Genomic DNA, 72089 nt, shown 5'->3' with positions numbered 1-72089 from the left:
GGAATGGAATCTGACACCCCCAAGAACTACACTTGCTAGGGCTAGGATACTTGCTATGAAGGTGATACTTGGTGATGAAGAAGAGCAGTACACTAAGTTGTGGGATTATGCACATGAATTGAGAAGAAGCAATCCAGGGAGTACTTTCTATCTTAATCTTGTTGTAAACCTATTCTCATCCTTGTATGTTTCTTTGGATGCCTGCAAGAGGGGCTTCTGAGCTGGTTGTAGACCTATAATCTGCCTAGATGGTTGCCACCTTAAGACTAAGCATGGAGGGATAATGCTCACTGGAATTGGAATTGATCCAAATGACTGCATTTATCAAATTGCATTTGGAATTGTAGAAGTTGAGTTTCTGACTACTTGGAAGTGATTCTTGGAACCATTATAGCAAGACCTAGGCATTGAAAACACATACCCATGGACTATCATGACTGACAAACAGAAGGTACCAGCTGTTGCACATCTTCTTAACTTGCAGCTGTAGTATTCATGCTAATTTATTCTTGTCCATTTACAGGTTCTAGTACCAGCTGTTGCATAGGTTTTCCCAGAATCTGAACACAGGTTCTGTGTCAGACACATATATTCCAATTTCCAGATGCAATTCAAATGTGAGAACTTAAAGAACCAACTCTGGACTTGTGCTAGGTCAACCACAGTAGTTAGGTGGAATGACAACATGGAGAAGATGAAGGTCCTTAACCAGAAAGCTTTTGAATGGCTGGAAAAGATGCCACCAAATACTTGGGTTAGGGCTTTCTTTAGCACTTTTTCTAAGTGTGATATTGTACTAAACAATAGTTGTGAGGTGTTCAATAAATACATACTAGATGCTAGGGAAATGCCTATCTTGAGCATGTTAGAGCAAGTGAAGACACAACTGATGACATGGTATCATACAAAGGACAAGGATGTAGGCACTATGTGGGATGGTCCTATTTGCCCCAAGATAAGGAAGAAACTTCATAAGAATTCTCAGTGGGCAAACACCTGTTATGCACAGCCTGCTGATAATGGCATTTTTTAGGTCAATGTAGTGGACAGACAATACACAGTGGACCTACGCATTAGGCAGTGTGATTGCAGGAGGTGGGAGCTGACTTGTATCCCTTGCTCTCATGCTATATCTTGTTTGAGGATAGAGAGAATTCCTCCTGAGTCCATGGTTCATGAGTGCTACTCTACTGCAACCTACCTGAAAGCATATGGTCCCAAGATTTATCCTTGCAAAGTTAGGAGCATGTGGCAGAAACTTCAAGGACCAAATGTACTTCCACTAGTCTATGAGAAAAACGTTGGCAGGCCACCCAAGAACAAAAGGAAGTAACCTCATGAAGTCATGGGCAAGTTTGGTCCTAAAATGTCCAAGCATGGTACTATCATTACTTGCTCTTATTGTGGAATATAAGGGCATAACAAAGGTGGTTGCAAGCTAAGGAAGGCTGGGATCAGGCCTGAACTACAACCTCAAAACAAACCAAATGTGGATCATGACCCAGAAGGAGGATCAACTGAAGGTTTTGAAGAACCAGTTACTAGCCACGTAAGTGAAACTCATTTAGCATGTCAATTGGATTAATAGTTCATACACTCTGAAGCATGGATAGTACTAATTACTTGTACTGATTACACATTTACCTACTTCACCAACAGGACTAACAGAACAAGAATGAGCACAAACAATAGAGCAACACAGACTACAAATATAGTCTTCAGCACCATGACTACTTCTTTCACCATTTCAGCAGATACAGCTTCCCTCTTCACCCAACCATTGTTGCGTACTCCTCCATCAGTGTTCATCTTCAAATCAGGGGATTCCACCATGGTTGTGCCTGCATTGCTGGGACTTGCTTGAGCACCAATAGTGTTCTTGTCGAACACCACCTCCAAGTACTCCTTCTCCCACTTCCAGAAAGGGCAACCGATTCCATCTCACTACAAAAATCCCTAATATCAGCTTTGAATCTAGCAAGAACAAGAATTTTATCTTAACTGAACCACTAACCTTATAGAACGAGTAGCAGTAGAACACCTGCCCAAAGCTCCATTCCTGCTTCGATACCCGGCACACTCCCTACACTGGAACAATGGTATATCGGCTGGATCTGCTGTAGACGCCCTTGATTCGCTAGCCATGGTGCCGATCTGATCTCGACGACGGGAGCAAGAGGAGGAAAACAGACGGGAGAGAAAGGACAGATGCTAACAGTGGGTTAGTTGCCCTTTTCAATACAACTCAAGGTGTCGTCTGCAAAATTGCTAACGTCCAGGAACAGCAGAAATCCCACAAGAACCAATTGTTCACCACGCTGGCGCTGCCACGTCGTCTGGAGGCCACGCCGGATGGAAAATGGGTCTGCGGTGAACAACTTGACAAGTTCAGAGGCCTATTTTCTACGTTTGCAAGTTTGTGGACCGAACTAACACTGCCCGACAAGTTAAAGGGCCGCCGGTGTATTTCACTCTAAAATATTTATCAATGAGGTGAATGAATAATATCAAGATTTTCATTGCTATAATATTTACGGTTTTTTTCCAATACGGATTTCTACTATCTAATTTCTGCCCATAGAGCCAGCCCACATGAAAGGAAAATAGAACCTTCTTCGATCTGTGTAACTCCTGGGTCTTGAACCACTCATGGATTTTTCTAACTCCCTCTAGTTTTTCGTTGACTGAACCACAAATGCGTCCTATGGTTTTTCGCAAAATTCTCATCAGTCAATCAACATTGGCTCATAAACATCGATCGAATGACGGAGTAACCAACGCCCAGCTGTATTTATACCGCTACTCTGCTTTGTCCAAGAACAACCACACAGCAAGGCAACAAACACGTCCGGTCCGGCCGATCGAAGAAGACGACGAAATCTTAAACACGCCGCTAACTTACTGCAGTTGCAGGAAAAATGTCAGGTGGAGGCGACGAGCTGAAGCTTCTGAGCACATGGTTCAGCCCGTTCGGGTCCAGGGTGAAGCTCGCGCTCCACCTCAAGGGGCTGAGCTACGAGTACGTGGAGGAGGATCTCATGAACAAGAGCCAGCTCCTCCTTGAGAGCAACCCCGTCCACAAGAAGGTCCCCGTTCTCTTCCACGGGGGCAAGGCTCTCTGTGAGTCCATGGTCATCGTGGATTATATCGAGGCGGCCTTCCCTGACGCAGGACCGCCGCTTCTCCCCTCCGACCCCTACGAACGCGCCGTCGCTCGGTTCTGGGTCGCCTTTATCGAAAACAAGGTACCATGCATGATGCTTTCTGAACCAAACGCACATGTTGTTGGCGACTCGATCGATACTACAAACTCAAGGATTTGTTGGTTATTTGTGTGTGTGTGTGTGCACACACGCGCATGCAGTTTGTGGCACCGTGGTGCCAGATGTTCGACGTCACCAAGACGCCCGCCGAGAAGGCCGAGGGGTTGAAGCAGATTCTTGCGGCGAGGGCAACCATGGAGGGCGCTCTGGAGCAGTACTCCAAGGGGAAGGGGAAGCCCTTCTTCGGCGGCGACAGCGTCGGGTGCGTCGACATTGCGCTGGGCGGACTGCTCGTGTGGGTGCGCGCGTCCGAGGTGCTGTCCGGCGTCAAGTTACTCGACGCCACCACGGCCCCGCTCCTGTCAGCGTGGGCGGAGCGCTTCGCCGCGCTTGACGCGGCCAAGGCGGCGCTGCCAGACTTCGGCAGGGTGCTCGAGTACGCCATGAAGATGCGAGGCCCAGCGGCAGCAGGCGCTGTGGCGGCGAACAAATGAACGGAACCTATGAATCTTGAGCTCGATGAACGTTTACAGCGTGCAACACCGAATAATGTTACGAATACAGGTTATACTCATGTCGTGTTCTTCAGTTGCATCGTGCATGCACGTTACAGTTAGTGTGGTCGTCTGTATGCATGGTTTTTACGCCGTGTATATACGTGCTTTTTCCCTTTTCTAGGCTTATATATGTAGCCATTTTTAACAATGTATGGTTATCATCAAGCTGCACGTCCATAGTTTATTAATCAATAATCTTATAATCATATACGTTTAATTTGGATGTTATGTTAAAGAGCAAAATTCACCGCTGATCCCTGAACTTGGCTGTCGGTATCATTCAGATCCCTAAACTTCTAAAGTGATATATGAGTCAGTAAACTTGGCATATGGTGTCATCCAGGTCTCTGAACTTTCAAGGTGATCACTGTACTCACTAGTAGAGAACAGACATTTGATCCTCGGCCAAAATAAGCTCTAATCCCGGCATTTTTTGCGCCCGGGACTAGAGATACCTTTAGTCCCGGTTGGTAGCTTCAACCGGGACTAAAGGTCCCTCCCAACGGCTACTGCGCCAGACAGAGGTGGTAGGGACCTTTAGTCCTGGTTGGAGCCACCAACCGGGACTAAAGGTAGACTTTTACTCCCGGTTGGTGGCTCTAACCTACTTTTACTCTCGGTTGATGGCTCCAACCGGGACTAAAGGTCTCTGCCACCTCTGTCTGGCGCAGTAGCCGTTGGGAGGGACCTTTAGTCCTGGTTGGAGCCACCAACCGGGACTAAAGGTCCCCCCTTTATATCCCGGCCGTCTTCTTCTTCCTTCCCGAGCCCGAGCTCAGCACATTTTGAAGCTCACTGCACTAGTGTTCTTGCTTCCTCCCTCCATTGTTCCTCCATCCATTCTTCGATTCCTCCGTCGATTTCTTCGATTTCTCCGTCGATTCTTCAGTTGTAAAGCTTACCAATCTCATACTCTCATTTTTCACCATTGTCTTATCTCATTTTATTCACTATATATATATATGGTTCTTTATTTTGGTTTTTTTTCATTTGTAAGCAATTTGAGCTCAAAATCACTTCAAGCTTACATATTTACATGAAGGAATGTTAAAGTAGCTATTAAAAACTAGTATTCACCGTTCATTTGTAGCATGCATAGCACGCTTCATTGTTTAGAGATATAGAGAATTTTAGAGTTTTTTAATTTTATTTGTTTATAAAATGAGAAATTTATAGTGTATTAAAAAATGAGTATAGGGACTAGTGCCTCCGACTGGTATGACAGATGCAATGCAAGGCCGTGCAATAGGAAGCAAATCCGTTCTCTTTTGACGATACGCCCGAACAGTCGGGCCTGACAGATTTGGTGGTTGAACGGGTCTGTCGGCCGTCGCCGCGCGACTGTACGACAAAGAACGGCATCGATCGACCATAGTATTTTATTGTTCGGAGTCCGGTCCGGGGTGTATTGCAACGCAATGACAATTGACAATGTGTTGCTAGGTCAAAATATGGTCATTTCTATGGACTCCGCGACTAAACATTTTATTTTAACTTTTTATGAAATAAAAAACTTAGAAAAATTATAGAAAATCCGTATTAGTTGAACTTGCGGACCGTGTTTAGCTCGGCGAGCATGTTCTCTGCCGAGCGGTAACGGACATCAAGGAGGAGCTTTGATTCTACGAGGGAGAGCGGCAACGGTCGTGGAAGACCGTGTTCCCTTCCTCGTAGAATCGGAGCTCTTTCTTGACCTAGTACGGTACCGTCTGGTGGAGAAATGCTCGTCGAGATGATCACGTAAGCAAAGTTAACTAGTACGGATGGTTATTTATTAAAACATGTTTTTGAGCTATAAATCCTGCTGGCCGTCTTCTTCCTCCCCGAGCCCGCCCGAGAGCTTAAGTTCAAATTTAAGCAGTGTTCTTGCTCTTTCTTCATCCATTCTTCAATTCCTCCATCGATTTCTTTGATTCCTCCGTCGATTCTTTGGTTCTAAAGGTTACCAACTTCATACTCTCATGCTTCATCATTGTCTTATCCCATTTTGTTCACTATATATATATATGGTTCTTTATTGTGGTTTTTTTCATTTGTAAGCAATTTGAGCTCAAAATCGCTTCAAGCTTGCATATTTACATGAAGGAAGGTTAAAGTAACTAGTTGAACTAGCAGACCGTGTTCATTTCGGCGAGCATGTTCTCTGCCGAGCAGTAACAGATGTCAAGGAGGAGCTTTGATTCTACGAGGGAGAGCGGCAACGGTCGTGGAAAGACCGTGTTCCCTTCCTCGTAGAATCGGAGCTCTTCCGTGGCCAAGTACGGTGCCGTCCGGTGGAGAAATGCTTGCCGAGATGATCACATAAGCAAGGTCAACTAGTATGGATGGTTATTTATTCACACGTCCTGATATCGTCGCAGTAGTCTGTCAATCACCGCACCCAAACGTAGTATATATATAAATATAAACGATAATCGATTGTTATGTGTGTACACTCCCATCCTTCTGTTAATTTGCGGAAATATCATGTGAATTACTTACCTGCCGCAGTAAAAGACACGAACACAATGACCATTAAAAATATCATTGTTTAGAGATATAGATAATTTTATAGTTTCTTAATTTTATTTGTTTATAAAATGAGAAATTTATAGTGTATTAAAAAATGAGTATAGAGAGTAGATGGCAACTGCTTCCGGGTCCTCGGCCTCTCATGGGTTTCCAAAGCGACTTAGGCTGGGCCTCCCTCTCATTCCATGTGGCAAGTGTCATGATTAGACGAAGATTGTGATGGAGTACCGAGTGAAGAAGGAGGGTCCCAACAAGGATCGTATCTTCTACAAGTGTCCGGATTGCAATGTGAGTTATTTTATCGTATTTAATGATTATGGTTAGTTTATACCTATTTTCATGATGGTTGTGATTAAAGTTCTAATTTTTTGTTTTAATTTCAGTGGGATGGCAGTGGACGATGTTCAGGCTTCTACTGGGAGGAAGAGTATGTTGAACTCGTGCAAAAATATCTTGCACAACAGGCAGATACGGCGGCTAATGAGGCAGTGATCCAGCCAAAGAAGCCCAAAGATGTTGCACAATAGGGGGATCTATCTGTTTTAGTTGAGATTGGTCGCGAAATCCTTGTGCTCCTGAAATGTATTTTAGCTTTAGTTCTTTTAGTGGTAGTTGGGATTGTCTACATTGTAGCGATGCTTTCATAAATTTGTACCTTTTGTGGTGGCACGCATGTTGTATAAATAATTAATTATGATCTAGGTTTTAATATGGTATTTATGTCATGTAATGCAGATGAGCCGGCATTGGATGTACAATGCTGATCGCCGCTCCCAAGAGTTCATTGACGGCGTGCATTCTTTGTTACGTGCGGCCGAGGCAAACAAACACGACGGTTTCATGTGCTGCCCATGTGCCATATGTAAGAATACGGTGGAATATCCTTGCTCAAGGACTCTTCATTCACACTTGTTCAAGTCGGGTTTCATGCCAAACTATATTTGTTGGACGAAGCATGGAGAAACCGGCGTTGTAATGGAAGAAGGTGAAGAAGAATGAAAGGACGATAATGATATTATTCCCGATGGTGCGTGCTTTAATGATACTGCAATGGGAGAAGCTGAAGAAGAGGTAGCCATAGAAGATGAGCTTGCTGATGATCTTTGTCAGGTCATTCGTGATGCACAAAGAGAATGTGAAAGTTAAAAGGAGAAGATCAAGTTCGAGCGGATGCTAGAAGATCACAAGAAACCGTTGTACCCAACTTATGATGCAGGGCAGAAAAGTTGGGAACCACACTAGAATTATTGCAATAGAAGGCAAAGAATGGTGTATCTGACAAGGGATTTGGAGAGTTACTAAAAATCCAAAAGAAGATGCTTCCGAAGGACAATGAATTGCCCGCCACTACCTACGAAGCAAAACAAGTTGTCTGTCCTATGGGGCTAGAAATCGAGAAGATACATGCATGTCCTAATGACTGCATCCTGTACCGTGGCAAAGAGTACGAGAAATTGGATGCATGCCCGGTATGCCATGCATCGCGGTATAAGATCAGGCGAGATGACCCTGGTGATGTTGAGGGCGAACGTCCGCGGAAGAAAATCCCTGCCAAGGTTATGTGGTATGCTCCTATAATACCATGCTTGAAAACGTCTGTTCAGAAACAAAGAACATGCAAAATTGTTACGATGGCACAAAGAAGACCATAAGGTAGACAATATGTTGAGACACCCTACTGATGGGTCCCAGTGGAGAGCAATCGACAGAGAATTCCTAGAGTTTGCAAATGACACAAGAAACTTAAGGTTTGCTTTAAGTACAGATGGTATCAATCCTTTTGGAGAGTAGAACAGTAGTCATAGCACTTGGCCTGTTACTCTAAGTATCTACAACCTTCCTCCTTGGTTATGCATGAAGCGGAAGTTCATTATGATGCCTATGCTCATCCAAGACCCGAAGCAACCTGACAATGACATCGATGTGTACCTGAGACCACTTATTGACAAACTTCTCATTTTGTGAAATAAAGAAGGTGTACGTGTGTGGGATGAGTACAAACAGGAACACTTTGATCTGCGAGCATTGTTGTTCATAACAATCAATGATTGGCCTGCTCTAAGTAATCTTTCAGGACAGTCAAACAAGGGATATAATGCATGCACACACTCTTCGGTGATATTAGAGGTGTATTCTTGAAAAAATGTCGAAAGGTCATGTACCTTAGCCATCGTCGATTTCTTCCTGCAAATCACCCCGTAAGAAAGAAAGGCAAGCATTTTAAAGGGAAGGCAAACCACCTGACCAAGCCTCACAACCAAACCGGTGAGGATGTACTCGATATGGTCAATGATGTGAAAGTCGTCTTTGGAAAAGGATATGGCAGCCAACCTGTTCCGAACGACGCTAACGGTCACGCATCCATGTGGAAGAAGAAGTCCATATTTTGGGACCTACCCTATTGGCAAGTCCTAGAGGTCCGCAGCTCGATCGACGTGATGCACCTGACGAAGAATCTTTGTGTGAACCTGCTAGGCTTCATGGGTGTGTATGGAAAGCCTAAGGACACATTTGAAGCACGACAAGACCTGTGTTGTTTGAGAGAAAAAGACAACCTACATCCAGAGAAGACAGATGATGGACACCATTACCTACGTCCTGCCAGCTACACTCTAAGCAAAGAGGAGAAGGAAATCATGTTTGAATGCTTAAATAATATCAAGGTACCATCTAGATTCTCCTCGAATATAAAGGGTATTATAAATGTGCCAGAGAAGAAATTCTGTAACTTAAAGTCCCATGACTGTCACATTTTCATGACACAATTACTTCCAGTTGCATTAAGAGGAATTCTACCTCCAAATGTACGTCTAGCCACCGTGAAGCTATGTGCATTCCTTAATGCAATTTCTCAGAAGGCAATTGATCCAACTGATCTAGCTAAACTACAGAATGATGTGGTTCAATATCTCGTCAGCTTTGAGTTGGTGTTCCCTCCTTCCTTCTTTGATATCATGACACACCTCCTAGTTCACCTAGTCAAGGAGATTTTCATTCTCGATCCTGTGTTCCTACACAACATGTTCCCCTTAGAGAGATTCATGGGAGTCCTAAAGAAATATGTTCACAACCGTGCTCGCCTAGAAGGAAGCATCGCCAAGGGCTATGGAACAGAAGAGGTCATTGAGTTCTGTGTTGACTTTATTCCCAACCTTGACTCGATTGGTGTTCCTGAATCGAGACATGAGGGGAGACTAAGCGGAAAGGGGACACTAGGGAGGAAAACATATATTGATACGGAGGATGATTATTTCAATAAAGCGCACTACACAGTTCTACAGAACTCCTCTTTGGTAGATCCGTATATTGAGACACACAAGGATCTCTTATGATCTGAGTTTCTAGGGAAGACTGAAGCTTGGATTATGCGTAAGCACATAGAAACTTTCAGCGGTTGGTTGCGAAAAAAATGTCAAGGTGATGAGAGCATCCATGAGCAACTGTATTTATTGGCTATGGAACCATCATGGCATATCGTCACATACAAAGGGTACGAGATAAATGGGAACACATTCTATATAGTAGCCCAAGATAAAAGGAGTACAAACCAAAACAGTGGTGTCCGCATAGATGCCATAGACCTGAATGGGAATAAGCAGACATATTATAGCCACATAGATGAAATATGGGAACTAGAATATGCACCTACTTTGAAGATCCCATTGTTCAAGTGCCAATGGGTCAAGGTGACCGGAGGCGGGGTAACAGTAGACAACGAGTATGGAATGACAACAGCAGACCTTAGTAATATTGGATACAAAGACGAACCATTCGTCCTTACCAAGGATGTGAATCAGGTGTTCTATGTCAATGATATGTCTTCCAAACCAAAAAGATGGAAAAACAATAATGACTCAACCAAAGAGCCAAAGCGCCACATAGTTCTTTCAGGGAAAAGAGTCATCGTGGGAATTGAGGACAAGTCGGACATGTCAGAAGATTATGAAAAGGATGACCGAATTCCGCCATTCAAAGTGAACAAAGACCCTAGCATCTTGGTAAATGATGAGGACACTCCATGGTTACGACGCGATCATAACCAAGGGACATACGTAAAGAAGAAGTTCACTGCTGTGCCCACTTGATGATATAGTGATTTAATATAGTGTGTGTTTGAGATATTATGTAATAATTGTGAATTCAGATGTTTATTATATCGTGTTTCAAATTAAATCAATGTTTGATTTGGTGGGATTTCTCTCTCGAAAAGTTAAATTAGGATATTGAGTGATGAAAAATTAAAATATTAACATTAAAATGATGTGAAAACAAATTTCCTGTCCAAAACCAATAGTTTTAATAATTTTAATTAAACACTACATTTTTGCATTAATGAAATAATAAATATTAGTTACATTATATTTTATAATTATAACAAAAAAATAAAAAAATTAGGTTATAGATTTTTCCTATGTGCAATAAAGAAAAAAATCCATATTTTTAACAAAATAATTTTATGCCTTTTATTTAATTTACTATGTATTTAACAAGACTATTGCATTTTATTAAAAAAATTTGCTCAAAACAGGCGGGAAACGAAACTGCAGCCCACCTTTACTCCTGCGTGGGAAGCCCACCCGAGAGTAAAGGTGGGCTACAGTTTCGTGGCCCGCCAAAAAAACCCTTTACTCCTGGTTGGTAACAAGCACTGGGAGTAAAGGTACCTTTACTTCTGGTTGGTAACATGCACCGAGAGTAAAGGACCTTTACTCCCAGCTGGTGGCTGGCACTGGGAGTAAATCTCCCTAGTATATATGCGCCAGTGCCTAGCGTAGATCGATCCCCTCCTCTTCTTCCTCGTCGAACAGCCGCCCTTTCTCCTCTTCTTCCTCACGCCGCCGCCGGTCGCCACCCCACCTCACGCCGATGAGCCCTCCACCGCGCGTGCCTCCGTAGTCTTGAGGTGAGTTCTCTCGGACGCCGTCCTCTCCTCGGACAACAAGGCCATGCCGTGCCGTGTTCGTGTTCATCGAACAGTGCCATACGTCATGTTCGTCAACAAGGCCGGCCACCTCGAACGACGCCGTCCTCTCCTCGGCGGTGAAGAAGGGCCAGAGCAGAACGCACCCGGCGATCCGGATGACGGGGTCAAGGGCGAGCTACCCACTGCCGTACCGGACGGCGATGTGGTGTGCGATGTTTGCCACCGGCCGAGTCGCTGTAGATGAACGCCCTACCTAGGTCGGCCGAGTCATCGGCCAGCCACGGGTCAGCCTTGGCCTAGGCACGGAGCCACGATAGGACGGCCTCGGCGTCGTGGTGCGTCGCGGGGAGGCGGTGCTCGGGCGCCAGGCGGTAGTCGGCGGAGAGCACGAGCGCCGGGAGCTCCGCGGCGAGCCTGAGCGCGTCGGCATGGAAGTGGGGCAGCTCGAAGCTACACAGGCAGAAGCCGCCGTCGTGGAAGTAGACGAGCGCCGGTAGCTTATTATTGGCCATCGTCGTGTTTTCGTCGGTAGGCCTGTACATGCGGAGGCGGAGCACGTGCGCGACATTGTAGATGACGTCCTTCCACTGTATGGGCAGGTTGGACGGCACCTCGCCCTAGAGAGGGAGCGTGGAGTACTTCGCGGAGCGTGTCATGGTGCCGTCGCTAAGAAGCTACATGATGTCGAGGCAGTCGTCCACGACGTGCGGCGTGGTCGCTAAGAAGAAGTTCACTCCTCGGCTAGCTCCATGACGTTTAGGGTTTATACGGCGGAGCACCGCCGCTCTCGTTAGGGTTTATATGGCGGAGCACCACCGCCCTCGTTCGCCCTAGGGTTTAGGGTTTATACGGCGGAGCACCGCCGCCCTCGTTCACCCATGTGTACAAACATATATACGACGGCGCAGAGCACCACCACTCTCGTCACACCGCCCTCTCTCGTGGCCTAGTCGATCAACATTCGTATTATCGTTATCGTTAACGCTAAACAATCACACTAGGGCGAATTGCGTCGGTGACTAGGGCGAACCGCGTTGTTGATGTCACCGACGTGGTTCGCCCTAGTCACTGATGCAATTTGCCCTCGGCCGTTTATGTATAGCCCTAATTCGCCCTAGTACCGACACAGTTCGCCCTAGTGTGGCGAAATGCATCCGTGACCGAGGGGCAAGATTTAATAATGCATATTGTTCGTAGATTTTACGCATGTAAGCAAAGATTTGACGTACTATATATTCGTTTTGTTTTTTGAAGCTAGATGGCTGACCCGAGAAACATGGATGAGGAGGAGTTGATGATGAATTTAATCAACACTGGCACTCAAGTTGCCGGCGATGATGGTGCTAAAAATAACGTGCAAGAGGATGCAGATGACGGGAGTCAGTACTTAGCTCTTGAACAAAATGAGCAACAACATATTGGCCAAGTATATATTTTTTATTATTAGCTATTTATATTATCATATGTCTTATGTGTGCTCATGACATTAAAAATAATGTTTATGTTTTGTAGCCCTCTGGATCGACATCAACAACTACAACGAAGAGTAAAAATGTTCGAGGTCCCAAAAAGCCATTGGAGGGCCGCTTCATCATCTCGGAGTTCAATGTGGATACAGGCGAACTGAGGGCCAAATAAAATGAAATTCATGCACCACTGTGGTTACCTTGTACGGGACTGGCTCCCGATCAGTACCCGCGAATGGAAGAAGAAGACCAATGCTCCTCATATCAGTTTTGTCTCCGATCATGACAAGACGTTAATTTGGAATGATGTCTTGGAACATTTCACGCTCCAAACAGATGGTTATAATGATATAATAGATGGTGATGAATTGAAGGAGCGAGTTAGGGATTGGGCAATGAAGAAGATGGCCACCCAGTTTTAGACTTGGAAGAAACACCTATACACGACGTATGTCAAGAAGAACATAGCACCAGATTTTACTGTCCCAGGCCCGATCTCAAAGTAGAGGCCCTATTGGGATGAGTTTGTACAGTACAAGACGTCGGAAGAGGGTGTGAGTTGGGTGATAAAGAACCAACGTAATGCCCAACAGAAGACATACCACCATAACTTGGGATCAGGTGGCTACCCGACTGCTATTAAGAAGTGGAATAAAATAGAAGTAGACCTTCTTGCCAAGGGTATCACACCAGAATCACTCGAGTGGGGAGAGCGTGCAAAGAATTGGTTTTTTGCTCATGGGGGAACACTAGACCAGGAGATAGGGAAGTGCGTTTATGGCACAAGACTACAAGAAGCAGCAGAAAGATTGTTTTATGCTCAGAGACCTACTGCTAGTGGTGCATTCAGGCCCAACAGAGAGAAGGATGAACTAACATACGCCATCGGGACTACTGAACACGGTGGCCGAACTAGAGGCAAAGGAAGTGTCTCGTGGGAGCATGGATTCCCTCAGGACAGACCTTCCTACAGAAGCTGCCAGAGAAAGAAGGAAGAAGAGGCCCAGCGGCTCCAGAGGTTGGAGGAAGCGGTGCGTGAAGCACAGGAGCGGGAAAAAAACCTTAAAGCGAGAATGCAGGAGGAAATCCGAAGGCAAGTGCAAATAGCAGTGAGTGCAAGCAAGCAGGCATCAGAGCCAGGAATCAACATTAGCCAATCTGTTCAGTTGAAAAGCAGCTGCGCTTCTATAGAGATACCAAATCAAGGGGACACAGGACTGCGCTTCCCTGTGGATGATGTCACTGAACCTTGTACATCGTGTGAGCTACACATTTCGAAGGGGAATTCCACAATCAAGGTGGCTATCGGTCTTGTTAATCCTATCGACCGAACCAAGACACCAAGGATTCATGGGAATATAATCCAAGAAGGATATGCTACCATCTCGGTAGATAAAGCTGAAAAAGGTTTTAGTGATTTGCCTCTTGACATTCCTAGAGGTGATGGCGAGAAGACTCTCGGAGAAGCAGAGAATAAATTCATATTATGGCACAAGCGCTACATCATCATTCCCGGAATGTCGCCTTCACCTCCTCCTGAACTACCTCACCATAGGTGTGGATGAAAACACTACATCATTAATTTATATTGGCTTAAATAATTAACAATCTGCTCATAATAATATGTCATTCTTTTTTTTGTAGCAGATCCTCCCCCAACCTAAGTCCAATTGTTTAATCGCCAGATCATCATAGTGCTCTGTACGATGACAATGTGTTGGAAGACGAGGCTGCATCCACACCATCTCCAAGGAGGTCTCCAACACCGTAGCCGCCACCTCCAAGGAGGTCTCCAACGCCTCCCCCGCCCCCACCTACCAAGAAGCCAAGTACTAGCAAGAGGCTAGCCCCACAAACGAAGAACCAGCCCCCACCGGCAAAGAAAGCCACCGTGAAACCAAGGGCTATTCCCAAAATAATATCTGAAGAGAAGGAAGAAATAACTGATGCATATAAAAAAGATATGTCTAGATTCTATGACAAACTTAAAAAGGATCAAGAAGCAAGGAGTAACCTAGAGAAACCGTACTTCTTCATAGCTCCAGATATTCTAAGAAAAAAGGTGGCTTCTTACCAGCAACAACAGCGGGAATCTCGTAAGCCGTCCAAATCAACGTTAACGGACTATGACCGCACTCTCACCAAGTCAATTGAGGCGGCATAGAAAAAGAAGCGGGCAGGGAAAGGAGTTGTACAACTCGGACAACAATCGCACCAATCAGTCCCCCCGCTAGTTGTTGGTAATGAATATGGTTCGAATTTAGGATTAATGCATCAGGCAAACATACCTCCGGATATCGATTTGGATCATCTTGGTGAATTTATTGAAGAGATTGGTCTCGACCTTTGCCAGATGTTTGGTGATGGAAACATTGAGAGTGTGGCGGAGGTTGATATTTGAAAGAAAAAAATTTATACTAGGCCAGAGTCTATACAATCCTCAAGCCTTAGGTGATCTAGGAACGCAAATGTACCTGCCAAACAAGTGGTACATGCAGGCGTCTACCGGTGGATACTTCTACGTTGGTGTCAGAATTAGAGACGAACATTGGTTCCGTGGCGATGATGTTATGTATGTTGACTTTGCAGAATTTCATCAACTATGCCACCTGACCTCTCTTGACAAAGTTATCATTAGCTGCTATTGCCTATAAGTAATAATTCTTTCGATCTATTATTAAACTCATCATATGTGTGTATATACATATAAATTATCCTAACAAGTACTATATATATGCAGATTTACAATGACAGAGCACAGAAAGAAAGGCCGCAATGAAATTGGTTTTGTTAATCCCCATATAGTATTCAAAGATCCAGTTACTCCAAAGCCTAATTGGAAGTCTGAGTCAGAGAGTAACCTCATGAACTTCTTAGTGAACCAACGCCACAAGAAGGATATACTCTTTCCCTACAACTTCAAGTGAGTGTTAATAATGTCGATCATCCTTAATGGCTCACATGTTGATTCTAGTTAATTAATGAGTGTTATGCGTTATATCCTATAAACACATGTAGCAATCATTGGATATTGATGGACATCGATCTGATGAAAAGTCACTTGATAATCTATGACTCGATGAGAAAATCACAACAAGACTACCAAGATATGATAGATTAATTTTGGTATCTCTAGCAATACACACAAACATGATGATTAACTATATCTGATGATGTGGCAAATTTTTTATTGGGTAGTGTTTGGAAAACCTTTATTGAGAAGCAACCCATGGGAAAATGCAAAGCGTCACTAAATGTAATCCCTTTGAAAGTAAGTCCCCTAAATCGCATCATCTTTATTAATTAAACATATAGCTTTCATCGGATCACCAGATTGGATGACAAATCTTTTTCTCATAAAGTGGTGTCTGAGGCAGGAACAGGGGAACAACTACTGTGGTTACTATGTTTGCAAGTTTATCAAAGAGCTCTCCCAAAGAACTCCTACAGAGAGACTCAAAGTACGTTAAAAATACACTATATATTCATTTAATTATTATTATTGATTGTGTTACTATGTCTTTATATATATATATATGTACATATATTAATTTATTTTCCTTTAATTCAAACTTGTAGGTTCGATGGTTGGAGGAAAAGGTCATACGACAAGACCAAATCAAAGCAATTCAAGAGTCTATAGCCGAATTTTTTAATGACCAGGTCATCGATTCCGAGGGCGAGTTCTACTTCGATCCAACACTGCCATGGAAGCCAAGCTAGAGGATGAGAGAAAACTTATTATATCACAACAACTGTAATGCAATCTTTTGTAATATATGCACATAAAATAATATAATGTAAAATACACATATGCATGCATGCATGTAAATATATATATGATGCATGCATGCATATATATATATATATATATATTTCTATGTTTGAATTGTGTGATTTAATACGTTCATTGTGCTTGAACCGAAACATACTATACGCGCGTATAAATGTATTATTAGCAGCGTACAATACGACTTTGAAAACCTATTTTGAAAAGAAAACAAAAAAATGAAAAGAAAAGAAAAAAAAACTTTAGTCCCGGTTCGTATTACCAACCGGGACTAAAGGGTGCCGGCCTCGTGGCATGTCAGGAGGCACCTTTAGTCCCAGTTGATGTTACCCACCGGGACTAAAGGTCCCCCTTTAGTCCCGGTTCCTGACCCAGGACTAAAAGAGCCCCCTTTAGTCCCGGATGCTTGCTCCCGAGTGGAGAACCGGGACTAGAGGGGGTTCTCCACCGGGAGTAACGGCCGTCTCTATACCAGTGTGTAGGTCCCTAAACTTGGCCGACGATGTCATCCCGGTCCTTGAGCTTTTAAGGTGATCACCGTAGGTCCTTAAACTTGACAAGCGGTGTCATCACTGTCCAAATGTGGTCTAATCTATTCTATAAGGTGTGGCACGCTGACTGTACATTCGATGTAGATCCAACATGTGTCAATTAATCAATCATTATTTATATAATATTTATCATGAAAATATAAATTAAATAAAATTATTTTTCATCAGCAAAAAATAAATTGAAGTATTAAAATAATTTACAACAACAAATATATTAGGTTTAAACTAAAATAGAAAAATACTAAAATCAATTTAATATTTATGTATCATTAATAGTATTAAATAATATTAAAAATTCTATAGTATTAAAAGTTTTCTCTATTAAAAGTTACTTCTAATTTTAGTATTTTTTTTTAAAAGTTTTAATAGTAGTATTATAGAAGTAACTTTTCTCTATTATTAAAACTATAATACTATAATACTATACTACTTTTAATAGTAGTTTTATAGTATTAGAACTTTTAATAATAGTATTATAGTATTAAAAGTTTTAATAATAGTGTTGTAGTATTATAGTATTAATAACAGAGAAAAGTTACTTCTATAATACTATTAAAACTTTTAAAATAATACTAATATTAGAAGTAACTTTTAACAGAGAAAACTTTTAATACTATAGGTAACTTTTAATATTATTACGACACCGCTTGTCAAGTTTATGGACATGCGGTGATCACCTTGAAAGTTTAGGGACCGGGATGACACAATAGAGACCTGCGGTGATCATCTTGAAAGTTCAGGGACCTAGATGACACCGTCTGTAAAGTTTAGGGACCCACATATATTACTTTAGAAGTTCAGGGACCTTGATGACACCGTCGGCCAAGTTCAGGGACCGACGGTGAATTTTCCTCTACGTTAAACAACGGCGGCAGAATACACGAGACTGCTGGCAGTGTTTTCTAGAAAAAAAAGGATTTTTTTAAAAAAATTCCTGTCTCTGTAGTATCTATAACTCATACATTTAACCATTCATCATTACACGTATAGCATCCAGTTGACAACAACAAACTCTTAAAGAGCAAATAAAATATATAAAAAAAACACTCATGCACCAAACTAAGTGCTAATTTCAGTGTTAGCTTCTACTGCTAGATTCACTAAATTTCACGGGTACTCCTATAGGCTATAGAGCGACTAACAACATACAAGTTCGTTGTAGATCGAAGAACATTTGACGCCTCCAAGCTGAACAATATGCTTCATGCTTTGACATGTGTTATCTCTCCTTTATATCTCTTCATTGGGCTACACGTATTGGGTAATTTGGGTTGGGCTTGATCTGCCTCTTTGTCCGTTGATGACTCCTGAAAGAGCATCTAGGCCCATAAATGGTTTGTGTATTCCTAAATGGTTTGTGTATTGATGACCATGCAATTAAGGATGCAATGATATCTACAACACGATGACAGGTTATAAGTGATTGTGGGACAACACAAGGAGATCCTGCGAACTGATCGTAGATCAGTTGGTTGGATTTCTTGTGGTGGAACCTGCCCATTCGGGTTCTAAGTCCTCGACTTGGCATGGGTGCTCGCATTTTTCTGTGGTGACTTCGTGAATCTCGAGATCTGCCGGCTCAGTCCTTCAGAGGTGATTATAGGGATATGAGTGTGCGTGCGTGTTGAGGCGTCTACTGTACCATGTAATTCTTAAAAAAACACAAGGAGATCCCAAAAAAATGAAGACTTATATTTTATTTTAGAATTGAGTATAAGAGAAAAGACGTACTAACAAGGGATACAAAATTAGCAGCTAAAATTGATCAAGTGTTCAATTCCTATCCAAAAGTTCAGATAGCCACCTAGAGCATCTACAGACTCCAGCATGGCCCTCAAACTAAATTTTAAGAGATTAGATTAAAAAAAAAGAGGTCCATTAAGGATCCTACTCAGGCCCTTAAATAAATTAATAAACCCCCAACTCCTACTCTTCGTCCCTCGCTCTTGCGAGCGTGAACTCTGAGAGAGCGGGCATAAAACAAATATGGTCAATTGTTTCCAAATTGCCACGCAAGATGCATTTGTGATCCACTTTCCATCCTCTTCGTTTTGGGGAATGCATGCAGCTTGGATCCTTGGAGCTTGTCATTCAACAATTGCCACATAAAAGTTTTTCATTTTTAGTGGACTTTTGCTTTTCCATATACGATAACACTCTCCTCAGAGCATCCGTCCGTCCGAACGCTGCACTTCCCAGTACACGCCACTCGCCCGCTCAGCGCGTGGCTCGCCCACGACGCTCGCTTCTACCGCGCTCGCTTGTCGCGGGCACCGCACCCTGTCTGTCGTGGCCTTCCTCTGGCACAGAGGCGTCGCGCCGCTGGCACCGCACCCCATCCGCCTGCAGTGACCTTCTCCAGCGCGGGATCACTTGCCGCGGGCACTGCACCTACCCACCTGCTGCACCCCCCCCCCCCCCACACACACACACACTTCAGGCCGACGTCGAGCTCTGCATGCCGACGAGTCTCCATTCGTCCGGGCAATAAGTACATGTTGCACTGAAAACGCATGTTGCAAGCGTATATTTCGTGTGTTTCAGATGGTTTAGAGATATGTTTTAAGTATTTTATATCGATGTTGCAAAAGTATATTAGGATGTTGCAATGACTATATATACACGTATGTTTCAAGTGTACGTTCCAAACGTTTCATTTGATATTGCAAAAGTAGATCTGGATATTACACACATATGCAAGTGTTTCAAGTGTTTACCTACATATGTTGCAAGTGTTTCATCTGGATGTTTACATATGTTTGTAATGGTTACACAGTGTTTTCAAGTTTTTTTTGTGTTTTGCAAGTGTTTCAGACATATGTTGCAAGTGTGTCAACTGTTTTGGACGTATGTTGCAAGTGTTTCATCTGGATATTACAAAAGTAGATCGAATGTTGCTAATATGGCAATGGGACTCACCTACCACACCAGCCTACTGCAACGGGACCCACCTGCCGCCGTGGTCACCGTGCGGGCGCCTGAGGCCGGCAGACACATCCACGGTGCGGCATCCACAAGCAGGGATAGGTGACTGGGACCCACATGGGTTTGTACCTGCGGAGGTAGAACTGTGCACAGGGTCCGAGGGGCGCGCGAAAATAGGTGGCGCAAGCTTTTTTTCATGTGCGGCGCGGCTTCCCGCGCGATGGACCTGAGGCATGCGATATTTTGGAGTAGCTCCAGACGTCGGGAACCGGTAATTAACGCCCTTTCATATAAGGTCAGCCTCCTTGCCCCCTGGTAAAGCATATAGGTGGAGATAAAATATAAAGATTCTGAATGACATTCACAACTCGACTCTAAATGGCCCGATTTCATGGTAGATTGTGTCATGGACTCATGGGTGTTGAGTACTCGCATGTAACGGGCCATGGGTCTAATTCGGCGTTGACTGGAGGAGACAAAAGCCAGATAGTTGGATCGAGACGAGGAGAAAGTTGGATCGAGACGAGGAGAAAGGGGCCAAATCTGTATGGGCCGTCCATCGTATGTTCAGTAGATGGGATAAAATCGAAACAAGTAGAAAGAGGCCCAGTTGTTTTGTATGACGTGCTCCCTTGGTGTGATTCTGCCCCGCGGTCCTATCTCGTGTGCTCGATGCGCCGTTAAAAACTGGCTGCGAAACCCGAGTGCGCGTCCGAGCCAATGTGCCCTACTCAGGGGCGGATCAGGGTAAGCTTCTCGGGGCTAAATAATGAAGATTAGAGCTAGAGTTAAGAAAATAATGATGATTTAAATGCTAATGAACAGTATTTTACATGTGATTTAAGGCTCCCGAGGGGCTGCAGCCCGGGCAGGCCCCCCTGGATCCGCCCCTTGCCCTACTTGCCCCTGCATTCTGCGAGCCGCCGAGCCGAGCGACACGCCGAAAGGCAAGTAGAACCTTGTTTTCCGATCGCATGTTGATCCTGGGTATTGACTCGACTACTTGAACTTGTGTACCTTTCTCTAGTTTTGTTATGTTCACCCGAACCACTACTGCATCGCATAATAAGATATTCTAAACAACGTTTGTCCGTAGAAGTCGCTCGAAGCCTCAAACGACGGAGCAACCAATGCCCAAGCTCTATATATACCACTATTCGCTTGAACGTCGCCCGAATCACATCACATCACACGGCGAGGAAACAAATTAAACACATCAACAGCAAAAATTAAACAAGACTCAAGACGTAGTAAGCTAAGGAAATGGCCGGTGGAGGAGACGAGATGAAGCTTCTGAGCACTTGGTTCAGTCCTTTCGGATCTAGAGTGAAGCTCGCGCTCCACCTCAAGGGCCTGAGCTACGAGTACGTGGAGGAGGACCTCACCAACAAGAGCCAGCTCCTCCTCGAGAGCAACCCCGTCCACAAGAAGGTCCCCGTGCTATTTCACAGGGGCAAGGCCCTGTGCGAGTCCATGGTCATCGTCGACTACATTGAGGAGGCATTCGCCGACGCTGGACGACCGCCGCTCCTCCCCTCTGACCTCTACGAACGTGCCATCGCTCGGTTCTGGGTCGCCTTCATCGAGACCAAGGTTACCTTTGCGTCGTCCTGCTGCCGTCCTGCGTGATATATGCATATTGTATTGCTCGTGGTTCACGCTGCAGATTGAGATGATGATGACGTTTTGTTTGCGTGTGCGTGCAGCTAGTGGAGCCCTGGTTCAAGATGCTTGACGGCACCAGGACACGAGCGGAGATGGGCGAGGGGGTGAAGCAGATGCTCGCGGCGGTGGCGACCTTGGAGGGCGCACTGGCGCAGTGCTCCAAGGGGAAGCCCTTCTTCGGCGGCGACAGCGTCGGGTACGTGGACGTCGCGCTGGGCGGCCTCCTCGTGTGGGTGCGCGCGTCCGAGGTACTGCTCGGCGTCAAGTTCCTCGACGCCGCCAGGACCCCGCTCCTGGCGGCCTGGGCCGAGCGCTTCGCCTCGCTTGACGCGGCCAAGACGGCCCTGCCGGACTTCGGCAGGGTGATCAAGCACGCCATGATGAGGCGGGGCGCGGCGGCAGCCGCTCTGGCGCCGAATAACTGAACCTACGCGGTTCCTAAGCTCCATGAAGGTTTGCGCGGTGGCCGTGCGATATTATCGATTGAGTGCTCCTGTTCCTCTTTGGTGCGATGTTGTGGCACGTGCTTCTTTGGTGCGATGTTGTTCCACGTGCGATACATAGCAAGAGTGCGACTTGTGTGGTTACTTGTTAGTGTGTTAGGTAATGATCGAGTATACGTCCTTGGTCCTTCGCCTTTCTATGCTTTTTTGGTGTGTAGGTTTCAATACAAATGTAGTCCTCGAAAGTAGAGTTAATTAAAGTCCTGTTTGGAGTTTCTATTGGAATAAAGACTATAAAAAGCTAAAAATGGCGGAAACGTTTTAGAATAGATGTTTCTAAAATTTTTAAAGGTTTTAAATAGCGGAATAAGCTATTTAGCGGTGGTTTCTTACAAAATCATAAAATGCTATAGCGAGGTATATGGTATGTTTGGTTCACCTTTGAGCTGTGAGAAAGCTACTACGAGTTATGTGGTGGAAAAGCTATTACGAACTATGTGCAGTGAAAAAGCTATAAGCTGTTTGTTTGGAACAACTATGAAATTTATCACTTCTCTCTATCTCCTTCGAAACAACTATAAAATATCTCTATTTCCACCTATTTGGAAAATTAGAATGTTGAAAGTAAGATCCAAGGTACTGCGGAAATTGTAATTGTCGGGTTCATAAACCCGGGGTTTCTCATGGACCTGCTTTCCAGCAAAAGGCTCGGCCCAGCAGACGACGTTGCGAACGACACGCAACTCCTGGACCGGCCCAAATACCTAACGACGGGCCAGAAGGGCGATCCAATCTCCGACCGAAAGGCCTGGCAAAACAGGAACGGCGCCCGCTTCCGACTCTGGCCCGCCTCTCCGATCGAAAGGCCTGGCCAAGGAGGAACAACGCTCGCTTCCGGCTCCGACCCGCCTCTCCGACAGGAAGGCCTGGTCAACGCCGCTTCCGACTCTAACCCGCGTCTCCGACCGGGGGAACCTCTGCTTGCATCCTTCTTCGACTAGCGAAGTCGGAGCCGACTAGCACCAACCGATCGGGGACGCTCGCTCGGTGAGAACCCAGGAAATGGACGGAGCAAGTAAGGCAGGACGCTCAAGTCAAAAGCAATACCAAGGACCGTACCCTGTACACCTGCAGGACAGTACCCTGTACACCTGCATGACAGTACCGACAGAAAATGTCAGGAGGGTGCCCTGCAACCTTCCAGACATTTCAGAACCCAAGCAGTGTTGTGGGCGTCGACGTTTGCCCTATAGTGTTGTGGGTACCATAAATTCCCATACCAGGCGAACACGGTAAGACCCCCCACATGCCTCTGGGTATCAACAGTGCTGTGGGCATCGTCATTTGCCATACATGGTGAATGCAGTAAAACCTCCCACATGCGTCTGACACAAAATAGTATTGTGGGCGCCTACCATCGTCTCTTACCCGACGGCGTAGGCAACAAGACTTAGTAGCATAAGTACTCTCTCTCTCTCGCTTGTAAGGTCGTCCCCTTCACCTATAAAATGGAATGCGTTCTCTCCCAACAGGAGAGGATCCCAACTCGAATACTTAGCGCACATAGGAGCTCCCGTTGCTCTCGGTCCTTTAGTCCAGAGTCTGACTGGACCTCTTGCACCCCCTATCTTTCTTCCACTCGTTTGTAACCCCACAGTAAACTTCGAGCACCTAGGCTCAGGAATAAAATCACCGCCCGACTCAAACTGGACGTAGTGCACGTTGCTTGAACCAATATAAACCCTGTGTCATTGAGTGTTAGGCCACATCCAATCACAACGTACGGCAAAACTACAAATATTTACTTGTTGGTCACTTTCTGCACCGATAGTTGGCGCCGTCCGTGGGGAAGACGCCATACATTCACGCTTTTTAGACATCGGATGGCCCACTTTTCTGCCACCTTCGCCATGGTGGACTCAAGCGATACGACTCGCTTTGGCTCACTAGAGTTTCCCGCACTCCCACCTGTTAGGATGTGGGATCCTCCCATCTTCGAGCCATCCCAGGCCTTCCTCTTTGGAAGCCTAGACTTCATCACCCCTCGGCTTGGCATGCTGCACCTCCACGAGGAGGCACTTGTCCCGACGCCCGTCGGAGGAGGTGCGTCCTCCGTTGGCTCCGGGACTCCTAGTGACTTCAACAACAAGGCGCATGTGCCTCGCTCTGAGCCCGCACAGGGCTCAAACCCAACTGTGAGTAACATATGCTATGTTATTTACATGTTATTTATTGTCTTTCGCTGATTCTCTGGAGGGACCCTGTTGTCCCTGCCGCGACCGCCATGCGACCGGTTCCCCTATGGCCTCGTGTCCCCCGCGAACACGTACGCCTGGGGGATCCAAAGGATGCTAGCATCGCCCCCTCTCACATCTGAATTCGTGGGGATGTCGAGCTATAATCCTACCACTTTTCACGACTTTATGGATGACGATGTTGAGAGCGACTACTCCAGCATCGGTGACGTCGTGGCACCTAGCCACCCTCTGTCCCGCGAGTGCGCTATGGCGGATGCTCCGAGATAGACGCCGGTGGTGGCGGAGTCTCTACAGACCCACACCCTCCAGATCCTCGTGCTGATGCCCTCATGTGTGCAAAGGCGCATGGCGAGGAGGTACGATAAAAGCGGCAGAACCAGCCAGCGCGCTCGGCGCACCATGATGCGCCCCGTGCGTGTAACCCAGCGAGCAGCGCCCGGGGTCACGCCCGCCAGATCCAGCGCAACATCATGGATGTGGGGAATGATTTCCCATAGTTCACTTGGGCTGGCTAGAACATCGCGGCCGCAGCGATGCTTCTGCGTGGCCTTCCCGAGCCGAACAACCCCTAGGAACAGGTGATCCACCGAAACCTCCAGGCACTGGTGGAGACCGTCGTCGTTCAACAGGCGAAAAGCTCCACATTGCGCCACCGACTCACGACCTCTCTCCCCACCAAGAAAGCAGGGACGCACCAGACGCATCAATCCATCTGCTCACCTCTATAGCCGTCGGGCACTGAACATGAGGGCGCAGCCACGCCATAGCCTGACCTGACACCCGCTCTACACCGACCGCCTGTGCATGAATGCCTCAGGATGAACTAAGACACTCATAGCAGCATCAGCAACCGACGTCGAGCCCGGCATGATGATGATGTCCATCGGGCGGTGGTGAGAGTAGGTGACACGGGCACCGGCTAGACCATGGAAGGGACCGGTGAAACGCACCCAGGCGTGGTCACCGACCCAATGACCGGAGTCCCAGCTCAGATGGTCCGGGACCACGGGCCTTTGGTTGGCGCATCCAGAGAGCGCCGTTCCCATAGTGCTTTCGACCGCCGACCAACATCGCCAAATATATCAGGGAGACAAATCCCAGTATATGGCTCAAAGACTTCTGGCTCACCTACTGAGCCAGGGGAGTGGATGATGATCACTTCATCATTCAGTACCTCTCCATCTGTGTGGGGGAACATGTTTGAGTATGGCTCGAATTCCTCCTGCATGACAGCATCTGCGACTGGGCGGACCTCAAGAGAGTCTTCGTCGGGAACTTCCAGGGGATGTATGTCCGCCCTGGGAACTCCTGGGACCTCAAGAGCTGCCAGCAGGAGCCCAGCGAGTCCCTATGAGATTACATCCACAAGTTCTCAAAACAGTGCAACTCCCTACCTGATGTCGTTGATGCGGACATCATCAACGCATTTCTCTCTGGGACAACCTATAAGTCCCTGATCCACAAGCTTGGCTGCCTGAAGCCCCGTACCACCCGCAACCTGCTCGACGTCGCCACGAACCACGCCTCAAGCAGTATTCAACGGAGGCCGAGACAAGGCAAGGCCAAGTATAGGGACCAAGACGAGGGACCCTCCATGCAGAGGGGCAAGAAGAATAACAAGGATCGGCGTTGACCGGCCAACACCGCGTTGGTCGCCACAGCTGATCGTGTGGGCAAGCAGCTCTAGCAGGGCCTGTCTGACCACTTCAACAAGCTCATGGATAGCCCGTGCACCAACCACGCCTACCCCGTCAAACACCTCTACAAGGACTATAAGCTCCTCAGGCACTTCCTACGATGGGCCGACGGGCTGAAAGAAGGAAAGGGCAAGGAGGCGGCAACCAAGAAAGGAGGCACAGCGGGCAAGGATGGGGATAGCTTCCTCGACCTCAAGGAATGCATCATGATCTTCGGGGGATCCGATGCCGTCTACTCCAAGCACCATCACAAAGTGCGCTACTGAGAGGCGTGCGTCACTAAAACGGTCGTCCTAACCTTCCTCTGCTGGTTAGATTCTCCAATCACTTTTGATCGAAGGGACCATCCGTCCCATGTCGCTAGACCAGGGCTCTACCCACTTGTTGTCGACCCCATCGTCTGTAAGAAGCGCCTCACCAAGGTGCTAATGGACGGAGGCAGTGGCCTCAACATCCTCTACGTCGACACCCTCGACACCATGCGCATCCCCTGGTCGGAGCTCCAACCGGCGAGCTCTCCCTTCCACGGCGTAATCCTAGGAGCGCAGGCATACCCGCTCGGGCAGATCGACCTACCCATCATGTTTGGTGACCGAGCCAACTTCTGCTCGGAGGTGGTCACCTTCGAGGTGGTGGACCTCCCGGGGTCTTACCAAGCCATCTTAGGGCGGCCATGCTATGCCAAGTTCATGGCGGTCCCCAACTACACCTACCTGAAGCTAAAGATGCCGGGATCAAATGGCGTCATCACTGTGGGTAGCACCTTCTCACACGCTTTCATGTGCAATCACGAGCATTACGAGCTTGCCACTGCCATCATCAACTCTTCCGAGCTCTTGCTGCTCGGGGAATTGTCGACCCTAGTAGCCCCGGACTGCAACAAGCCAACATCTTTGACTGCCTTCCGCACACTCAAGGAAACTAAGGCGATGGGGAAGGACCCTATATAGTGACCGAAGTGATCCGACCAGGCACCTACCGACTGAAGGACAACAATGGTGATGTTCTCACCAACACTTAGAACATCGAATAGTTACGTCATTTCTTCCCTTAAAAATTCGGTCTTACCATTTTTTCATTCAACGTTCGCTCCTACAGAGCACCCTGGCCCGAACACTTTTGGCCCAGGTCGCTCGAGGGCTCCATAGAGGTGCGGTACCACCTCTCTTCTTGTTTACTATCATATGGTAAATACATTTTTTACATGAACGAAAGGGTAGTCCGTTCCTTTAATTATCTTACGTAACTTTACTTCCACATTCCAACCGATCGCACCTTGCCTCTACCTACGGTTACGAGTAGCTGAGCCTCGCGGGCCACGCTCGGGCTCTTAAGGTTGTAGCCTATAGGATGAACGGGCAGGTGCGAAAAACAAAGAATGAAACAAAGCTATGCTAAGGTAAAAATAAGGAACGGACAGGACAAGCTTCCCCGAACGAAGTAAATTCATCATAAAACAAAAATTGATGTATTTGTCAATATGAACTGTTCACATGGGGGCTCCCCCATGAACTTAAACTATTACATCTACTAGCTACTTCTACTATGGCCGCTTGGCGACATCGGCTGACGACATGACCAGCAAAGATAAAGGCTGCTCGCCCTTCGATGTGGCAACGCTCGGCTCAGACGGAGCTTTCGACCCGACCTCCACTCCATCCGTAGGCTAGGTGACGTCTTCTTGACGCGCGCCTTCAACCACGCTCGCACGGTGAGCCTCCATCATCCCCTACGCGGAGACTTGCTTGGCCACCAAACGGTGCGTGTGGCAGCAAGCTTTCCCTGAACGCATAGATGGCGTCCGCACTCTAGTCATCGGCGTACCCTCTACAGATGGCGGCAAAGTCTAGGTCCAGGTATCTTCTGGATTCAGGCACCAAGTGCCGCAACAAGTTCATAAGTTCATGGGCATCATCCAAGAACGTTTACCACCACCTCAAAGGATCCTGCCCGGTTCCACTCTCTCGACTTCGGCGAGCGCAATGGGTACCTCAAGGACGTCGCACCCATAGATGCTTAGTAGAAGAACATGCAGCTTTGGACTTTCCCATATAGATGGGGCAGCTCTTGGATAGGGATGCTGCCTGCCAAAGTATGGCCACCATGGCTAGAGGGTGTCTCTGGCATCTAATCAAACTTTATGAACTAGATGACTTGAGTGGCTGCGGGGGCAAAAACCCCCAACCAGCGTGGTCCTAAGCGGCTTCCCCTCCGACAAAACTCGCCCAGTGAAGACCCACCAGAAAAAATCCACGTGTGGCTCCATCCCAAGGAAGGCCCCATAGACGGTGACAAAGCCAGCGATGTACTGCACTCTAGCCAGATTGAGGTCCTATAGCTCTAGGCACCACTCATTAAGGAGCCCACACAGGATCCAGTGTGCCACTTCCTTCAGCAGAAGTAGCCCCTTCTTAGCGAAGGCAGCCAGCACCGCCTCATCCACTCTGGATGGCCTCCAGCTCAACATTGCGCTCTGGATTCATGAACGGATCTATGAGTTCTCCACCTCACTTACCCTCTCTCTCACTTAGGAACTTCCATGGCACACAAGCACTCTTGGCAAGAAGAAAGAAGGAGGAGAAGCAGTACTCGGAGAATAGGCAAAGAAATGGGACAAAAGCCCTCTCCCTTCCCCTATTTAAGGAGGAGACGCAGTAGTTGGAGAAAGGCAAAGGATCATAGTGAAAACCCTCTCCCTTCCCTCATTCAATGCGGATGGGATATGATAGGATGCGCCCTGACTGATGGGACGCACCCTATTCAACAAGATGGCGCCTGGTCAGACAGGACGTGGCCTAGGCATGGCCCACCACTACCGCACGTCGGGCATGAGAAAAATGCACAACTATGCGCAGGTGGCCCTCCGCCCTCCCAAGCAGGGCTTGGAAAGGCCCAATTATGGAATCTCCACCCAGGAGAGACCAACGGGTTTCCTAAGTCGATCGGATGGCTCAGGCGAACACCGAGAGACAGGTAAGGAGCAAAAGGATGCCCCAAGTGGGCCATGCTAACTCCATCACAAACGATGAGCACAAATCCCAGTCGGATATGTCCGATAGGAGCTCCTCAAACCCCGTCACTCGAGTCATTAAGGCAATATTACCAACCCCCACTATTTCTTTATATGATCATTCATTCATCTGTTGTCATTCATACATTCATACACGCATTCACACATTCATTCATACAAGTCATTCATTCATCCCATACATCTGAAGCATCGCATATGCATTTAAATGCATCACAACGCTCCGTGTTGTGTCACGAAGCGGCAGTTGCCTCATTCAACATGAGTAACAATCGACCGGAGCTCGAAGGCTGGCCCAAGAAGGGCTCGAGGACATCCCGTATCAAACAGAGCTAGGGGAGAAAACATAGATGAGCCCCGAGCGGCCCTCGCCCAGTCTGCTCCAAAGCAGATAGGGTCATCTCAACCTTCTTGTTTGATCCTAACCTCGAGCCATGCCCACAGAATCTCCATCGAGGGGAGGCCAGCGGGCCACCCGGGTCGATCTCTGAAATGACCCAAGCATCTGTTGGGACATGGGTTAAGGAGTAGTGGAATGCCACATGAGGGCTATGCCGACCCCATCACGAATGATGGGCTCGGATTTCACTCGAACGTGCACGTTAGCGAGCTCACTGAGCGCGTCACTCGAGCCATCGAGGAAAGCGATGTTAGCTCAGCACCTTCGGTTGCGAAAACCATGGACGGGGTAACGCATGAAACTCAACCAACCCCTACCGAGCCCAATGGGGCTTAGGGGGCTCGGGACGCCCAACACCTCGACATGACCTCGGCTGCGCTAGATCCACGACTCTGACTCACCCGATCCCACGTTGTGCCCGACGCCTGGCTCCAAGACTCCATCTCGCCTGATACCTCATTGCGCCCAACGCCTGGATCCACAACTTCATCTCGCCTAATCCCACATTGCACCCAGCGCCTGGATCCATGACTCCGTCTTGCCTAATCCCGCATTGCGTCTAGTGCCTGGATCCATGACTCCGTCTCACCCGATCCCTCGTTGCGCCCGACGCTTGGATCCATGACTCCATCTCGCCCGATCCCACATTGCGCCTAGCACTTGGATCCACGACTTCGACTTGCCCAATCCCTCATTATGCCCAGTGACTGGATCCGTGACTCCATCTCACCCAATCCCTTATTGCGCCCAACGCCTAGATCCACAACTCTATCTTGCCTGATCCCTCATTGCGCCCAGCGCCTAGATCCACGACTCCATCTCGCTCAATCCCGTGTTGCGCCCAGCACCTAGATCCACGACTCTGTCTTGCCCGATCCCTCATTGCGCCCGATGCCTAGATCCACGACTCTATCTCGCCCTATCCCTCGTTGCGCCTAGCGCCTGATCCCCGACTCTGTCTCACCCGATCCCTCCTTGCGCCCAGCGCCTAGATCCATGACTCCATCTTGCCCGATCCCTTGTTGCGCCCGATGCCTGGATCCATGATTCCATCTCGCTCAATCCCTCGTTACGCCCAATGCCTAGGTCCATGACTCTGTCTCATGATCCCTCGTTGAGCCCAGCGTCTGACTCCGACTCGCCTGATCCCTCATTGCGCCCTACCCCTAGATCCGTGACTCTATCTCGCCCGATCCCGTGTTGCGCCCAGCGCCTGGATCCACAACTATGTCTTGCCTGATCCCTCATTGCGCCCGATGCCTAGATCCATGACTCCATCTTGCCAGATCCCTCGTTACGCCCAGCGCCTGATCCGTGACTCCATCTTGCCCGATCCCATGTTGCGCCTAGTGCCTAGATTCGTGACTCTGACTCACCCTATCCCTTGTTGCGCCCGACGCCTGGGTCCATGATTTTGTCTCTCCCGATCCCTCATTGCACCTGATGCCTAGATCCATGACTCCGTCTTGCCCAATCCCTCATTGTGCCCGATGCCTAGATCCATGACTCCATCTTGCCTGATCCATTGTTGTGCCCAGCACCAGATCCACGACTCCATCTCACACGATCCCACGTTGCGCACAGCACTAGGATCCATGACTCTGACTTGCCCGATCCCATGTTGCGCCCGATGCTTCGGTCCATGACTCCATCTTGCCTAATCCCTCATTGTGCCCAGCGCCTAGATCCATGACTCCGACTCACTAGATCCCTCATTGCACCTAGCCCCTAGATCCGTGACTCTATCTCGCCCGATCCCATGTTGCGGCCAGCGCCTGGATCCACGACTCTATCTTGCCTGATCCCTTGTTGCGCCCGATGCCTAGATCCGTGACTCTATCTCACCCAATCCCTCATTGCGCCCAGTGCCTGATCCACGACTCCATCTCGCACGATCCTACATTGCGCCTAGTGCCTAGATCCGTGACTTCGACTCGCCCGATCCTTCGTTGCGCCCGATGCCTGTTCCATGACTCCATCTCGCCTGATCCCTCATTGCGCCCGATGCCTAGATCCGTGACTCTGTATCGCTTGATCCCTTGTTGCGCCCAACACCTGTATCCATGACTCTATCTTGTCCGATCCCTCGTTACGCCCAACACCTAGATCCGTGACTCCGTCTCGCTCGATCCCGTGTTGCGCCCAGCGCCTGGATCCACCACTGTGACTTGCTTGATACCTCATTGCGCTCGATGCCTGGATCCGTGACTCTGTCTCGTCCAATCCCTCGTTGCGCTCGATTCCTGGATTCGCAACTCCGTCTCACCTGATCCCTCATTGCGCCCAGCGCCTGATCCGTGACTCCATCTTCCCCAATCCCACATTGCACCCAGCGCTTGGATCCACGACTCTGACTCGCCTGATCCCTTGTTGCGCCCAGTGCCTGGATCCACAATTCCATCTCGCCCAATCCCATGTTGCGCCCAGCGCCTGGATCTGTGACTCTGTCTTGCTCGACCCCTCGTTGCGCCCGATGCCTGGATCCGTGACTCTGTCTCGCCTGATCCCTCGTTGCGCCCAGCGCCTGATCCTTGACTCCATCTCACCCGATCTCTCATTGCCCCCAGCACCTAGATCCATGACTCCATCTCGCTCGATCCCTCATTGTGCCCGATGCCTAGATCCGTGACTCCATCTCGCTCGATCCCTCATTGCGCCCGACGACTGGGTCCATGACTCCGTCTTGCCCGATCCCTCGTTGCACCCAGTGCCTAGATCCATGACTCCGACTCACCTGATCCCTCGTTGCACCCAGCCCCTAGATCCACGACTCTGTCTCGCCCGATCCTGTGTTGTGCCCAACACTTGGATCCACGACTCCGACTCACCCGATCCCTCGTTACGCCTAGCGCCTGGATCCACGACTGCGTCTTGCTCGATCCCTCGGTGCGCTTAATGCCTCGATCCGTGACTCTGTCTCACCCAATCCCTCATTGTGCCCACACCTAGATCCATGACTCCATCTTGCTCGATCCCTCGGTGCACTCGACGCCTGGATCCATGACTCCGTCTCACCTGATCCCTCATTGTGCCCAGCACCTAGATCCGTGACTCCATCTCACCCGATCCTGCGTTGCGCCCGACACCTAGATCCATGACTCCATCTCGCTCGATCCCTCATTGCGCCTGATGCCTGGATCCATGACTCTGTCTTGTCCTACCCTCATTGCGCCCAGCGCCTGATCCCTGACTTCATTTCGCCCAATCCCATGTTGCACCTAGCACCTAGTTCTATGACTCCGACTCACCTAATCCCTCATTGCGCCCTGCGCCTAGATCCGTGACTCCGTCTCACCCGATCCCTCATTGTGCTCGATGCCCAGATCCATGACTCCATCTCACCTGATCCCTCGTTGCGCCCAGCGCCTGGTCCATGACTTCGTCTCACCCGATCCCGTGTTGCGCCCAGCACCTAGATCCACAACTTTGACTCGCCCAATCCCTCATTGCGCCTGATGCCTAGGTCCATGACTTTGTCTCATAATCCCTTATTGTGCCTAGTGCCTGGATTCGCCACTCTGACTCGCCCGGTCCCTCGTTGCACCCTACCCTTGGATCTATGACTCTATATTGCCTGATCCCATGTTGCACCCAGCGCTTGGATCCATGGCTCTGTCTTGCCTGATCCCTCATTGCGCCTGACGCCTAGATCCATGACTCCATCTTGCCAGATCTCTCGTTGCACCCAACGCCTGATCTGCGACTCCATCTTGCCTGATCCTATGTTGCGCCTAGCGCCTAGATCCGCGACTCCAACTCACCCTATCCCTCGTTGCGCCCGACACCTTAACAGGTCTGTCGGGTGTCCTCGAGAAACCCAAATCATCCACGAATCTTTTTCGAACAGGATCCCAATCACAGACATTGCAGATTACAACAGTTCTCAATATACATACCAGAGATTATAAAGTGGAAGATTTAAGTTTTAATATTACAAACTAGTTGTTTCAAACTTACATAACCATAAGTGTCATACAACCATAGTAGCGAGATAATATTACATTAACATTATTTATCATACAAACTAGTGCCTTGTCCAAAGGCCATTCATCATTCCTTATCATCATTGACTTCGAACATAGACATGCAGAGGGACCAAAACAAGCCTGCGCATGTGACTCACCTGCAACAAGGGTTAACAAACCCTGAGTGCAAAAGTACTCAACAAGACCGACCCGACGAAAAAGGGGGTAAAAGACTTTAGAGATGTAGGTGTTGGGGCAAGGTAAGGATGTAGTAAGATTCAAAAGTTCTTTGCCAAAAGCTTACTATTCTTGATACTATTTTCAAGTTTTTACCCCTAAGTCTTCTTGGTTCATTATCTCAAACTAAGTGTTCATATCCCATGTTCCAATCCTTCTCATTCCATTCCTTTTCTCAAGTTTTAGTAATTCACCAGTCCTGCATTGCTTCTGTAATGAAACGAGTCTCCATATCCGCGGAGCACCGGCAATTCGAATTGATTCAAGTCCTAGCTGGGGATTCCTTATCACACGACATATGTAGAACTTAATCTTGCATATATCAACCTCGCTACCGGATCCTCCTATACTAAGCCATCTCCACGCCACCCAAGAGCACAACACACCTCAAATTTGGCCACATTCCAGCCACGAGGGTACACGCTACTCCCGCCATCTCTCCACTCCCAGTGCGTGGGCATTTGTCTTAGTATCAGATTAGCCGAAGTAGGCTTACCGGAGTATGTGCCCAGTACTACAAAGTGTCTCATTCAGAAGATCCGCAATGAGTGGCCTTTAAGCGACATAGTCGGCAACATTACCCAATATTCAAGATAAGTCACCCGACTAGTCTCTAGTTCATTCTACCTTCTTTCTTTCTTTGGCCAGGATGCCATCTTTAATTGTATCGAAGCTTTTACTTTGAAAGCCTACCATAAAGCATACTAACATTCTATGCCTTTGTAAATGAAATCATCTTCAAGGATGGTAAACAATTAACAAGGTAGGCAATGCATCAAGTAGGTGACATTCGAAATAATCAACTTAATGCAATAGGTAACATAGGTGATAAACTTTTCAAAGTAAACAAGGAAATGGTTTAATGCATAAACCGGGGCTTGCCTTCGTTGATGATCTCGGGTTCCAGATCAGTACCACAAATATCGAATCCCGAGACAACCGGGGATTCTTCCACAACTTGCTCAACTAGGATCGGTTCACTCTTGGATTCTACACGAAATAATAACATATGCTTCAACATGATGATAATGTAAACATGATGCTTTCATGGTGCATGAAATATAATAACTCCTTGAGTACCACTTTCCTTCACGGTACAGTTGCAAGCCAACAAAACCACCTTGCAATTCTACCATCAAGGACCACACAAGTGACTTGACCAAATTGACCTTGAAACCCTACTGGTCACAAAACATGACCAAAACAAAAATCAAACTCTAACCTAACACTTAGGGTTTGCTCTTATTCATTTTTGAATTAATTTGGAAATAAGCCCAAAATGAACTTGTTCCAAATGACCTCAAAATTTTATGTAAGCTTCCTCATGACAAATTATTGTACCAAAACAAATTTCATAATTTTTGGAGTTATACAGTGGCCTACAAAAATCATCGAAATTACATTTATCAATTAATTGAGCAATTTTATCACATTCAAAAAGTTTTGTAAATCAATATTTCATATTTTTCCTAAATAGTATTCATCACAGAGAGGTCACACAAAGATTTTTATAATTTTTGGAGCTCTAAATAAATCTACACAAAAATAACAAAAATAGACACTATTCATCCATTTCTGAAAATAGAAAAATTCCATTTGAACTACACAGTCGCTGACATACGGGACCCACTTGTCATCCGTAACCTCCAGCTTTGACCGCGACGACGACGATGCTGACCGACGCTAACTCGCCGACGGTGAGCCCAACGGCGACGGCCAAAGTACCAAAACGTTCACAACGACCAGGCGCATCGATATGTGGCATTACGGAGGTTGATTACGACACGAAACAAGGCTGACACCGGCCATGACGGATGTGGCAGCACGGCAACGCTACGCTGGCAGAACAAGGCCGGTAGAGATCAAACAAAAGGCTTAGAAAGGATCAGCAACTCACCCCGAACGTGTTGAAGCAAAGAACGAGACCGGAGAAGCTACGGTAACGCGGGTCGACGGTGACAGCGGTCACGGTAGAGCAGCCTTCGTCGACGATGGAGTTTCAGCGACTACAGTGGGCAAAATGACCAAGCAAGAACGGATTAAGCACCACAGCATCGAGATGAAGCTGTAGAGACAACAAGCAAGGACAACGGCTCACCGGATGACGCTGGCCGCGGTGAAACGGAGCTTCGGGTAAGGTCGTCGGCCGTGAGGAAGAAGGGTCACTAGCTGTGGTTCTCGGTGGACTCAGACAACCACAGTTGGTGGGATGGGTTCGCAAGGAGGAGACAAAGCTGGAACACTACTTTGTCGAGGCTGGCTTGTGCTGAGGAGGCGAGGGGAGCTCGCTGGAGCTGAGGCGGCGACGGCGGGAAACAGAGGAGAGAAAGAAAAACAGATAACGTCGTCGGAGCTTTATAGCATGGCCAGATGAGTGAGGGAACGACACGTAGCGAGCATCCCATGCCAGCGCGAAGCCGAGGGCGGCCACGGGCACATCTGGAAGGCTAGAGAAAGGACGCTGGCGGTGGGGCGGTGGTCGTGCTACTGTTCAGAAGAATTATAGAATCGCCACTGAGTTCATTTTACAACTTACTCTCAAATTTGTATAACAACTCAAAAATCTCCAAAAATAAAAGTTGTTCAAAATCAAAAGTTCTACAACTTTGCTTAAATGAATATTTTCAAATTCTACCTCCATTTTGAAATTTGAATTTGGGGTGCATTTGAGCATTTGAATCATTTCAAAATTACTCCAAATTTTATATGTAAACTTTAAAAACTTTGAATACCAAAGTTGATCCTTATAAAATAAGCTTCAACTTTGCTTTTTGTCACACCCCAAAATTCCAAATGGATTTTGAATTAGAGAAAAGGGGCCAAAAGGACTTTTATGGTTTGAATTTGAATTCAAATTTGATTTGTTTTCGTTTTTACTTAACTTTGAGTTTTGACCAGTAACATGGCCATTAGGGTTATTTGAGTCAATTGACACATGGTCTCACATGATCACATGAAATTTGACCCATGTGGTCATGATCTTTATTTAGAGTTTTGGATCACATTACATCACATAAAATAACAACTTATGAAATAAAGCTTATTTAGTGAATGCATTCAAATTTTTCTACTTTATGAATGCTTTGCAATGCATATGATGGCATGTCAAGTTTTAGTGCTAGGTCAAAACACTAGAGGTGTTACAAATATCTCCTTCCTTTGTCAACCATACCAACCTATCCTAGGTATGTTGAAGATTAAACGCTCAATTGATAATAGCTCGAAGAGAAAATCCATTCATGATGAATACATCAGTTCCTTGTAGACAACCCAACAAATTATCCATCTGCGCTAGATGGTGATTCTCTCATCCAGAGGCATAACCTATACTTCCAAGTGAAACACCAGAACATATGAAACCTTCGTCTTGCAAATTTTTTAGCTTGGCTACCACCCTTAAGAAAAGATCAACCAGGGGACACAAGAAGGGTAGCTTGCACCTTCTTCAGATGAGCTAACTAGTATCAAGATGTTCTGTCATCCCAATGATACTCTTGTATATGGGCAAGGACAAGAAATCTGAATTTCCTCATGAGCAGAAAAACAGCAGTGTGGTAAAAAAGATGTAACTTCCATTCTATTAATCCAATGAAGTTCTAGCTTGTACCATTCGAAAGCTTATAAAATTCTTCACAACTTCCTTATAGAACACTTTTCCGAATTCTGCAGTTCACTTGGTCGAAAATAGTGCACAACAGAAACTACTCTAGGTTTCAGACAACACAGATGCATTGTCTTGTGATTTTTGTAACTCTATAAACAAAATAGCTTTCAGGCTTATTCTTGCGCTCAGAGAAAGATATGGAAGTATACTATTGTCTAGAATTTTATCATGATTTTTGGTAGTCCAAAACAGAGATATAAGCCAAAGTGTGCAGGCTACTCCGAAAAGATAGGATAGAGGAAACAGAAGAAAACCATAATCCATCTATCTATTGCACTGATCCTTATACCTTAGGCATATAAACTAAATGAAATTGTGGGAACACCCAACAAGACCATTCTAATCATTACAAAGATTCAAAATAATCATAAACATAATGATACTTCAACAAGCAATAAAAGTGCATATCTCAATCATTGACTCAACTTGCCATACTATCATTTTTATTACATAAAGGGCACAAACTCCTATTCATTAACTAATAATCTTGGGTAGTCTAGCATGACTTCTTCATTCGTCACTCCCACTGAATGCTTCTTTCAGGTTGGGTATCACTGACACTTTCTAGTAGCAACTTTGTCGTGATCTATACATACCTCATGTGAAAAGAGTGGAGTAATCTTAGCTTGAGAAACTTCTAATTCTTTAGAGTCTGAGTTTATCTGACAAGGGATTGGAGCTAGATGTGATAATATAGTAGAACTCGAATGTTGATTGCTACCTAATTCTGACTCTGGTGAGACCTCCTTTCTCTTCTTATCCACATTGTCCTCAGGTACAAGCCAAATACCTTCATACTCAATTCTTTCTTCTAATGGTGTTGATAGAAGAACCAAACGTTGGGCATGCTTAATCACTCCTTTACAAATAGATAACCATCCCTGTCCTAGGATAACATCAATTTTCATTAACTCCAAAATGATAAGGTTTGCCACGAAGTTCACCCCCTTTATATCAAGACGAACTTTTGGGCATATGTGGTCTGCCTTCACTTCACCTCCTAGAGAGTTAATCATCACCGGTTTCCTTATCGGAAGCATAGTTATCTTATGATCTTCTACATATTGGCTAGAGATAAACGAATGTGAAGCTCTAGGGTCAAACAACACTGTGGCCAGAGCTGAGTTTACTAGAATGAAACCATACACAACCTCCTTAGCTCTATGAGTAGTAGTCATATCCACATTATTCAATCTTCCTTGGATGTAGTTTCTCTTTACATTACTTCCTTGCTCCTGTTTCTTCTGGACCTTCTATTCTTGCTTCTGCTGTGGGTGATCCTGGCATCCATGCGCTGTTCATCCAACATCTTCATTGGACTTCATATTCTTCCAAGCTTCTGCTACTTGTTTGGAACAACTATGAAATTATCACTTCTCTCTATCTCCTTTGAAAAAACTATAAAATATCTCTATTTCCACCAATTTGGAAAATTAGAATGTTGAAAGTAAGATCCAAGGTACTGCAGAAATTGTAATACATGGAAATAGTTGCTTTTGAATAGTGGCTTCATGTGCCACTCATTTAGTTGGCGTTCTGTTTTTTTGTGGCAAAAGCTCTTTGCAAAATCTAAATCAAACACATACATAGTAGAAAATTATTTCATTTAACAGTTTTAAATAAAGCATAGAAATTCTCAACCAATTCTGCACAAATATATGGAAACAAGAAAATTTCATGAATACAAACACTCACATACATATTCACCACTCTAGGCGAACATATATATCTGCATATTCATTACTTTAGTCATTCAATCAATTAACGTACTCATGAATATATGTAGCACCTGGTTTTAAGAACAAAACCAGATACGCACTATATGTGAGCCCAGGAAGTCAAATCTTACATATAGCAACAAATAAGGGTAATATTGAAAGACAATGCTCAAATGCATAGCGTATTAGTATAAAGATTATAACCTCAGAGTATAGACAGCAAAAAGACAACTCTAATCTTCAGGCGAGTACTTCTAATCCATAGGGACAACTGACTGGTTGATCATAAGCCAAATTTCTCCAAACTCTAGCAATCTGTTACCCATCTGGGATTTTTATCCAAATAATTGAAAAATAAAGCAAACATAAGTACATGTCGTACTCAACAAATATAATGTGGAGTTCATGAGGCTCAAAAGACTGACACTGGTTTAACTGCGATTAGCTTTTAATGAGTCATCTTTTAGCAATTGGGTGGCAACAAGTTTATCACAAGCCCATAAACACATGATCAGGTAAACATGAATAAGGAATAACATAAACAGTAATCATTAATGAGCATCTTAATCATCCGTATCAATAGTGTTCATCATCTATTCTGTAAATGTTCAAAGGCCGCTCATGACCGTGAGCATGGCTGATATACTAGTTTTACACTCTATAGAGGTTGTACACTTTCACTGTGAGTCGTGATTTACCCTTTCACCCGAGGTAGCTAATCTCTTGACCCACTTCCAAGGAAGGTCGACAGGGTTCACTATGAAGCCTTTCAAAGGTTCATCTAACAAGTTAGGGCCATTAGATTCACTCGGCAAAACAAATGTAGGAACCCCCGTTCTTGATGGCACAATGACACGTAGCCTATACACAAGGGGACAGAGGCTGTCCTATACCTGATTTGGTAAGCCATTCTTACACCAACAAAGGTAACCTCTAACACGCTAGAAAAGGTCCTCATACTGAGCTAAAGCCAGAGCCATATGGCCCTCACAGTTGTAATGTAAGTCCTAAATGATCACTTACAGATAAGTCCTTAGGGAGAAGAATCTAGAGCACCATAAAAACAGCCCAATGCTCTAGCCCCTTGGTTCCATGTTGCTAAAAACATCTTTTAGTGTTTATTGCATATACCATTAGTCAAGTTATAAGATCATGGCTTTAGTTGAGCACTAGCATCATACTACCCAATGGAATAACCCAAAGGTAACAAGGCACAAGGTACAAAGTACTAGGAAATCCTTAGTGGTAATCAAGATAGACACATGCAGCATAAATTAAATGATTAAAGGTGTATAGGACAACAAGGAAGATCCCATGCTATACTTGCCTTAAAATTAGATCCTTCTTCCAATCCAAATCTTCCAAGATCTACTTCTTCATTCAACACGTAAAGCTCACCGACTAGACAAGACCATAAAGCACCACACAAGCATCCAAGCAATCATACACAAAGCAAACAATAGATCTAAATTAGAATAGTACACCAATCATGAAATCAATATGAAAAGTTTGGAAAACAAATCTACATCTTGCTATGAACACATAGCCGTGAAAATCACTCTAATCGGAGCTACGGTTGAAAAGATACAACTACCAAAAGATTAAAAAGAAAGTTATAAGCTTTATTTATTTTAATTATAAAATATATATAGGATTCTCTAGAGAATTATCTAAATAATTTTAAGTCCAAATTTAGATTTGAGTTATAAAACTAAAGTAAAACAAATCATATTTTATTTATAAAATCTAGTTGCATAATTATTATCCAAATTAGAGTTTAAACCATGAAATTCCAGAAATAGTGACATGATAGACATTGTTACCAATGTGTAGTTTATGTTATTATGAATCCAACACAACTTGAATGGGCTAAAACGGAGTTGAAACGTAGAAGATATGAATTAAACAAGATTTCCTTTAGTAAAATAATAGATTAAATCTAACCTTGAATTTTAAAAGTTGAAAACCTACTTAATAGTAGTATGAACATGTAGATTATGAAATTACGAACCTAACACAACTTGAACGGACCAAATCGGAGTTAAAACAAAAAAGTTATGGCCTAAACAAATCTAGTGGCAAAACTGTAAATAGTTGAAAACGTACTTTCAATCTAACCGAACCAAAGTACGCTTTCAGAATAAGAAGACGAAATCTAGAAAGGCGCTAGGGACCGCGGGTTCTATTATTGAAAAGTGCAAGGACTCTTTAGCAAAATTGGCTGGTGAAGGGGTCTAAGAAATCTTGGGCCTTGGATCAGGAATAGACGGCTGAGATGAGAAGACGGGAGGGAGAAAAGATGCCGATGCTGGAATAGTAAGGGTGATGCGGTGGCTGCCATTGCTGGCAATAGAGCACGTCGGCGAGACTCGGAACATGGCCTATGGTTCACGGTTTTCAACGGTAAAGGCACGGGGTGAAAGAGGAGGTTGAGGCGAGCTCACCTAGCTGCTTCTCGTGGTGGAGTGTGGGTCCGTGGCGACGGGGAGAGGACGGACAGCGTGCGGCTTGGTGGGGCGACAATGGCGTAGGGCTAGCTCCAAGCGAGGCGGTGCGAGATAGGGTGTGGTGTAGGCAGCCACAACATGGGGGCTTGCTATTTATGGGACCGGGCAGAGTAGGGTGCAAGGCAACGACAGAGTCGTAGGCGGCATGGGCTCTCTGGCGGCGGTGGTGGAGTCCGAGTTGGGCACCGTGGGGAAGAAGGGAAAAGTGGATGATAGCCAAGACCTGCCTGTCGACGACTGCGCGGGAGAGAAGGAAGGGAGCGGTGTTGCTAGGCCGACTGGGCCTGGAGCGTGCGGCTGAGCCGGCAGAGAGAGAGAGAGAGAGAGAGGAGAGAGGAGCGATAGGCGATGCTGGGCCGAGCCATGGCTTGGGTCGCCGGGAGCGGGAGCGGGCCTACACGGGAAAAGCTGAGGAAGAGCGAGAACAGGCTGGCTGGCTGGGCCAAATAGAGAGCAAGAGAGAGAGAGGTTTTCTTTTCCTTTTCTATTTCTTTTCTTTCCTTATTTCAAATCTAATTCAAATATGAACCTATGCAAACTCAAATATTATTTCCAATTTATTTTTTTCAATTCAAAATAGGAGAAGAACCATTGTTAGGTTTTCAAAAATAATTTCCTCACAACTTTTTAAACTCTTTTATTTTCAAATTTTCTTTTCTTTTATTTCTAAGCCATTTTCAATTTATTTTTCAAAAGCATTTTGAATGTTTTCAATTTGAATCAAATCCACACAAATCAAAGAAACAAATGTACTGGCATGTATGCACAAACATGTTGCTACCTTATGATGAATTTTAATTTAATGAAAAAAAATTCCTATATTTTGTGAGCATAAAATTCAGAAATAAATCATTTTATACCTATTCTCAAAAGAGGCAAACTTTAGGGTGTTACAATTCTACCCCCCTTAAGATGAATTTCGTCCCCGAGATTCGGAAGATGTCGATTAGGAGATAGGGATACTCTTGCTTCAGATTCTTCTTTACTTCCTCGTGTAGTTCCATCTTCTCGACAAAGATCCACTTTACTTTGCATACCTGTTGCCCTTACTCCAAGTAATTTGCCTAACTAATTCCAAGATTTTGACAAATTCTTCAAACAATACTCAGGTAACTCCAATCACTAGGCCACCTTTCTTTTTTTAGTCCATAATATCAATTCTTTTTCTTAAAATATTCACCTTTCAATGAAACCTTATGAATCTCTTGGTCAGAAGGAGAATTTACCATCATTCTTCAAAACATTAATGATCCGGTTAAGTTGCTCGAACTTAGAATACAATTCTTAGTTCTGGGTGTCACCTGAACCTTCTTAGCATAATTCTCCGTTGCTAAGGGCATCGACCATGACTTTGCTCCTCGAAGTGATAGAACTTTTCCAAGTCATAATCAATTTCATTCCATCGTAGATATCACAAGCTCAAGACCAACTTAGTGAAGATGTCCTACAGATTCTTGTGATCCTTCTAAATATCACTTTTAAGCTCCAAATAATAGCACTTCCATGCTCCACAATGGATAACTCCAGATAATATGTTAGTTAGTTCAACTCACGCTTCCTTAGCTGACTTAGTGAACAAGCCACTACTTTTCTTCTCGTATAAGGACACATCCCGCACCTTCACAAGATGCATTATTGTAGATACAAAGCTCTTGTCCTGATCTGACAAAGCTAATACTTAGGTTTTACTTCGACCTCTTGGACTCCTTCGAACACTTAGCAGAGGTCTCTTGATCTAAATGAATTTATTAATATTTCTCAATACCATTATAACCATCTTCTAATGATCTTTGAAAAAACTTCAACGAACCTCGGATAGAATCTTACTATTCCAAGGAATTCCGAGACACTCTTACATGCTTGGGTGGGCTACAACCAAACTCATCTTTAACTTTCGTGAGTTCTTCTTCCATTAAAAATAACATATCCCAAAAAGAGATCTTCCAAAAATGCACTTGCTAACTTGGAGAAACATTGAGATGCTCTGAATCTCCCATAAATCAACTGTAGATGTCCAATATCTCCTTCCTTTGTCAACCATACCAACCTATCCTAGGTATGTTGAAGATTAAACTCCCAATTGATAATAGCTTGAAGGGAAAATCCATTATTGATGAATACATCAGTTCCTTGTAGACAACCCAACAAATTATCCATCTACGCTAGATGGAGATTCTCCCATCCAGAGGCATAACCTATACTTCTAAGTGAAACACCAGAACATATGAAACCTTCATCTTGCAACTTCTTTAGCTTGGCTACCCCCCTTAAGAAAAGATCAACTAGGGGACACAAGAAGGGTAGCTTGCACCTTCTACAGATGAGTTAACTAGTATCAAGATGTTCTGTCATCCCAATGATACTCTTGTATATAGGCAAGGACAAGAAATCTGAATTTCCTCGCGAGCAGAAAAACAGCAGTGTGGTAAAACAGCTGTAACTCCCATTTTGTTAATCCAATGAAGTTCTAGCTTATACCGTTGGAAAGCTTATAAAATTATTCACAACTTCCTTATAGAACACTTTTCCGAATTTTGCAGTTCACTTGGTTGAAAACAGTGCACAACAGAAACTACTCTAGGTTTCAGACAGCACAAATGCATTGTCTTGTGATTTTTGTAACTCCATAACCAAAATAGCTATTAGGCTGATTCTTGTGCTCAGAGAAAGATATGGAAGTCTACTATTGTCCAGAATTTTCTCATGATTTTTGGTAGTAAAACAGAGATATAAGCCGAAGTGTGCAGGCTGCTCCGAAAAGACAGGATAGAGGAAACAGAAGAAAACCATAACACATCTATCTATTGCACTGATCCTTATACTTTAGGCCTATAAACTAAATGAAATTGTTGGAACACCCAACAAGATCATTGCAATCATTATAAAGATTCAAAACAATCATAAGCATAATGATAATTCAACAAGCAATAAAAGTGCACATCTCAAGCATTGACTCAACTTGCTATACTATCGTTTTTATTACATAAAGGGCACAAACTCCTATTCATTAACTAAGAATCTTGGGTAGTCTAGCATGACTTCTTCATTCTTCACTCCCACCGAATGCTTCTTTTGGGTTGGTATCACTGACACTTTCTGGTAGCAACTTTGCCGTGATCTGACTTTGGCCACTTTCATGATACAATTGTTGATTTTTCCATGGGCAAAATTTAGCATAATGCCCTTCTTGTTGTCAATGATAACACATGATCTTAGCTGGATCTTTTGTGGTGTAAAACTCCATAGAATTGTTGCTAGGTGTGTTGCCAGCTTGCTGACTCCAAAGGTTCATCTTTGTTAGACTTGACCGCATTTTAGCTCGCTTGATCTTTCAGGGTTGAAACTCCTTATAGGTGATCATCCACCCATCTATACATACCTCATGTGGAAAGAGTGGAGTAATCTTAGCTTGAGAAACTTCTAATTCTTTAGAGTCTAAGTTTATCAGACAAGGGATTGGAGTTGGATGTGACAATGTAGTAGAACTCGAATGTTGATTGTTACCTAATTTTGACTCTGGTGAGACCTCCTTTCTCTTCTTATCCACATTGTCCTCAGGTACAAGCCGAATACCTTCATACTCAATTCTTTCTTCTAATGGTGTTGTTAGAAGAACCAAACGTTGGGCATGCTTAATCACTCCTTTACAAACAGATAACCATCCCTATCCTAGGATAACATCAATTTTCATTGACTCCAAAACGATAAGGTTTGCCACGAAGTTCACCCCCTTTATATCAAGACTAACTTTTGGGCATATGTGGTCTGCCTTCACTTCACCTCCTAGAGAGTTAATCATCACCGGTTTCCTTATTGGAAGCATAGTTATCTTATGATCTTCTACATATTGGCTAGAGATAAATGAATGTGAAGCTCTGGGGTCAAACAACACTGTGGCGGGAGCTGAGTTTACTAGAATGAAACCATACACAACCTCCTTAGCTCCATGAGTAGTAGTCATATCCACATTATTCAATTGTCCTTGGATGTAGTTTCTCTTTACTTTACTTCCTTGCTCTTGTTTCTTCTGGACCTTCTGTTCTTGCTTCTACTGTGGGTGATCCTAGCATCCATGCGCCGTTCTTCCAACATCTTCATTGGACTTCATATTCTTCTCAGCTTCTGCTACTTGTTTGGAACAACTATGAAATTTATCACTTCTCTCTATCTCCTTTGAAACAACTATAAAATATCTCTATTTCCACCTATTTGGAAAATTAGAATGTTGAAAGTAAGATCCAAGGTACTGTGGAAATTGTAATACATGGAAATAGTTGTTTTTGAATAGCGGCTTCATGTGCCACTAGTTTAGTTGGCGTTCTATTTTTTTGGTAGCAGAAGCGCTTTGCAAAAACTAAACCAAACACGTACATAGTAGAAAATTATTTCATTTAATGGTTTTAAATAAAACATAGAAATTCTCAACCAATTCTGCACAAATATATGGAAACAAGAAAATTTCATGAATACAAATACTCACATACATATTCACCGCTCTAGGCGAACATATATATCAGCATATTCATTACTTCACTCATTCAATCAATTAACGTACTCATGAATATATGTTGCAACCGATTTTAAGAACAAAACCAGATACGCACTATATGTGAGCCCATCAAGTTAAATCTCACATATAGCTACAAATAAAGGTAATATCGAAAGACAATGCTCAAATACATAGCATATTAGTATAAAGATTATAACCTCAGAGTATAGACAACAGAAAGACAACTCTGATCTTCAGGCAAGTACTCCAAATCCATAGGGACAACTGACTAGTTGATCACAAGCCTAAATCCTCTAAACTCTAGCAATCTAGTACTCATCCAGGATTTTTATCCAAATAATTGAAAAATAAAGAAAGCATAAGTACATGTCGTACTCAACAAATATAACATGGGGTTCATGAGGCTCAAAAGACTGACACTAGTTTAATTGCGATTAGCTTTTAATGAGTCATCTTTTAGCAATTAGGTGGCAGCAAGTTTATCACAAACCCATAAACATATGATCAGGTAAACATGAATATGGAATAGCATAAATAGTAATCATTAATGAGCATATTCATCATCTGTATCATTAGTGTTCATCATCTATTCCGTAAATGTTCCAAGGCCGCTCATGACCGTGAGCATGGCTGATATACTAGTTTTACACTCTACAGAGGTTGTACACTTTCACTATGAGTCATGATTTACCCTTTCACCCAAGGTAGCTAATCTCTTGACCCACTTCCAAGGAAGGTCGGTAGGGTTCACTATGAAGCCTTTCAAAGGTTCGTCTAACAAGTTAGGGCCATTAGATTCACTCGGCAAACAGATGTAGGAACCCTCCTTCCCGATGGCATAATGACACGCAGCCTATACACAAGGGGACAGAGGCTATCCTATACCTGATTTGGTAAGCCATTCTTACGCCAATAAAGGTAACCTCTAACAAGCTAGAAAAGGTACTCATACTGAGCTAAAGCCAGAGCCATATGGCCCACACAGTTGTACTGTAAGTCACGGATGATCACTTATAGATAAGTCCTTAGGGAGAGAAATCTAGAGCACCATAAAAATAGCCCAATGCTCTAGCCCTGGTTCTATGTTGCTAAAAAATATCTTTTAGTGTTTATTGCATATACCATTAGTCAAGTTACAAGATCATGGCTTTAGTTGAGCACTAGCATCATACTACCCAATGCAATAACCCAAAGGTAACAAGGCACAAGGTACAAAGTACTAGAAAATCCTTAGTGGTAATCAAGGTAGACACATGCAGCATAAATTAAATGATTAAAGGTATATAGGACAACAAGAAATATCCCATGCTATACTTGCCTTAAAATTGGATCCTTCTTCCAATCCAAATCTTCAAAGATCTACTTCATTCAACACGTAAACCTCACCGACTGGACAAGATCATAAAGCACCACACAAGCATCCATGCAATCACATATGAAGCAAACAATAGATCTAAATTAGAATAGTACACCAATCATGAAATCAAGATAAAAAGTTTGGAAAACAAATCTACATCTTGCTACGAACACACAGCCGCAAAAATTACTCTAATCGGAGCTACGGTTGAGAAGCAACAACTACCAAATGATTAAAAAGAAAGCTATAAGCTTTATTTATTTTAATTATAAAATACATATAGGATTCTCCAGAGAATTATCTAATTAGTTTTAAGTCCAAATTTAGATTTAAAACTAAATTAAAACAAATCATATTTTATTTATAAAATCCAGTTGCATAATTATTATCCAAATTAGAGTTTAAACTATGAAATTCTAGAAATAGTGACATGATAGACATTGTTACCAATGCATAGTTTATGTTATTATGAATCCAACACAACTTGAATGGGCTAAAACAGAGTTGAAACGTAGAAGATATGAATTAAACAAGATTTCCTTTAGTAAAATAATAGATTAAATCTAACCTCGAATTTTAAAAGTTGAAAACCTACTTAATAGTAGTATGAACATGTAGATTATGAAATTATGAACCTAACGCAACTTGAATGGGCCAAATCGGAGTTAAAACAAAAAAGTTATGGCCTAAACAAATCTAGTGGCAAAATTATAAATAGCTGAAAACGTATTTTTAATCTAACCGAACCAAAGTACGCTTTCAGAATAAGAAGACAAAATCTAGAAAGGCGCTAGGGACCGCAGGTTCTATTATTGAAAAGCGCATGGACTCTTTAGCAAAATCGGCTGACGAAGGGGAACAAGAAATCTTGGGTCGTTGGATCAGGAATAGACGACTGAGATGAGAAGATGGGGAGGGCAAAAAGATGCCAGCGCCAGAATAATAAGGGCAACACGGTGGCTGCCATTGCTAGTGACGGAGTACGTCGGCGAGACTCGGGACATGGCCTATGGTTCACGGTTTTCAACGGTAAAGGCATTGTGTGAAAGAGGAGGTTGAGGCGAGCTCACCTAGCTGCTTCCCACGGAGGAGTGTGGGTCCGTGGCGGCGGGGAGAGGACGAGCAGCGTGCGGCTTGGCGGGGCGACGGTGGTGCAGGGCTAGCTCTAGGTGAGGCGGTGTGAGATAGGGCGTGGGGTAGGTGGCACGGCATGGTGAAAGGTCCTAATGGCTTGAGGGGGGTGAATAGCCTAATAAAAATTTCTACAACAACACTTAACAAAATGGTTAGACAATTATGAGGCGAAGCAAGTGTTGCGCTAGTCTACTCAAAATGCAAGCCACCTACCACAATTCTAGTTTAGATAGTAACTATTCACATAATAGCTATGACACTACCCTATGTTAGTGTGCTCTCAAAGGCTAACTAAAGAGCCACACTAACCAAGCAAGCAAGCTCTCACAACTAGCTACACTAAAGAGCTTGACAACTAGTTTGTGGTAAAGCAAAGAGAGTGATCAAGAAGGTTATACCGCCATGTAGATGAAGAAACCAATCAATCACAAGGATGAATAACAATGAAGACCAATCACCTCAGAATCAATGATGAACACAATGCTTTTTTACCGAGGTTCACTTGCTTGCTGGCAAGCTAGTCCTCATTGCGACGATTCACTCACTTGGAGGTTCACGCGCTAATTGGCTTCACATGCCAAACCATCAATAGAGTGCTGCACAACCAACACAAGATGAGGATCACACAAGCCATGAGCAATCCACTAGAGTATCTTTCAGCGCTCCACCGGGGAAAGGTCAAGAACCCCTCACAATCACTACGATCAGAGCCGGAGACAATCACCAACCTCCACTCAACGATCCTCGCTGCTCCAAGCCATCTAGGTGGCGGCAACCACCAAGAGTAATAAGCAAAATCCACATCGAAACACGAACACCAAGTGCCTCTAGATGCAATCACTCAAGCAATGCACTTGGATTCACTCCCAATCTCGCTATGATTATGAATCAATGAAGGAGATGAGTGGGAGGGCTTTGGCTAAGCTCACAAGGTTGCTATGACAATGAAAATGGCCAAAGGTTATGAGCCTGAGCCGTCCACAGGGCTTAAATAGAAGCCCCCACGAAATAGAGCCGTTATACCCCTTCACTAGGCATAACACGGGCTGACCGGACGCTCCGGTCCAACTGATCGGACGCAGCACCGGACACGTTCGGTCGGCATACTGGACGTGTTCAGTAGCCCCCAGACTACCACATGTCTAGTTCAAACCATCATAGCCGTTGCTACTTAGTCTGCCAACGACCGGACGCTCACACCGGACGCTGAGTCACAAATGACCGGACGCTGAGCCGCAGCGTTCGGTGGAGTACAGTAAGCATCCTTGCTCGACCAGACGCATCTGGTGATACCGGACCAGATGCTGCCAATGTTCGATCAATTGTCCTATAGTATACTGCTTTTTCTGATTCACACCGAACGTGTTTGGTCACTGAGTCTGTTGCCAAAATACCGGACGTGTCCGGTCACATACTAGACGTGTCTAGTCACTCTATAACCAGCACGACTAACTCCGCTTCGACTCTATCTTCTTCACCCTTGCTCAAATGTGCCAACCACCAAGTGTATCACCTTGTGTACATGTGTTAGCATATTTTCATAAACATTTTTAAGGGTGTTAGCACTCCACTAGATCCTAAATGCATATGCAATGAGTTAGAGCATCTAGTGGCACTTTGATAACCGCATTCCGATACGAGTTTCACCCCTCTTAATAGTACGGCTATCAAACCTAAATGTGATCATACTCTCTAAGTGTCTTGATCACCAAAACAAAATAGCTCCTATGGTTTATACCTTTGCCTTGAGCTTTTTGTTTTTCTCTTTCTTCTTTCCAAGTCCAAGCACTTGATCATCACCATGGCAGCAGCATCATGTTATGATCTTCATTTGCTTCACCACTTGGAATATGCTACCTATCTCATGATCACTTGATAAACTAGGTTAGCACTTAGGGTTTTATCAATTCACCAAAACCAAACTAGAGCTTTCAATCTCCCCCTTTATGGTAATTGATGACAACCCTTATACAAAGATATGAACTGAAATTCAATTGAATCCATGTTGCTTGCCCAAGCATATTTACCATGTGTAAAAGGATATGGACAAGTTTCATGAACCCTAAATGGTAGCAATTGCTCCCTCTACATATGTGCTAAGAGTTTGGATTGTAGCTTGCACATATGCTTAGATAGGAAATATAGGAGACAATGTCTACCAAATGATGCTAAGGTATAAAAGATAGACCTTTGAAGCATGATACCAATCAGAGTGTACCAATATACCATCCTTAGCACCATGGTTAGCTCAATACCACTTGGAAATATTTGGAAATGAAATTTATCTAGTGATTTCATTTCATCATTCAATCTAACAACTAGCATACATCACACAAGCATGGATATTTTAAATTTAGAGTGTATGCCATGCAAGCAAACATATGAAATGCACATTCAAATGCATCATACAAGTTCATGAGCTTGCTCCCCCTACTTGTGTGCTCAAAATTTTAGTTGATCCCTTTCCTTTTGTCATATCTCTCCCCCTATGTCATATATCAAGATATCTTTATGTTTCTCTCCCTTTATGATATTTCTTCCCCTTTTTTACTATCTTTACTACTATACTATCTTTGTTTCTCTCCCCTTTGTCATCAATGACCACAAAGGTTCAAAATATAGATAGTATTATTTGTAGGGTCAAGATTATCAATGTCAATCAATGGGGTGAGGATCATTTTCCCAAATTTGGTCTAGTCTAGATCATTTACCAAAGATATTTAACTCGGTTTGATCTAAGGACAAGCTTCTTCACACCTCCAAATAAGGGTTATCTTATACCATGTTGAGTTAAACACTTAGAGCTCATTTTCTAGATCAAACACTAGGTTTACAAGCCCATAAACAAGTCATATGCTATCACTAGATCAAATCAAGCATAGAAGCAATAGTGATATCATATAAACATCAAAATCATTTGATTTTCATGAATGAGCCTAATAAAATAGAACCACTTGAAAGGTCCTAATAAAATTATAAATGTGACTAGATGCACTAATCATGTCCTTAGCAAAGATGTATGTCATGCCAATCAACTTTTACCTTGGATTGCTCGAAGGAGAGGCATGTCATATAAGTGGGGGGGTGCATCAACACATATTTGAGAAATCCAATATGTTCAACTCATTCCTTAGCTTGCAAAACCTTTTCTCATCCAATGGATTGGTGAATATGTCGGCAAGTTGATCTTCGGTGCCTACACTCTCAATGCAAATGTCCCCTTTTTGTTGGTGATCTCTTATGAAATGGTGGCGGACATCAATGTGCTTTGTTCTTGCATGTTGAACCGGATTGTTGGTTAGCTTGATTGCACTCTCATTGTCATATAGCAATGGCACTTTCTTGAACTTGATTCCAAAGTCACTCAAAGTGGCCTTCATCCAAAGTATTTGTGCACAACAACTACCGGTGGATATGTATTCGGCTTCGACGGTTGATAATGCAATACTATTTTGCTTCTTTGATGACCATAAAACAAGTGATCTTCCCCACAATTGACATGTGCCCAAGGTGCTCTTCCTTTCAACCTTGCATCCCGCATAATCCGAGTCGGAGTAACCAACTAGCTCAAACTTTGCTCCTTTGGGATACCACAAACCAACATTTGGTGTATGCTTTAAGTACCTCAATATTCTCTTTGTGGCCTTCAAATGACTTTTTCTTGGTGAGGCTTGAAATCTTGCACACATGCATACACTAAACATGACATCCGGCCTTGATGCGGTCACATAGAGTAGGCTTCCAATCATAGACCGATACAACTTTTGATCCATAATATTGCCACTTGCATCACTATCCAAATTGCCATTGGTTCTCATTGGTGTGCTAATGACTTTGCTATCAATCAAGCCAAACTTCTTGATCATGTCCTTGATATACTTGCCTTGACTCACAAATGTACCATTCTTCAATTGCTTGATTTGAAGACCAAGGAAGTAACTCAACTCTCCAATCATGGACATCTCAAACTCATTAGCCATCATCTTTTCAAACTCATCACAAAAGTCTTGATTGGTTGATCCAAATATGATATCATCAACATAGATTTGCAAAACAAATAGATCTTTTCCAATCTTCTTGATGAAAAGAGTAGTATCAACCTTGCCCATTGTGAACCCTTTAGAGAATAGGAAATCCCTCAATCTCTCATACCATGCTCTAGGTGCTTGCTTCAAGCCATACAATGCCTTCTTCAACTTGTACACATGGTTGGGCTTTTTGTCATCTTCAAAACCAGGAGGTTGCTCAACATATACTTCTTCATTGATGTAGCCATTGAGAAATGCACTCTTAACATCCATTTGATAGAGCTTGATGTTGTGGGCACAAGCATAGGCTAGCAAGATTCTTATTGCTTCCAACCTAGCAACCGGGGCATATGTTTCTCCAAAGTCAAGACCTTCAACTTGCGTATAGCCTTGTGCTACTAATCTTGCTTTGTTCCTTACTACTATCCCATCTTGATCTTGCTTGTTTCTAAAAACCCATTTGGTTCCAATCACATTGTGTCCCTTTGGTCTCTCTACCAACTCCCATACTTGATTTCTTGTGAAGTTGTTTAACTCTTCATGCATAGCATTGATCCAATCAACATCCTTCAATGCTTCATTTATCTTCTTTGGTTCAATGGATGACACAAATGAGAAGTTTTCACAAAATGATGCCAATCTTGATATTGTTTGTACACCTCTTGAAATATCACCAATGATAGTGTCCAATGGATGATCTCTTGCAATATTGGTTGGTTGGAGAATTGGAACTTGATTACTTGCACTTGCTTGATCATTGGGTTGAGATGGTGTACTAGCTACTTGATCTTGTTTATTATCATGAGAGCCACTTGCACTAACTTGATTTGTATCATCTTGCACATTTGAGTTAGAGAGCACTTGCACTTGATCATCTTCATCATCATTCACTTGCCTAGGCCTCAATTCACCAATATCCATATTTTTCATGGTATTTGAAAGTTGAATGCCTCTAACATCTTCTAAGTTCTCATTCTCTACTTGTGAACCCTTGGTTTCATCAAATTCAACATCATGAACTTCCTCAAGAGTACCACTATACAAATTCCAAACTCTATATGCTTTGCTTGTAGTGGAATAACCAAGTAGGAATCCTTCATCACATTTCTTGTCAAACTTACCCAATCTTGTGCCTTTCTTCAAGATATAGCATTTGCAACCAAAGACCCAAAAATATGTAATGTTGGGCTTTCTACCATTCAAGAGCTCATATGGTGTCTTCTCTTTCAATCGGTGACAATAGAGGCGGTTGCTACAATAGCAAGCCGTGTTGATAGCTTCGGCCTAAAAAGATTGACTCATATTGTACTCACAAAGCATAGACCTTGCCATATCAATGAGTGTTCTATTCTTCCTCTCAACAAGGCCATTTGATTGAGGTGTGTACTTGGCTGAGAATTGATGTCTAATTCCAAATTCATCACATAACTCATCAATTCTAGTGTTTTTGAACTCACTACCATTGTCACTTCTAACTCTCTTGATGGTTGTTTCAAACTTATTGTGAATGCCCTTGATAAATGATTTGAATATTGCAAACACATCACTTTTGTCCACTAGAAAAAATACCCATGTGTATCTAGTGTAGTCATCCACTATCACAAAGCCATATTTGTTTCCACCGATACTAGTGTATTGTGTTGGCCCAAACAAATCCATGTGCAATAACTCAAATGCTTTACTAGTGCTCATCATACTTTTCTTAAGATGGGTGTTTCCAACTTGTTTGCCAGCTTGACAAGAGCTACAAAGCTTATCCTTTTCAAACACAATATCTTTCAAGCCTTTAACTAAGTCATGCTTAATCAATCTATTCAATTGTTTCATTCCAACATGACCAAGCCTTCTATGCCATAATCAACCCATGCTAGACTTAGTGAACAAGCATGTAGATAATTTTGCTTCACTAGCATTGAAATCAACCAAGTATAGATTCTCATATCTAAAACCTTTGAAGATCAAGTTAGAGCCATCTACGCTTATGATCTCTACATCATCTACCCCAAATATGCATTTGAATCCAAGATCACACAATTGAGCCATGGATAGCAAATTGAAGTTCAAGCTCTCTACTAGCAACACATTGGATATGCTCATGTCATTGGATATTGCAATCTTACCAAGCCCTTTGACCTTGCCTTTGCCATTGTCACCAAATGTGATACTATCATAACCATCATTGCCATTGGTGTTGATTGAGTTGAACATTCTTGCATCACCAATCATGTGTTGAGTGCACCCACTATCAAGAATCCAATGCCTTCCTCCAGTTTTGTAATTGACCTACAAAAGAAGATCAATTCCTTTTAGGTACCCAAACTCGCTTGGGTCCTTGAACGTTAGTCACTAGGCTCTTTGGTACCCAAATGGCTTTCTTCTTTGAGCCCATCCATGGTCTACTAATGAACTTAGCCTTTACACCATTTGTACCCTTAGTAAGCATATAGCATGAATCAAGCTTAATGGAGGATACATTAGCATTTTTGCTCTTATTTTTGCATTCTTTCTCCTTGTGACCCACTTGCTTGCAACTAGTGCAACACCGACCATTGTTCTTTACAAAACTAGTCTTGTGAGGAGCAAAGGCCGCTTTGCCTTTCTTGGGGTATAGCCCAATCCCTCTTTGTAGAGAAAAGCTCTTTGGCTACCCAAGCACATAAGCAAGCGGTCCTCACCACCATAAGCCTTAGCTAAGGTGTGAGTGAGCTTAGTGACCTCCTTCTTGAGGTTCTCATTCTCAACCACTAGTGAGGTATCACAAGTGAGACCATTACTACTAGATGAGGTAGAAGTGGAAGTGCTACAAGAAGGGTTAGTAGGAGCAACAATGATAGACATAGACAGTGATTCATCAATTATATCACAAGTTCAACCTACATCACAAGTTTCAACATTCTTCTTTTTATCTTGTTCATTAAGCAAAGTGGAATGAGCCTTTTCAAGCTTTTTGTGAGCCTTGCCAAGCTTCTTATGGGCTTCCTCTAGCTTCTCATGAGTTTCTTTGAGCTCATCAAGGGCTTGCTTAAGGGCTTTTACCTCCATATTCAAGCTCTTGTATTCCCTTCTCTTAATGTCAAAGTGTTCTTTAGCATCTTCTAGCATGTCAAATAATTCATCCTTAGTAGGTTCATCATCATCACAATCACTATCATTTTCATTTTCATGTTCATTATCATCATCATGTTCTTCATCACTTTCATCATCACAAGATTGTACCTTAGTGGCCTTAGCCATGAAGCATGATGAAGATTTGAAGAGAGAAGGCTTCTCATTGATGGCAATGCTTGCAAGAACCTTCTTTTTGGTGGTCTTGTGATCATCACTATCATCATCATCATCACTTGAGGAAGCATCACTATCCCAAGTGACTACATATGAACCACCCTTCTTCTTCTTGAAGGCCATCTTGTCCTTCTTCTCTTTCTTTTCCTTCTTGTCCTTCTTTTTGTTCTTCTTATTATCATCATCATTGTCACTATTGTATGGGCATTGAGCAACAAGATGATCTTTGCTTCCACACTTGAAGCACCTTCTTGACTCTTCTTTGTTCTTGGATGAAGACTTCTTTCTTCTAGCACGATAGCCCTTCTTCACCATGAACTTGCCAAATCTCTTGACAAATAGAGCCATCTTTTCATCACCATCATCATCCCATGATTCATCTTCTTCACTTGATGTTTCTTGCTTTGCTTTGCCCTTGGATGATATGGCTTTGAATGCCATGCTCTTCTTCTTCTCATCCTTCTTCTCATCTTTCTTCTCCTTCTTTTCTTCCTTCTCATCATCATCTCTATAAGTATCATCGGTCATTATATCTCCCAACACTTGGTTTGGTGTCATGGTGTCCAAACTACTTCTTACTAGAATGGTGACCAATGTACCAAATCTTGAAGGTAAGCATCTCAAGAACTTGTGAGAGAAGTCCTTATCCTTCACTTCTTCTCCAAGTGCTTTGAGATCATTGATAAGCACTTGAAGCCTATGGAACATCTCTAGCACACTCTCATCATCCTTCATCTTGAAGCTTGCAAACTTTTTTTGAGAATGTAAGCCTTTGCACCCTTCATGGCTAGAGTGCCCTCAAATGACTCTTCCAACTTCTTCCATGCCTCATGAGCCATCTCAATATTTTTGACTTGCTCAAATGTTCTTTCATCAATTGCATCATGAATAGCACTTAGAGCAATGTCATTGTTTTGAAGAAGTACTTCTTTGACCGCGGTGGGATTCTCCGGATCTTCAATCTCAATTTTTGTTTCTACCACCTTTCAAACCTTCCTATTGATTGACTTGATATAAGTTGTCATCTTAGCCTTCCAATAGGGATAGTTGGAGCCATCAAATTGGGGTGGCTTCTTGGTGTTGTTGATTTGAGCCATTTTAACACCGAAGATTGTTAAGCCTCAAATAACGGTGACCTCGGCTTCGATACCACTTGAAAGGTCCTAATGGCTAGAGGGGGGGGGGTGAATAGCCTAATAAAAATTTCTACAACAACACTTAACAAAATGGTTAGATAATTATGAGGCGAAGCAAGTGTTACGCTAGCCTACTCAAAATGCAAGCCACCTACCACAATTCTAGTTTAGATAGTAACTATTCACACAATAGCTATGACACTACCCTATGTTAGTGTGCTCTCAAAGGCTAACTAAAGAGCCACACTAACCAAGCAAGCAAGCTCTCACAACTAGCTACACTAAAGAGCTTGACAACTAGTTTGCGGTAAAGTAAAGAGAGTGATCAAGAAGGTTATACCGCCGTGTAGATGAAGAAACCAATCAATCACAAGGATGAATAACAATGAAGACCAATCACCTCGGAATCAATGATGAACACAATGATTTTTTTACCAAGGTTCACTTGCTTGCCGGCAAGCTAGTCCTCGTTGTGGCGATTCACTCACTTGGAGGTTCACGCGCTAATTGGCTTCACACGCCAAACCCTCAATAGGGTGCCGCACAACCAACATAAGATGAGGATCACATAAGCCACGAGCAATCCACTAGAGTACCTTTTGGTGCTCCGCCGGGGAAAGGTCAAGAACCCCTCACAATCACCACGATCGGAGCTGGAGACAATCACCAACCTTCGCTCAACGATCCTCGCTGCTCCAAGCCATCTAGGTGGCGGCAACCACCAAGAGTAACAAGCAAAATCCACAGCGAAACATGAACACCAAGTGCCTCTAGATGCAATCACTCAAGCAATGCACTTGGATTCACTCCCAATCTCATTATGATGATGAATCAATGACGGAGATGAGTGGGAGTGCTTTGGCTAAGCTCACAAGGTTGCTATGACAATGAAAATGGCCAAAGGTTATGAGCTTGAGTTGGCCATGGAGCTTAAATAGAAGCCCCCATGAAATAGAGCCATTATACCCCTTCACTGGGCATAACGCGGGCTGACCGGACGCTCCAGTGTAACTGATCGGACGCAGCACCGGACGCTCCGGTCGTGAATACTGGACACGTCTGGTCGGCATACCGAACGTGTCCGGTAGCCCCCAGACTGCCACGTGTCTAGTTCAAACCATCATAGCCGTTGCTACTTAATCTAACGATGACCGGACGCTCACACCGGACGCTGAATCACAAATGACCGGATGCTGAGCCACAACGTCTGGTGGAGTACAGCAAGCATCCTTGCTCGACTGGACGCGTTCGGTGATACCGGACCGGATGCTGCCAGCATCCGATCGACTGTCCTATCGTATACTGCTTTTTTCTGATTCACACTAGACGTGTCCGGTCGCTGAGTCTGTCACCAAAATACCGGACGTGTCCGGTCACATACTGGACGCGTCCGGTCACTCTGTAACCAGCGCGACTAACTCCTCTTCGACTCTATCTTCTTCACCCTTGCTCAAATGTGCCAACCACCAAGTGTATCACCTTGTGCACATGTGTTAGCATATTTTCACAAACATTTTCAAGGGTGTTAGCACTCCACTAGATCCTAAATGCATATGCAATGAGTTAGAGCATCTAGTGGCACTTTGATAACCGCATTCCGATATGAGTTTCACCCCTCTTAATAGTACGGCTATCAAACCTAAATATGATCACACTCTCTAAGTGTCTTGATAACCAAAACAAAATAGCTCATATGGTTTATACCTTTGCCTTGAGCTTTTTGTTTTTCTTTTTCTTCTTTCCAAGTCCAAGCACTTGATCATCACCATGGCATCATCATCATGTTATGATCTTCATTTGCTTCACCACTTGGAATGTGCTACATATCTCATGATCACTTAATAAACTAGGTTAGCACTTAGGGTTTTATCAATTCACCAAAACCAAACTAGAGCTTTCATGTGGGGGCTCGCTATTTATAGGACCAGGTAGAGTAGGGCGCAAGGCAATGGCGGAGTCATAGGCGGCATGGGCTCTCTGGCGGCGGTGGTGGAGTCCGAGTTGGTCACGGCGGGGAAGAAGGGAAAAGAGGATGACAGCCGGGACCCGCCTGTCGGTGACTGCACGGGAGAGAAGGAAGGGAGCGGCGTTGCTGGGCTGACTAGGTCGGGAGCGTGCGGCGGAGCCGGCAGAGAGAGAGAGAGGAGAGAGGAGCGATAGGCGACGCTGGGCTGAGCCACGGCTTGGGCCACCAGGAGCAGGAGTAGGCCTGTGCGGGAAAAGCTGAGGAAGACCTAGGCCGAGAGAGGGAGGACAGGCCGGCTGGCTGGGCCAAATAGAGAGCAAGAGAGAGAGAGGTTGTCTTTTCCTTTTCTATTTCTTTTCTTTCCTTATTTCAAATCCAATTCAAATATGAACCTATGCAAACTCAAATATTATTTCCAATTTATTTTTTTAATTCAAAATAGGAGAAGAACCATTGTTAGGTTTTCAAAAATAATTTCCTCACAACTTTTGAAACTCTTTTATTTTCAAATTTTCTTTTCTTTTATTTCTAAGCCATTTTCAATTTATTTTTCAAAAGCATTTTGAATGTTTTCAATTTGAATTAAATCCACACAATTCAAAGAAACAAATGCACTGGCATGTATGCACAAATATGTTGCTACCTTATGATGAATTTTAATTTAATGAAAAATTTTATTTTTCCTATATTTCATGAGCACAAAATTTAGAAATAAATCATTTTAAACCTATTCTCAAAAGAGGCAAATTTTAGGGTGTTACAATATAATCAACATCTGTATTCATTCAGCATTCAACAATAAATAACTTAATAATTTTATTGGTTCATTACATCATTTGTGTTAAGTAAAGAGCACAGTGATAAGGTAACTATAGTCATCTAAAGTAAGAAAAGGAATATTTTTCTTTGCCAAGGTTAGCAATACTAAATTTTTTTGACAGCTAGCCAAATAACAGCATTTTTGTAGAGCTAAAAGTGTCCTTAAATACAATAATGGAACAATTTGCTATTCTTAAAAAATCTATATCGAGCTATTTAGAATTATGAGTTATATATGTGGATTTCCTAAGTTGGAATTATTTTTCAAAAAAAACTTATTTTATAATTACTACTAATAGTATATCTCTTAAAAACATCGAAAGTTCGTCCAACACGTCTTGGTGCACGCGCCCGACCTGTCTATGTGGGTCCATCTATGTCTACGATACAAAAGAATACGGAAGATCAAGGGCGTGTTTGTTTGCATGGACGAGGGCTAGATGCAGGCCGAGCAGCTTCAGGGGGCTTTATTTGTTTGCCTGGACACGTTTTGGGCCCGGCCAGCATGCTGCTTAAAGCTGTTGGGAGCCAGACACTGGGGAAACGCCCCTCCCCTTCATTTCTCGCGGGCGTGGCTCATTTCAGCCTCTCGTGGGCTCCTTTTGGCCGTTGGCGGGTTGACGCTCCCGTCTCGCGTGCTACGCTGAAATTTCCTCTCTCCTCCCCCCTAGGGTTCACCTCTCTTATAACCCGTGCGCTTGCCTCATCCTCCCTCATCCGGTAGTGCGTGGTGGCGGCGGGGTCATAGACGGGCCTCGCGTGGCTCGCGTCGGTTGCTCCTCTCTGTCTCGCCAGCGAACGGCTGCTATTGTTTGTCATTGTCTTCTTCTTCCTCGAGACGAGCGGTGCTGCTGGTTGTTGTGTTTGTTTGCTTGGACGTGGGCCTGTGGTGGACGCTACTTTGTCCTCCCAAGCCGTCACCTTCTTCCTCTCCGGATCTACTTCCTCCTCCCCAAGCCGCCGGCTTCTTTCGTGGTTGCTTCCTCTCCGTCCCCAAAGCAAGGTGAAATCTTGAAATGTTCCTTACCTTTGACCCGATTTCGGTGGTCAAAGTGCTTATAGCGTTGTTTTTCTCGAATTTATGGTTGCCTCATGGCAGATTTGTAAGTTCTTGGTCCCAATCCATGATATTTCCATGTTTTTGTTCCGCTGTGATGATACATCTGAGTTAGGTTTTACTGTTTCACATGGTTTGAGATTGGGATCCAACTGTTGCTAGTTTATTTGGTCGATGATGTTGAGGTGGAGCCTCTGGGTGGCCGTGCTAGGCACATTGCAGTCGAGGCCATGAAGCCCTGTCCACTAGTTCCTTTTTATGTCTGCAATGTTGTGCATTTAGAGGCCAGCAAGGCATGCCTTAACCTGAAATCAAACTTTCATTCATGCATGTAGATGGATTTGCAGCAGTGGATATCTATCATGGCTTCATAGGCTGTTGCCATGGTAGTTGTCATGGTTGCCCTTGTTTTATCCAAACTGAAAAAACGTAGAGAGGAGGATAAGCACATTTGTTATGGTCCTAGGTTAGAAGCAGGTGAGCACAGGGAGAAGAACATTTCTCTCATTTACAACTCAACTGATGCTGAGTGCATATCCATACTTAGGATGCGTAGAGCACCTTTTTTTTACACTCTGCAACTTGTTTAGACAGATGGGTTTAGTTTTGGACACAATTAATTCCTTAGTTGAGGAACAAGTAGCCATGTTTCTCCATGTGGTTGGACACAATCAGAGGTTTAGAGTTGTCCATCAGAGCTTTAGAAGATCTATAGAGACAGTTAGCAGACACTTTCACCAGGTTCTATATACTATTGGGGAACTAAGGGCTGACCTGATCAAACCACCAACTGGTTCAACACATCCCAAAATCTTGGGTAGTCACAGGTGGAACCCTTTTTTCAAGGTAACTCTTGTCTACCTAGGTTCCATTGTATTGGGTTTAGGGTCTTATTTCCATAAGAGTACTTATGTTTGATCATTACTCATATGACTGTATAGGTGCAATTGATGGCACCCATGTGTTGGCAAGGGTGCCCAGGCACATGCAGGGGCCCTTCAGGGGTAGAAAAAACAACTATACACAAAATGTGATGGCAGCTGTTGATTTTGATCTCAAGTTCACATATGTTCTGTCTAGGTGGGAGGGTTCTGCCCATGATGCATTGGTTCTAGCTGATGCCATAGAGAGAGATGGGGTCTGAGTGTTCGTAAAGGTAACATCATTACACATAGCCTAATTGTTCTTAAACCTTTATGTTTTGTCTTGTAAGCCAATCCACCACTGCCTTGTAGGGAAATTCTATCTAGTGGATGCTGGTAATGTTTGTAGACCTAGGTTCCTGCCTCCTTATAGGGCTGTGAGGTACCACTTGTCTGAATATGGTCCTAGGCATAACCCTACTAATGCCAAGGAGCTGTACAACCTGAGGCAGAGCTCCCTTAGAGTGACCATTGAGAGGGCCTTTGGTTCTTTGAAGAACTGCTTTCGAATCCTAGATAACAAGCCATTTCATAAATACAAGACACAAGTGAAGCTGGTTCAGGCCTGCTGCATCTTACGCAATTGGATCCTGGGATTTGAGGTTGATCCAGTGGTCCCAACTGAAGCAGAGTGGGTTGCAAACCCTGCTTCTTCTTCTTCTTCTTCTTCCACTGGTCCACCTGTCAATGCTTTGCAGACACAAGAGGTGCCTACCACGGCATTAGTTAGGGATGCAATCTCTGATGCCATGTGGGAATCTAGGGGGGCTTCTAGGACTTAGCTGTGCATTTCATGTTCTGGTAATCTGTAATAAATTAAGGCTGCCTTGTATGGAACTAATGCTGCATTGTTGGACTTGTGTAATATTTTCTTTGTGGACACCAGTTGAGACTATGTATTGATGTTGCAAATCTGTTGTTCTCTGCTATTATGTTATACATTGTGTTTCAGCAGCTTGCTTTTCAGGTCTGCAATTTGAAGTCAACCAAATAGAGGACCAGTTTAGCAACCTCATGCAACGAAACTTTTTTTTTCCCTTTGAGCTGAGGCATTTCTACTCTACTTCCTGTGATGTCTCTTCGACTGAGGCATTTAACTATGCAACTTGTGATGTGATACAAATGGAATGCCCTACTATGGTGTATACTTCAATCTAATCACTGAGGCTATAATGCTTTTAACTGTAGACCCAATGTGTGCCTGGTATGTTGTTTTCAAAGGCAGGAACCCAGGTGTGTACACAAGCTGGACTAAATGCAGTGAGGAAGTATTGGGATACAAAGGAGCTGTGCATCGCAAGTACAGTTCATATGAGCAAGCAATTGCTGATTTCAACTCAGCTATCAACTCAATTCCTTCTTCCAAACCTTCTACATCTGCTGCTACTACAGAAACTGCAGCAACAAGCACTTCTATGAGTTACAAAACTGTATGCATTATCTTCCTTTGTGCTGTGGTTTGTGTCATGTGGATGAAGCTGAACAAGTGCAACAGCAGTTAGTAGTGGTTATTGCTTTTATTAGTTAATTTAGCATTACTAAACTGTGCTTTGTGAAGTTGTAATCTCAGTGTAACTGTTCTAAACATGTGCTATTGGATTATTTGCTCTATGCCTTCATTGTGTGCAATTATGTTGCCTCTGGTGCATGGGCAAGCTGTCCAGGCAACAAACACCATCCGAAGCCACTGTCACCCGACCCAGGCAAACAAACACAGTCCGCCTGAAACCTTGCCCAGTTGAGAAGAATGACCAAACAAGGCCATGTTGCACCTGTTGGGCCTGCCCCTGCCTACCATGGCTGGGCTGGTCCATGCAGGCCGGACACGTCCAGGCAAACAAACATAACCCAAAATAATACAGAAGCTCATTCCATCGTCGGAGCCCGCAGGGCTGCCCGGGCGTGCTTGCGTGCGTGAGTTTTTTTTATCTTTCTTTTCCTTTTTTGTTCTTTAATAACACATATTTGTAATCCGTATAATATATGTATACTTGTCTTCCTTCTCCTTTTTTCTTTTAACATATTCCCAATAATATATGTATAAATGCATATATTATATATACACATATAGACAGAGGGACATATGTAGATTTGGCATGAGTTCAACTTGTTGATCTATTTAACATCTAATGCGACCTGGTTAATTTAAACAATCTGGTACTCATTTATACACACAAAAAAAAATAGGAAAGGCTTTCATCCAAGGCATCTTTCCGCGCGCGGCTGTCTAACACTTGATCGGGTCCATCTTGTATTATTGGTTTCCTCCGTCCCGTGAAATACGGAAACAGAATATGGAAACAGGAAAGAAAACGCCATCGATCTCCACTAGAATATGGGAATAGAAAAATAAACGCATGGTCACCCAACGATATCAAGTCTATGAGATCCTTGCTCAGGCGTTGGCGTCCAATACGAATCATCCTCTACTTAGAGCTTATGCGCCCATGGCCTATCCGGTTCCGATACGAAGAACGGCTCCATGTATCCGTGTCGATACAATTTTTATTATTTTCTGCAAATCCATTGCTGTTACGCCGTTTGTAGGTGTCAACGAGAAAAGCTGTGCTCCCGTACAACGCAGGGACATTTATCTAGTATAATAAAGAATTCAGCTAAAAATAGTAAGAATTCGCTGTTATTCAAAGTCTAAAAGTTTACAGTACCTGTTGCCTTTTTTCTAAACGAGTGCACGTCATGGATGACGAACACGAACAGTGAACGTCTGAACCACGCACATGGTCACATGGACACAATCCTGACTTCCTGACGTTCCAAATCAGATCACACGATAATAAATGAACCGAATTCTGACGTTCGCAGAACGGAAGGAATACTCCTCCAAAGTTCAAAGGAACACCAGAATACTCTGTCACTCACCAGCAAAACCAATGGCTGGACGAGACGCGGACAAAGACCAGGAGCTGAAGCTGCTCGGCGTGTGGTCGAGCCCGTTCGTTATCAGGGCCCGCGTCGCGCTCAACCTCAAGGGCCTCTCCTACAGTTACGTCGAGGACGACCTCGACAGCAAGAGCGAGCTCCTCCTCGCCTCCAACCCCGTGCACAGGAAGGTGCCTGTGCTCCTCCACGACGGCAGGCCCGTCTGCGAGTCCCGGGTCATCGTGGAGTATGTCGACGAGGCCTTCCCGACCAGCGGCCCCCGCCTCCTCCCCGCCGACCCGTACCGCCGCGCCGTCGCTCGCTTCTGGGCCTCCTATGTCGATGACAAGGTACCGTGTCTTCCATCCACTTGCCCTGAAATTGCAATTGCAAATCAACTTAACTCAGATTTGGTACTGATTGACTAACCCCGGTAGCTGTGCGCGGCTTGCATTGCAGCTCTTCACCACCTGGATACCCGTATACATCGGCAGGACGAGCGAAGACAGACTCGAGGCGGCGAGGCAGGTCGTGGCCGTCCTGGAGAAGTTTGAGCAGGCGTTCGAGGAGTGCTCCGGGGGCAAGGCGTTCTTCGGCGGGGATGCTGCCGGCCTCGTGGACGTCGTGCTAGGCGGCTTCCTCGGGTGGCTGCGCGCGTCCCAGAGGATGTGCGGCGTGAGGGTTATCGACCCCGCCAAGACGCCGCTCCTGGCGGCGTGGGCGGACCGGTTCGCCGCGCTCGACGGCGTCAGGGAGGTGATACCTGACGTGCAGAGGCTGCTGGAGTATAACAAGATGAGGCGAGCTCGCCATGGACTACCATAGGTGCTGGGCCTTGGGCCATCTACCTGCCTGCATGAAAAATGCATGTCTTCCGACATTTCAATTGAAAAGCAAGCGATTGCTTTTGTGGTAAATAAAGATGCCGCAAACTTTCTCTTTCGTCAGCTCTGCGATGTCGATTTGACAGGTACATACATTTATGATGAAATGTTCTAGAGCCGATCTATAGTTCGATGGCCTACCTCACATGCCTAGGATAAAGGCCTGTTTGGACAGATTCTAGCCGGATTCTGGTTAAAAAAAATGCTGCCCGAGTCCCCCAAATGCCACGTTTGATGCCGGTCTCTCTCCCTGTGATTCTCTCCACAACGCTAATTGCACATGAACGCAGAAGCTGCAGGGAGAGAGCAGTGGGGAAAATCACTGCAGCTTCTCCCTCTGCCTGCGTCGCCCTCCTAATGTCCGCCTCCGACCGCCTCTCCTTCCTTCATCCTCGCCATCCGTGCCGGTCTCGTGTCTGCTGGCGGCCGTGCTCCCTTGCCCAGCTCCCTCCATCCTTGTCACGTCGCGTTGTCGGACCCTCCGCTGCCTCCTCTTGGTCGACCGTCGCCCCTACCTCCTCATTGGTTAAGATCTGGGCGAGAAGCACCTCCCAGCCGAGATCCGGTTGAGGGGTTGTCGTGCGCATGCCTCCTCACTAGCGACCAAGTAGGGAGGCATCTTCCTCCTCCTTTTCGGTGTGCCCCTTCCTTTGTTCTGCTTCCTCATGGCGAATTGGGAGACGGCAACCCTCGCCCCTTCTACGCAGATCCGGGTGAGCTGGCGAGGGTTCATCGTCGCACACGAGGAGGTAGAGGGGGGCATCGGCCGTGCCTCCCTACTCTGGTCCGGCGCGGAGGAGGAAGAGGGTGCAATGGTGGTTCTTCTCCCTAGAATTGGACGTGCCAAACAAGATGTCTTTTCTCCCTGTGATTATTTTAGAAATCAATGGTGAGATAAAGCAAACTTCAATTCGAAGTGTGGTGGAGATAAGTTGTCCCAAACAGGGCCTAAAGCCACTAAACAGCAACAAAAGTGCATGGTTGGAACCACTACAAAAATGATTTTAAGAGATAGTCCCATTTATTTACAATAGATGCACTTCAAAACCATCTATGTCTCCTAAAATACCTAGATAACTTCAGAGGCAGTTGCTTTATTTTGGAACCATCTCTACAAAACTAAACAGGTTTGCCTCTAAAAGTCGAAGCCCACTAGCTCATCACTATGGTTCATATAAATGTGGGACACTCATTTTTTTCTTAACCATCTGTCTCGCCCTCTCGCTCCTCTTTCTCCTCGACTCTCTCATCTCTAGCATCGCAGCAGAGGCGGCATGCCGGGCAAGGGCTTGGCGACGGCAGCACGATCGAGGGCCTGACAGCGGCATTGTGGTCGAGGGCCTAGTGGCGGCCTCTGCGGGGCTAATGGAGTGGCAACGGATATCCGTCTCTACCGACGACAACCTCTACATCCTCTTCGACGTTGACGGTGCCCACCTCCTCTCCAATCCTCTAGACATGGTGAGATCCCCATCCACCACGATGAGATCTAGCATGGATGAAAATATCCCCTTCCTCCTCTCAACGAGATCAGGTGGCGATGGCTTTGGATCCGTCCCTCCTCCGCACTCAGATGTAATGGATTTGGGTGCTCTCCCACCACTAGAGCCTACTTGGAGTGCTGTCTTGCTCGCCCTCATTGACATCACCCACACCCACCTCATCCCTACCGGCCTTGTTTCCGATGAGTCTATCCTCCCACTCTCTCGTTCAATTCGATTTGCTCCCTGTAGTGGATTCAATTCGAGTAGTATTAAAGTCGCTGATGAGATCTACATGGCGGGTTTGACGAATATGAAGTGTGAGGCTGGTGTCCGAGGTTGTCTCCAGCAGGAAGAACTTTGGTGGGTTCGACATCAGTGGGCCTCCTGACAGGCTTGCTGTGCTCACCAGGCTCGCGATGGGCTCACTGTCGACGGGCTTTTTTTTGTTTTTCTGCCTGGATTTACATAGGTGGGCATGAACTGCCATCTCTTTTGTTTGCGATTAACAGTGACCACGAAGTCTGCTCAAAAAAAAAAAAGTGACCACGAAGTAGAGGCGGGCCCCTGATATTGAGTTTTAATTACCTCTGAAAATAATGTGTTCTGTGCCAGTGATACGATAAGAAATATTGTAAGAACATTCGTTTCTCTACTTCATCGAAACCAGCATTAAAAAATCATTTCTCGAAAAAGAAGATATGCAGTTATTTCAGAGCTCTGAGGAAGTTCACACCAAAAATAATCATATTTATTGCAGAGCAGACGACTGGAACCACATAATCAGATGACAAAGTCCACCCAAGCATATTATCAATATCTAAGCTTTGAACATTATTCGGTTGGAATTTGGATCATAGCTAGCACCTTTGAACATTACAGCCTGAACTCATTCTGAACTCGCTAACTTCGCAGCGGCGGCGGCAGGGGCACGAAACTTACTGATATACTGTACCGCCAAGTCCGCCTTGGTTACCGGCACCGCCTCCTTTGCTTCTACACTCCCTCCAAACCTCTCCGCCCACGCAGCCAAGAGCGGAGTCTTGCTCGCGTTAATGATCTCCAGGCCGTCAACCCTGCGCACCGCCTCGAACCAGAACAAGAAGGAGCCGAGCACGACGTCGACGTAGCCAATGGAGTCGCCGCCGAAGAAGGCGTTGCCGCCGGAGCACTTGGTAAAGGCCACTTCCATGTGCTCGATCGCGGCAAGCGTCTCCTTCACCTTCTCCGCCCTCTCCTCCTCCGCCTGGGCCGTCACCACGCCGTACCACGCCGGGAACAGCTGCGAGAAAGGCACGCACGGTGTTTTCACGTACGATTGTAGCTAGAGAACAGAGAAGTAATTAAACGCGCGTGCGTGAGTGCATGCATGCTTATACCTTGTCGCCGGCGAAGGCTGCCCAGAAGCGAGCGGTGGCGCGCTCGTAGGGGTCGGTTGGGAGGATTGACCGGCCGGCGAACAGCTCGTCGACATACTGCAGGATGACGAGTGACTCGCAGATGGGCTTGCCGTTGTGGATGAGCACGGGCACCTTCTTGTGCACCGGGTTGGACTTGAGCAGGAGCTCACTCTTGTTGTTTAGGTCCTCGTCGACGTACTCGTAACTCACTCCTTTCATGTTCAGCGCCATGCGCACGCTGACCACGAATGGGCTCAGCGGCAGGCCGAGGAGCTTAAGATCCTCCTTGCCCGCCATTGTTTTCTTCTCTCGATATTTTCGTCTACTGCTCTACTGGCTCTTGGCTTGTAGTACTAATACTAACTAGCTAGTCCTATCTTGCTCCGAGTCTCTGCAAGACTAGCCTCACAGTACGGGCGTCTAATCGTCTATATAGGCGTCACGCATGACGCATATAGTTGGTCAGAGCTGTACCCCGAAAAGGACAGGGGAGCATCGTGGTCAAATTAAGAAAGAACATTGCAGCACTACTTTTCGAAAACGAATCCAAATTAAAGGGGATGGTTACTTTTCTTAGGATGAACAAGGCGTGGCTGCTATGTGATTGACTGACGACCATGCTGGCGTCACCGAACAACACTACGCCAGAAAACAACAAAGACACACGTCCACTAGAGACGCTGGTCTGCAACCGTCATAAAAAAAAATACTAAAGAGCCGTCTCTGAAATATTAGTCCGCAGCCGCACATCCGAATACCCAACTGTGATAACACAATATTGGAGACACGTCTTCACGTAAGCCGTCTCTAAGGTATTAGCGACATGTGTTGTCGAGGCCCGTCTATTCGATAAATTAGATCAGAGATGGTTTATGATTCTGAGACGCATTCTTTTCATTACCCGTCTGCTCTAAAATGCATATCAGAGATGACTAGTAAGTCAGAGATGGTTTCGGTTGTAGCCCATCTTTTTCCTGAAAAACATCGGTCACGGTGTGGGATATCAGCCGTCAGTGTCATATCAAAGACGGCTCTCTTGTGCTAGACGATATCATCCCTAAAAAAGAAACCGACTCGCGATCTCTCGCGCGGTTAATTGGGTGTACTACTGCTCACTGGATCGGGGTCGATGAGCTCTAGCTATTTTGATTCCCTATCGACCTAGCTAGCTAGCAACTATAGCCTAGATATATTGCGCGCGGGGGGCGCACACACGGGGCTGGCGGCGGCGCGCGGCGCTGAAAGGTCCTAATGGCTAGAGGGGGTGAATAGATTATTAAAAATTTCTACAACAACACTTAAGCCAAGTGGTTAGACAATTATGAGACGAAGCAAGTATTGCGCTGGCCTACTCAAAATGCAAGCCTCCTATCCACAATTCTAGTTGTTATGATCTCTATTTCACACAAGAGGCTAAGTCACTACTTTCTAAGTTAGTGAGCTCTCAAAGACAAACTAAAGAGCCTCACTAACCAAACTAGACAAGACACAAGCTAGCTCTCAAAACTAGTTACACTAAAGAGATTAGCTATACTAGGAATGTAAATACACAAGTGAGGTAGTGCGTTATACCACCGTGGCAAGAGATATACAATCAATCACAAGAGAATCCCGAAGACAATGATGACACAATGATTTATCCCCGAGGTTCACTTGCTTGCCAGCAAGCTACGTCCTCGTTGTAGCGATTCACCCACTTGGAGGTTCACGCGCTAATAGGCATCACATGCCTAACCCGTAATCGGGTGCCGCACAACCAACACAAGATGGGGATCCACAAGCTACGAGCAATCCACTAGAGTACATTTTGGCTCTCTGCTGGGGAAAGGTAAAGAACCCCTCACAATCACCACGATCGGAGCCGGAGACAATCAGCTTCCTCCGCTCGACGATCATCGCTGCACCAAGCCGTCTAGGTGGCGGCAACCACCAAGAGTAACAAGCGAAATCCACAGCAAAATACGATTACCAACTGTCTCTAGATGCAATCACTCGAAGAAATGCACTTGGATGCTCTCCAATCTCACCAAATGATGAATCAATCAAGTAAGATGAGTGAGAGAGGAATGGCTAGGCTCACTAGGGTGCATTCTCAATAAAAATGGCCAAGAGAGTGAGCAAGAGCCAGCCACATACCTTAAATAGGGAGCCCCAACGAATAGAGGCGTTGGCGCCCAGACTGGGCAGATTTAGGGGCGACCAGAAGCACCGGTCGATCTGACCGGATGCACGCTCACTAGCGTCCGGTCGTTGGATTTTTGCCACGCGTCCCCTGCTTGAATGTCAGCCACGCGATCCCAATGGCTCTTTGCCGCTCGCGCATCACTTAAGTGGCGACCAGACGCACTCCCACGATGATAGGATGTGCCGCTGTCGTGTCAGGTTAGGCACGCGCCCCGTGCCCCTGAAGCACAAGACTGGACATGCCGCTCGAACACCTAACACACCCCGACCAGCGTCAGATCAGTTCCAGTAAGGTTCTCGAGCCACAAAAACGCAACCGAACGCGTCCGCTCCACCATGACCAGACGTAGGCAGAGTCTGGTCCCTTCTGTCCTCGCACAATATGCTTACATCAGCGTATGTCACCTCTGACTGGACGCAGGGCCTGCGCGTCCGGTCCTCTCCTCGTGCCAGCATTTGGTCATAGAACGACGCCGCGCCCTTCTCTACCTTGATGACCGAACTCACAAGACCAGCGTCCGGTCACTACGTGGCCAGAGTCCGGTCGATCAAAAACTCCTCCTTTTGATCTCTAACTTCTCCACCCTTGCACAAATGTGCCAACCACCAAGTGTATCGCCTTGTGCACGTGTGTTAGCATATTTTCACAAGCATTTTTAAGGGTGTTAGCACTCACTAGAATCTGAATGCATATGCAATGAGTTAGAACATCTAGTGGCACTTTGATAACCATATTTCACGACAAGTTTCACCCCCCTTAATAGTACGTCTATCTATCCTAAATGTGATCACACTCATTAAGTGTCTTGATCACCAAAACAAAATGACCATATGGATATCACCTTTCCCTTGAGCCCATTTTGTTTTTCTCTTTCTTCTTTTCCAAGTCCAAAGCTTGATCATCATCACATGTCCAACACCATCACCTTGGACTTCAGTTGCTCCACCACTTGGATTGGTACTAACCTATCTCATATACTCTTTAGAGCCAAAGGTTAGCACCTAGGGTTTCATCAATTCACCAAAACCAAACTAGAGCTTTCAGGCGCACGGGGCGCACGGCAGCGCACACGTGGAGCTAGCTGGCTAGGTCTCCAACCGGCCATAGGTTGTGGGTCGCCCGCGACGTCGATCGATCGATCTTATTTAGGTACCCCTGGTTACAACTCTATCTCTTGCTTTGAATGCATTCGATCTGTTGTTTGTCTGCACTCTAGCTCTTGTAGATCGATAATTTGTTCCCCTTCTCTAGTAGGTCTAATATCCTAATTAAGAATCTGCTATAATATCTGATTGCTCTTGATCGGTCGATGATCTTTGACGTCTTTCTTCATGTTCGTAGCAATAATTAACTACTTGTATATATAGTTAATAGATTAAGAATACGTATGCAAGTACTAACACATATTTTATATATACAACAACAACAACAAAGCCTTTAAGTCCCAAACAAGTTGGGGTAGGCTAGAGTTGAAACCC

At 44.9% G+C, this 72089-nt stretch overlaps 5 protein-coding genes across 5 annotated transcripts; 4 read left to right on the top strand and 1 right to left on the bottom strand.

Annotated features, from left to right (window-relative positions):
* The first annotated feature begins 2918 nt into the window (after positions 1-2918).
* Positions 2919-3757, top strand: LOC136486952 (probable glutathione S-transferase GSTU6). The gene is made up of 2 exons (XM_066484046.1): positions 2919-3245; positions 3365-3757. Exons 1-2 carry the CDS (start codon positions 2919-2921, stop codon positions 3755-3757), a joined length of 720 nt encoding a protein of 239 aa, XP_066340143.1.
* Positions 3758-21250: 17493 nt separating this feature from the next.
* Positions 21251-22077, top strand: LOC136486946 (probable glutathione S-transferase GSTU6). The gene is made up of 2 exons (XM_066484035.1): positions 21251-21580; positions 21694-22077. Exons 1-2 carry the CDS (start codon positions 21251-21253, stop codon positions 22075-22077), a joined length of 714 nt encoding a protein of 237 aa, XP_066340132.1.
* Positions 22078-26631: 4554 nt separating this feature from the next.
* Positions 26632-27000, top strand: LOC136458546 (uncharacterized). Its single transcript, XM_066458497.1, has one exon. The coding sequence runs from the start codon at positions 26632-26634 to the stop codon at positions 26998-27000; it is 369 nt and encodes a 122-aa protein (XP_066314594.1).
* Positions 27001-64427: 37427 nt separating this feature from the next.
* LOC136486937 (probable glutathione S-transferase GSTU6) lies at positions 64428-65603 on the top strand. The gene is made up of 2 exons (XM_066484027.1): positions 64428-65011; positions 65121-65603. The coding sequence occupies exons 1-2, from the start codon at positions 64580-64582 to the stop codon at positions 65484-65486; spliced, it is 798 nt and encodes a 265-aa protein (XP_066340124.1). The 5' UTR covers positions 64428-64579; the 3' UTR covers positions 65487-65603.
* A 2152-nt stretch (positions 65604-67755) lies between these two features.
* Positions 67756-68795, bottom strand: LOC136536019 (probable glutathione S-transferase GSTU6). The gene is made up of 2 exons (XM_066528452.1): positions 68406-68795; positions 67756-68308 (listed from the first exon to the last, which is right to left on the bottom strand). Exons 1-2 carry the CDS (start codon positions 68721-68723, stop codon positions 67916-67918), a joined length of 711 nt encoding a protein of 236 aa, XP_066384549.1. The 5' UTR covers positions 68724-68795; the 3' UTR covers positions 67756-67915.
* Positions 68796-72089: the final 3294 nt, after the last annotated feature.

This window comes from Miscanthus floridulus, chromosome 1 (assembly GCF_019320115.1).
Source record: "Miscanthus floridulus cultivar M001 chromosome 1, ASM1932011v1, whole genome shotgun sequence".
In the NCBI taxonomy this organism is placed as follows: Eukaryota; Viridiplantae; Streptophyta; class Magnoliopsida; order Poales; family Poaceae; genus Miscanthus; species Miscanthus floridulus.
The sequence above is the reverse complement of the archived record's forward strand: the minus strand, read 5'-3'. Positions and strand labels throughout refer to the sequence as shown.

Excerpts from the sequence above, each read along its gene's own strand:
- LOC136486937 (XM_066484027.1), top strand. The coding sequence starts at position 64,580 with ATGAACCGAATTCTGACGTTCGCAGAACGGAAGGAATACTCCTCCAAA. Across the intron at positions 65,012-65,120 it reads CCTCCTATGTCGATGACAAG|CTCTTCACCACCTGGATACC; the intron begins GTACCGTGTCTT and ends CTTGCATTGCAG.
- LOC136486946 (XM_066484035.1), top strand. The coding sequence starts at position 21,251 with ATGGCCGGTGGAGGAGACGAGATGAAGCTTCTGAGCACTTGGTTCAGT. Across the intron at positions 21,581-21,693 it reads TCGCCTTCATCGAGACCAAG|CTAGTGGAGCCCTGGTTCAA; the intron begins GTTACCTTTGCG and ends GTGTGCGTGCAG.
- LOC136536019 (XM_066528452.1), bottom strand. The coding sequence starts at position 68,723 with ATGGCGGGCAAGGAGGATCTTAAGCTCCTCGGCCTGCCGCTGAGCCCA. Across the intron at positions 68,309-68,405 it reads CAGCCTTCGCCGGCGACAAG|CTGTTCCCGGCGTGGTACGG; the intron begins GTATAAGCATGC and ends CCTTTCTCGCAG.
- LOC136458546 (XM_066458497.1), top strand. The coding sequence starts at position 26,632 with ATGTTTGGTGACCGAGCCAACTTCTGCTCGGAGGTGGTCACCTTCGAG.
- LOC136486952 (XM_066484046.1), top strand. The coding sequence starts at position 2,919 with ATGTCAGGTGGAGGCGACGAGCTGAAGCTTCTGAGCACATGGTTCAGC. Across the intron at positions 3,246-3,364 it reads TCGCCTTTATCGAAAACAAG|TTTGTGGCACCGTGGTGCCA; the intron begins GTACCATGCATG and ends ACGCGCATGCAG.